The sequence below is a fragment of the Pyrgilauda ruficollis genome, unplaced genomic scaffold (genome assembly GCF_017590135.1).
Source record: "Pyrgilauda ruficollis isolate IOZ18807 unplaced genomic scaffold, ASM1759013v1 scaffold157, whole genome shotgun sequence".
Classification (NCBI taxonomy): domain Eukaryota; kingdom Metazoa; phylum Chordata; class Aves; order Passeriformes; family Passeridae; genus Pyrgilauda; species Pyrgilauda ruficollis.
The window spans coordinates 702959-772890 of record NW_024514432.1 but is presented as its reverse complement, the minus strand read 5'-3'; the positions used below and the strand labels follow the sequence as shown (position 1 = coordinate 772890).

At 50.2% G+C, this 69932-nt stretch overlaps 3 protein-coding genes across 4 annotated transcripts in view; 1 reads left to right on the top strand and 2 right to left on the bottom strand.

Moving 5' to 3' along the window:
* The window catches only part of LOC121350502 (tRNA N(3)-methylcytidine methyltransferase METTL2-like), a 13631-nt gene extending 5081 nt beyond the window's left edge, over positions 1-8550 (bottom strand). Inside the window, exons 1-5 of the mRNA XM_041461878.1 lie at positions 8404-8550; positions 6807-6898; positions 2702-3063; positions 748-797; positions 124-184 (exon numbers count right to left, since the gene is read on the bottom strand). Of these exons, the coding sequence (XP_041317812.1) occupies positions 124-184; positions 748-797; positions 2702-3063; positions 6807-6898; positions 8404-8492 (654 nt within the window). The 5' untranslated portion in view covers positions 8493-8550. The remainder of the gene's footprint in view (positions 1-123; positions 185-747; positions 798-2701; positions 3064-6806; positions 6899-8403) is intronic.
* A 4235-nt stretch (positions 8551-12785) lies between these two features.
* Positions 12786-36569, bottom strand: ITGB3 (integrin subunit beta 3). Of its 2 annotated transcripts, XM_041461883.1 has the most exons (15): positions 36372-36569; positions 31336-31421; positions 27024-27216; positions 24820-25072; positions 23948-24110; positions 22548-22709; positions 22300-22395; positions 22045-22134; positions 21524-21658; positions 20454-20883; positions 18058-18280; positions 17687-17787; positions 17446-17565; positions 16278-16444; positions 12786-15462 (listed from the first exon to the last, which is right to left on the bottom strand). In XM_041461883.1, the coding sequence occupies exons 1-15, from the start codon at positions 36427-36429 to the stop codon at positions 15394-15396; spliced, it is 2346 nt and encodes a 781-aa protein (XP_041317817.1). In that variant the 5' UTR covers positions 36430-36569; the 3' UTR covers positions 12786-15393. The 2 variants fall into 2 exon arrangements, with proteins under 2 accessions (XP_041317817.1, XP_041317816.1); XM_041461882.1 differs by lacking the exons at positions 12786-15462; positions 16278-16444 and adding an exon at positions 16467-16641 and having other exon boundaries at positions 36372-36562.
* Positions 36570-40166: 3597 nt separating this feature from the next.
* RPRML (reprimo like) lies at positions 40167-41745 on the top strand. The gene has a single exon (XM_041461890.1). The coding sequence runs from the start codon at positions 40617-40619 to the stop codon at positions 40950-40952; it is 336 nt and encodes a 111-aa protein (XP_041317824.1). The 5' UTR covers positions 40167-40616; the 3' UTR covers positions 40953-41745.
* The last annotated feature ends 28187 nt before the right edge of the window (positions 41746-69932 follow it).

Sequence of the window (69932 nt, the reverse complement as noted above, 5' to 3'; positions counted from 1 at the left end):
CTGGCTAAAACCAGAAAGCTGCCAGCACAGCCAGAGAGTCACTGGCAGTAGGTATAGATTTGTGTTAATGGGCAACTGGCCCCAGATACTTCCCACACTTTCATAAGTCACCACTGAGATTACCTGGACAAGATCCACAGCTGTTGTAGAAAAATCACAGCAATAAACGAACAGGCCTGGGTCACTGCAATAAATCAAAGAAACTCATAATTTATATTGAGGAATTTAGGAGTGTTTCAAATGCACAAATCCCAGAAATCCTGGGCTTTAGTTTTTGTGCAAAATCTGGTAGATTCCACTACTCCTTCATGCCCATTATTTTCATATGGAATTGACTGCTTCCTTTTTCTTTTGGATCTAAAACCAAGGGCTTCCAAGCTCAAAACACAATAACCTGAAGCTGCAGGTGGCAAAGGTACCATTTGCATTTGGCTTTTCTCTGAGATTGTCATGGAACATTTTTCCAATTGTTTTTCAGAGGCTGGTATATCATGAAGGTAAAAGCCTACTGAGAATTACTTCACAGAATCCCAGAATGGTTTGGGCAGGGACACCTTCCACTAGACCAAGGGGCACCAAGCCCTGTCCAACCTGGCCTTGGACACTTCTAGGAATGCAGCAGCCACAGCTTTTCTGGGCAACCCATGCCAGGGCCTGCCCACCCTCACAGGGAACAATTCCTTTCCAATATCCCATTTATCCCTGCCCTCTGGCAGTGGGAAGCTATTTCCTCTTGTCTCTACTTACTTGTTGGTTTGTAAAATTGGGAAGACTGTATTCCCAGCCCCACAGCCAACCTGCATGAACAGAGCAGATGTATACAGTGAAAATAATTCCTTCAGCATGTACATGCAGATAATTTTCAATCATCTCTCTACAGATATGTAACGAAGAGCTACGCATGAGTAAAGCTGAGAGTGGCAGTGACCATTCTCAAGTGTCCATGCAAGATCTGAGCGTGTTAAGGTCTGAGGAACAGGATTACATGCATGGAAAGCCACTAAGCAAGCTCTTGTCAAAATCTTAATAACAAGCTATACATTGTTACTCTTTTGAAAGCTGTTTTTGCTGGAATCCCAAGCATGACAACCAGTATGAATCACTGAAGCACTGGCAAAGGCCATGGATGAGTTACATTCACTTCCATAGAAAATCAGAGCAACAGAGAAGTTAAGTTTGCTTTACTCTAATCACTCCTTCTGCTTGTTCCCATTTGAAGAGATGATGGCTCACACAACTGGGTTTAGGGAATTTGCCTCTGAATGTTTAAATAATCAGTACAATTGAAATAGACTGAGCAGAAAACACCACAGAGGGTTTGCAGTGACAGATGTTAGTTAAAGTGCTCAGGTGAGATAGGAAACCCACGTTGAGAACACCGAAGTCTGAGAAAATCTTAAAAGTGTCAAATTCAAAAATCAGGACAGTTCATACTAACTCTCCCTGGAAAGGCAGGACTTTCAGATAATAGTAAGTATTAAACAAATCCAGTAATATCTACAGTGAACAACTAGAAGTGGCAGAGCAGAAGGTCACAACCAGCTGTCAGCAGTCCAATACTTATAACTGCCACAAACTTCTCTGGGACAAAGCCTGTATCAGTTTGGGATTCCCTGTTATCACAACGGCCCTAAGGAACAAACCCAAGACCATCTTTACATTCTTGGCTTCACTGCTCTGTTTCACACCTCCCAAGGCAAAGAGGAGTCAGCACAAACATGCAGAAGATAATGACAAGGTGTCCTAGGGTGACTATATGATGCTTGTATCCCTGTTTGTCAGTTCTGTTTATGCTGGATAGTAAGTTCTGCATCTTTAAGACTGGTTCCAAGAGCGAAGGGGGAGTGAAGAAGTGTGCAGCTTGTTTGCAGAAACTGTATTTGCTTCCCCCCACTCTGTATTCCTTCTCAAAGATTGTGCTGTCTGCAAGACAGACAGCGGGCAAGAACTCTGCTTTACTTTTAGTGATTAGCTAGCTGAGGTAGCAAGGTTCCCTGGACTGTGGTTTTTCTTTTCCTCAGAACTGATCCACCATGCTCCAGACTAAAACCCCAGAAGAACACCAGGAGCTCACACCTGGTGCCCACTGGGGCCTGGGACGCAGCACTCCAGCGCCGGAGGGACTGATAACAGCCTGAGTGAGCCAAGCTACACCCCACAACAGGGGCTTTCTGAAGTTGCCATCTCTTCAGAACAGCAAGAGGTTTTATGGTTTAATACTATTCATTTTTTATGCCTGTGAATCCTTTGCTTGTTAAATAAGCAGGTTTTTTCCACTTTTCTCCAAGGAAGTATTTTCCTGAACCAGATGGGGGAGGGACCACTTGAATCTGCTTTCTAGAAAGACCCCTTTGGAAGTTTCCTCTCAGATTTGCCCTGAACCAGGACACAAGGGAAAGCTTTATACAGAGCAGAAGTCAAAAGATGACTTTTAAATGCTTGTTTGAATATCTGATAGCAATAGTTTGGCTTTTAAACTTGTAAACTTCTTATGGTCCTTGTGCTCTGCTAATTCAGAGTCTGAACCAAGAGAATCCCAACAGATTTAGTTCAGCTCTAAACTACCCTCTGATTTTTGCATTTTACTGACTGAAGGCAATCATCCACTCCCTTGCTCGTTGGCAGCGACACACGTTTTTATGTCCCAGTCACACTGACACAAGGGAGGCTTTGATGTGTGACTTTGATTTACAGCTCTTACCTCTAATATACGGTAAGATGCAGCTGATCCTGGGTAACGCCCATCACACTGACTCAGCTCACTGTCTTTCTGTGCAGCCAGCTCCTCTGTGTGGCCTCCAGGTGGGCTTTTTATCAGGTTTAACTGACTCTCTGTCTTGGTTCCCAATGAGCAATGGCCATTTTCACAGCTTCCCAGCCCTTCATTTTTGGATTCTTCTGTGTCACTAAATCCATGCACAGAATCTCCATTTTGGCTTGAGTTCCTGTGAGGTGCCAGCTCAGGAAATTCAGTGAACAGCCAGTGCCTGTCCTTGAAGAAGCCATTTTCGTGGATTTTATAGAAGTCATCCCAGTATTTCTTAGCATTCACCTCATATTCCTCTGTGAACACAAGCAAAAACATCACCAGGCATCAAATCAGGGTTTATCAGTTCAGAGAGTGAGGGATCACTGCAGGTATCTATGCACCAACCTCCTGCAATAAGTGACATTATTGACTGAAAATCACCTTTATTTAAATTTGCAATCCCACACAAACACTCAGCCTATGCCCTTCACAGTCACTTTGTAGGACTTAAAAAGGGAAAAGAGAGAAGAGGAAGCTGCCTCCTGGTAGGATTTAAAGGAAGCTGGCAACAGAAAAAGTCTCTTTGAAGGAGACTGGATTAAAGAAATCCAGGTTTTACTTCCGTCTCTAACACTGATTTGTTCAGCTCACTGGAACAATTAATTTGGAGCCTGGTGACGTTAAGTGTAAAGCACAACTCCTAAGGAATTTTCTGAGAGCTGCCCAGAGCTGAAAGCTCCTGTCCAACACACTGCTCTTGTTTTCAGGTGGAGAAACTGAAAAATGAGTCAACTCTCCAGGCCTGGCAGGAAGCTCAGTCAGAATTTATGCAATCCTGCAGGTAACATGTTTCCCACATTTCGCTGGAGTCCAGTCCAGATAACTTTGCTTTCCATAGTTCTATGCGTGTCAGAGCATCACCCATTTATGAACTAAAACAAAAGAGGGGAATCAACAGTGACCACTGCATTAAAGTACCAGTGGGGAGCTAAGGTGGAGAGGCTAAAGATGAACAGAATTAATTTGAGCAGCAGCACTTTTACATCAAATGGTTCATTCCAGGAGCAAGAGAAGTATTACAGGGAGCTGGAATAGCTCTTACAAAACCATGATTGACTGAAATTTGAGTCACCTGCAAACTTATTTCTACACACTTCCACAGATTTCAGATCAAGTACAATCTGGGGAAACTATTTCTTCCAAGGGAAGCTACAAATCCAAGTGACTTTCTATGATTTCATCAATGTGATGAGTTCTCTGTGCTGGGAATTAACGCCTAATTATAGCATCCTGTGCTTGAAATCACCTACAGGCATTAACATCCATGGCCAGAAGTCCTACTTGCATGCCAATAACAACTAATTCCTCAACCGTCTTTGGATGGCAACAAGTGTATCACTGAATAAAAATGATTGGAGGGCATTATTAGCTGAACTGCTGTTTATTTATTAGTCTTCCTGAAGAACATAAAACTGTTTCAAAGTGAGGCGGTAAAATGAACGCAGAACACCTGAAAAATATTAGCTTCAGCCAAATATAGACAAAAATGGCTTTAACAAAGAAGCACTAATCAGTCATATGTCTATTTTTAGTAGGATCTATCCCTGCAGCACAAAGTGCTATATAAAAAAATAATCTCTTTACCTCAACTACAAAGATTTTCTCCTTTTAAGAAGCCTGGCTCTTAAACACCAAGGCGAAGGAAATTTAATGTCTAGTATTAGACACAAGCAGTAAATTTGTGCCATGATCTCACTGTAGGTCACAGTGAGCAGGGCCAGGTCAGCTCACTATTTGCATGGAAGAAGTCAATGACTGCTGATGCTGGAAGAAGCGCTATTGATCCAAATCCTTGCACACTCTATCCTGAACTTTCTCCCATGTACTAGCAAGAATATGCAAGGCTTCTGAGGCTGAAACGCTCTTTCACCTAACAAAAATACAGATCCTGATTCCTGCTCATCTCCAACAATCCCATGACAGCCTGACTGCTGTGGAATGCTTACTTGAGATACTGGGACAAAATTCCAGCCCAGCCATTTTGGATTGCACATATTTTTGTCACATTACACTCGTGAAGAAGACACTGTACTCTTCCTTTGTTACATTAGTGTGAAATTCTGTTGGATGCTATTGAAGAGCTGTCATACTCCAAACCACATGTGGGGAAGCTTTAGTTAAAGCTCATTTACCTTGGAGCCTGCTGTTTTCAAAGCCCTGAATAAGGGGTCAGTAACAATATAAATACAAAAAAATCAAGGACCAGCTGACAAAGATCATACAAGAAACAGATTTAAGCAAAAATATGACCATGTTAATTTTTCAGAAAGATTTCCTGCCAGCAAAGTTCACATCATATTTGTTTCAGGCCCTTTTTGGGGTATTAGCTCACAGTGCCATCGGTGTGCAAGCCAGATTCCTCCAGAGACTTTCTTGATAAGGAGTCCTGACTTCCTGCTCACCTTTGTAAGCACACCCCCAAAGACAAGACCATACTCACCCCTTCACTCTGCAAAAGAAGAGCAAACAAAAGTAACAGTTCAAAAAGACCAGAAGAGAATCAGGGACCTCCTGAATTGCAAGGGGGCTAATTATGGAGCCTGAAAAGGAAACCAAGAAACTTGGATTTCTTTCTCTTTCTTTTCTCAGACAGGAGACATCTTCCACATACCCACAGAGCTTCCCTCCTTCTTCAGAACAAATCCTGACATCCCCACGTAGTCCACAGAATAATACAGCCATAATGACCAATATTCTGCCTTTGTTCTTCTCCTTGGACATCCTGATTCTCAAACTACCAGACCCTTCAGGCATATTTGCCTGGGCTGCTTTCCCTACTTTCCAGCCATCCCATTGTCTCCACATGCTTCCCAGTGAATAGCAACCATCAACATTTGACTGGCCTCCATTGTTCAGTCTGGGAAATACATCATGGAGCTCTGACAAACGGCTCCAACAGCAAATTGCTCCACAATTTCCTAGTTGTATATAGGTTCTCAAAGCATGACAGACAGCACCCTTTAATGCTAACCAGATTTTAAAATGAGCTCAACACAATGGGCATCACAATGGAAAACTGCTGGATACCTCTAAGAGTCCAAGAAATTAGGAGGGTTACTCTTTGGTGTAATTAAATTTGCTATTGTGAACTGGAAGCTATATGGAAGTGTCTCAATAGTTCCAGTAGTGCTCAGCATCATCTTACGGGTGACACACTCGATTTAATTTGAACAAAAGGAGCAGATACACCCTAGAGCTCAGCAGGGTATAACAAGATCATCATCAGACAAGTTTCTTATCACACCAAAGAATCATTTCACCAACATTTGAGGGACTGGATGATCTCTACCAGGTGTGGAGAAAATGCATTATTAACCATCTCAGAATGGCTTCAGCCCTGACTTAACCAAAGACCGAGCACCTTGAGCATGATTCAGAGACAATTAAGCTCCGCATTTTGGATTGCTAAATATCCTTTAAACTATACAAAATAAAAACTTTGGAATCCCTTTGCTGTCTATCTGAGGATAAACAATCAAGATAAAATAATTTTTCTTTCTCTGATGAAATTGCTCTCATGTGGTTTGTTTACTTTGTAGAGACAGATATGGAAACTACTTTTATCAGACCCTTGAAAGAGAAAATCAGCTTGGATCAGGGCTTACTCCACAGCAAGTCAGCAAAAAGAGATTAACTACTAGCAGTTAAGCTTTAAAGAGCAAAAATAAGCAGAGGCAACAACTCTACACTCAAAGAGGTTTGTTGACAACGAACACTAACAAGTGTTTAACACAACATGACAGAGAAGCTCAACCCAATGTGACTCCTCCCAACCAGCAGGAGTCTCTAGTGAAGGTGGAAGAGTCACAGAGAGATAAATTAAGAACAGAAAGGTTCCTCCTCCTCAATTTCCCACTATCACACATGTGTTAAAGCCTTCTGAGTGACTGGGAGAGGGGGAAGGGAGGAAATGATGATGTTCTGATGTGGCTGTAGCCAGACTGTTCCATTCCTGACACAAAGCCAAGACTCGCATGAGGACACTCTCCAAAAGTACCTTGTTTATCTGGTGGCAACAGTTGTGAGCTGTTCTCTTGAACTTTACTCCTGGCATTGGCTTCCTGCTCTTCTGACCATTCCACATTATCCCTGTTGTGAAAAATAAGATGAGCTAGAGCTAAGCATGGAAGGAAAGAGAAAGGTCTGGAGAGCCCTCCAAATGGACAGGGGTGCAGATGTGATCCCCAATTCCAGCCCAGCACCAGCACAACAGCCTAGTAAGTATGTGCAGGTCCTAGTCCTGAAGGAACTCATGGAATTGCAAACAGAAGGGATCCTAAACCTGACCCATTTTGGATGCTCAGTTAAATTTAAAGGGAATAGATCCTTGCTAAAACCATGAGGGCACTCAGCACAAAACTACATCTTTCTCAAGTGAAAACATAAAAAGGCAGTTGGGTTATTTGGAAGGTAACTGTTAAATTAAATCAAAGTATGAGAAAATTAAGTGAAGTTTTAAAGCATTAAGAATTATTAATAACATCAATGCACATACACAGCTATGCAATCATTCAAGGGATTCACTTGACCTCTTTTCATTAAAACAAGTCAATGAAAAGCAGAATACAAGACCCAAGAAGCAGTTCTTGTCTCAAAAGGAATCAGTCTTCTGATTTTAACTTACAAAACAAAGGCTTAAATATTAAGTCCATGAAAAAAACAGATTACTAAGAATTTCAACAGGAAAACTAAATATATGCTTTTGTAACATACCTTTTGCATAGAACAGTCTCAGAAAGAATGACAGGCTAACACATATAAATGTTACTTAATTACAAATTAAACACACTCGATTCTTAACACGGTATAACAGCCAGAGACCAAAAGTGGATCTATTTACCCCAAAAATGCAAAAATACCCAGCAAATAAGAGAATTTGGATTTAACTGGCTTTTGGTTTAACTGGCTTAAAACAACTTCTGTATCTAAATAAAGAGCTCCTATTCCAAGCACACACTTGGCACCACCTTACTGGAGGAATGACAGGTTATGGGTTTCTGACAGCAGGCAATTTACATTTACTAACCACAGCAACAAAACAATTGCTACAACCACAGGAGCCCGAGGAATGCTACTGCTTCAGGAGAGGTTGAGAGTGGCTCAGAATTCCCTGTTGATCAGTCCTGAAGATTCAGAACCCTGGGGATCAATCCCAAAGGTTCAGGAGCCCCCAGATGATCAGTCCCCAAGGCTCAGAACCCCGCAGGGAGCAGTTCCAAGTGCTCAGGAACCTCGGGGACCAGCACCGACCACACAGGGCAGTGCCCTGCCCGGGGAAGCCGGTCCCCGCCCGGCCTGCACTCGCTGTCGCCAGCCCTACACCCACCGCTCCCTCGGCCTGAGGGTGTCTCTCGAGGCGCGCCCGGAGAAGAGGGAGGTCACCGCGGTAAGGGCTCTGTGAGAGCGAGTGGGCACGTTGGGACTGGCCCATTACACAGCGCTTGGCTACAGACACCGCAAATCGGAGAGCAGACGGCGAGCCCGCCCCGGCCACCCCCACCCCACCGCCGGGCGCGGGCCGGCACCACAGGGCAGCAGAACCCCGGGCGGCTCACGGGGATCTAGAGCGGGCAGCGGCGGCAGCCCTCACGCACCAGGCGTTGTGCTGGAAAAGCCGGGCGGGGTCGGTGAGGAGACGCCTCCCGAAAGGCCGCCGCTCCCCTGTCTCGCTGGGCGCCGCCATGACGGTCCGGCCAGCGCCGGAAGCGGAAGTAGCCCTGCGCGGTCCGACCCGAAGGAGGACTGCGGGCGGCGGTCACGTGCGAGGGGTGGTCAGATGAGCCGTTCCCGCCGGAAAATGTGGGGGAAGGGGCCCGAAAAGGGCTTTTGTGGAGTTTGTCTCGCATTTCAGGGAGTTCCGGAATGGGACAGGCTGGAAGGGACCACAGGGCTTCCTCTGGTCCAGCCCTCCTGCTCCAGTAGGGTCATTCCAGAGCACATGGTGCAGAGTCCCAGAATGGTTTGGGTGGGAAGGAACTGGGAGAGCGCCCAGTGCCACCCCTGCCATGGCAGGGACACCTTCCGCTAGCCTAGGTTGCTCCAAGTCCTGTCCAGCCTGCCCTTGGACACTGCCAGGGATCCAGGGGCAGCCACTGCCCACCCTGCCAGGGAACAATTCCTAATTCCCAATATCCCAGCTAACCCTGCTCTTTCAAATTGAACCCATTCTCCCCTGTCCTCTTACAACGAGGTGTAATGGGTTTAAATTCAAAGGATTTGAATGGATTGCCCAGGACTGCCTCCCGACAGTTCTCCAATGTCTCCAACAATGAAAGCTCCACACCTCTGGGCAATCTCTTCCAGTGCTTGGTCACTGCACAATGATGAAGTTCTTGTGCATGTTCAGGTGGAACTTCCTGGGCATCAGTTTGTGCCTGTAGCCTCTTGTCCTATTGCTCAGCACCTCTGAGCAGAGTCCAGCTCCATCTTCTCAGCACCCCTTTAGATATTTATTTATTTGGCCTTCTGGGAAGAGGGAGGGAAGATGAAGGAAGAAGGACAGAATTTGAGGAGGCCACCAGGATGATCAGAAGGATAGAACACCTCTTGTACAAGGAAAAACTAAGAAAGTTGGGATTGTTCAGCCTGGAGATGAGAAGCTCTAGGCTGACCTAACTGGCCCTTTCCATTACCTGAGGGAAGTCTCCAAAAAAGATGGAGAGAGACTTTTTTACAAGGGCCTAGAGTCACAGGACAAGGGGGAATGGCTTCACACTGACAGGGGGCAGGGTTAGATGGGATATTGTACGAAATTCTTCCCTGGGAGGGTGGGCAGGCCCTGGCACAGGGTGCCCAGAGCAGCTGTGGCTGCCCCTGGATCCCTGGTAGTGCCCAGGCCAGGCTGGATGGGGCTTGGAGCAGCCTGGTGTAGTGAAGGTGCCCCGTCCATGGCAGGGGTGGGACTGGATGGGCTTTAAAGTCCCTACAAACCACTCTGTGATTCTGTAATTTGGTTCATAGCATGCAAAGGGAGGCACAGGGTGACTTTCCAAATTTTGTGGGGCTTCTTTCTGCAACACTTGAGGGAGTCTCCATCCATCCATCCACACTGGCTGGTGCTGTCCCTGAACTCCTGCAGGTGACAACCAGAAGACAAAAGTGAGAGACATTGGCTTGTGAAACAGCCCAGCCCCACTCAGCACCAGCTGCTGCACCCAGGCTTTGGAGGGACCTGGTACCTGGGGAGTTTAAACTGCACAGGGGTGTGACATGCCCGTGGTGGCACTTCCAGCAGTGCCTTTGCAGAGCAGATGGCAGCCATGCAGATGCTTCTGGATGTGCAACCAAATATAAAGCTTTTCTGGAAATCTCCTCTTGGGGCCCCCGTGTTTTGTGTATGTTGTTATATAAGGCACAAATACCCCAGCAGGGAGGGGCACTTCCCTCTGTGTCCTACAGAGGCAACTCACCTGATAATCTGAAACAATTCTCCTGGTGTGGAGTTGCGAACTCCACCCATTTCCCAAGTACTTTGAGGTGGAGGATTCCTCTGCTTGTAGCTACCCAAGTAATTTTTCCTATAGGCTGAAGAGGAGGAGCGTGGTTAGAGCTGTGACTGAGCCTTGTCCTGCTTTCACAGAGCTCAAAGGGAGCAGAGATCCCAGCAGCCTTGAGAAGATCTGGACAAGTTATGCCATGGGGATCCATCCCTATTTGTCACACTGCTGGTTAGGTATCTGGCAGGGAGGACAATTCCCTGCAGTTTATCATTAGCCAGAAAAGTGAAGGTTGACTCTTTCTGTGTTCCATCTGGTAAAGGAAGAGCTTGGCCTCTGCTCTTGTAGCCAGGAACATCTGAAACAAACTGGAAAAAGGGAAAAAGTGAGAGTCTGGACTAAATCCAGGGGCGGAAATCCCCACCATAGCATGATGCTTCTGTGGCACCTGGAGGTACAAAAATAAAGTATTAGACCCTGCTGAGACAGGAGAGGATGATTTTACTGCTGGAGGAGCCGTCAGTCCCTCACCACCAGAGACTTGCTTCCATGTTTATCCCATGTGGGTGGGAACCACTGCAATATTTTAAGGGAACCAATTGCCTCATGTTAAAATCACATCCTTGTCATCTGACATGCACCAGCACAGGCATGCAGGAGGCTTTTAACTGATCTGTTGGTTTCCAAAGATTTCTAGGTTTCTTCCAAGGAAAAAGACTGTAAATACCTAGCCTTACCTTCCTCTGTCCTAAGGCTTCCAGCTTTCCTTGCTGGTCGGGTGAACCCTGCTGGCTGTGGAGCCCAGGATGGAGTTGGGGTGACACAAGGTGTCACCCTTGTGCCCTAGGTAAGTGCCCAGGCAATGTTTGAGTGGAACAGGGAGTGTTGCCAGCACTCCAGGGAGATTTCAGGCTTTGAGAGTGACAGCAAAAGGGCAGCTGGAGAGACTCCATCCACAGAATCCAGACTTGACACCATGGCTCTGTGGTCAAATGAGTCTCCTCTGTGACCAGGTCAAAGCCCAGATTATCCACAATGGTTGTGCTCTTTGTAACAAGAAAGTGTTGGAAAACTGCCCTGCCTGCTGGCAGTCAGCACAGAAAGACTTGCCAGAAAGAGGTTATTAATAATAATAATAGTGACTCCTTTGCCTTTCACCCACTCCTTCCATCTCAGGATCTGAAGAAATGTAGCCACAATAATGCAATGAAACTCCCTCCCTCCCAGCAGGGTTGGGTGCTGAGGCCAAGGAAGATTAAATTACCTTTCCATGGCCATTCATAACCTATCACTTCCTTCAATGCTCCACCAAGCATACAGACACAGCCCTTTCTCCTATGCCCCACTGAGGGATGGCATTGCTGAGACATACAGAGTTCACACTGTGCTTCTCTGCCATTTAATGCAAAGCAAAAATTCAGCCCAAGATGAAGGGGAGTGCAGAAGTAGAGAGAATTTAAGCTGTGTTGAGTGCATGTGTGTCCCACGCCAGAGTGACCCAAAAGAGAGTTGCAAAGATCCAGCAGCCTCCCTGTGTTTCTGTTGCTGGGTTGCTGAAGGAGAGGCCAGGTAGGAGCAGAGAGCAAGGAGGTGAACGCCAGTCCCCTTCTGTGGTGTGTCCTGGGCTTCCTGCAGCTCCTTGCTGGCTAAGGGGACAGCTGGAATCTACATTGTGGATGTCAACCCTGTCCCCAGAACTATGGGGGAAGGTGGAATTAGTCAGTGGGGAGCTATCATAGACTCATGGAGTGGTTGGGGGTTGGAAGGGATCTTAAGGACCATCTCATTCCACCCACTGCCATGGGCAGGGACATCTTCCACTCCACCAGGTTGCTCCAAGCCCTGCCCAACCTGGCCTTGAACCCTTCCAGGGATGGGACAGCCACAGCTGCTCTGGGTACCCTGTGCCAGGGCCTCCCCACCCTCACAAGGAGGAAGTTTTCCCCAATATCCCATCTAACCCTGCCCTCTGACAGTGGGAAACCATTCTCCCTTGTCCTGTGACTCTAGGCTCTTGTAAAAAAGTCTCTCTCCATCTTTCTGTCAGCTTCTTCAGGTACTGCAAGGCCACAATTAGGTCACCCCAGAGCTTCTCATCTCCAGGCTGAACAATCCCAATCCTCTCAGCAAATATGTTTGAGGAAGGGGAGCCCAAAATACAACAACCTAAATTATTCTGTGATTTTGTGCCAAGGAAAATGCAGCATTTTGGCTTTTTGTTTTTAATTCCAGCTCTTTCTTTTCTTCTCCAAATCTTAAGTTTTCTGCCTTGCAGATGCTCCAGATCCTGAACTATCCTGAAGTGCTGATGTACTCACCATCTACAGTCATGTCCTTCAGTACCTGCTGGAGACTGTTCTGGAAAATGGATTTCCATTGAGAGTGTTGGGACTTCAGCACTCCAACACTGACCTGCTTCCCTAGAATGAATGGGGAGATGTGTTTCATTTCAGAAAATTCCCTAGAAATGTAGAAAACCCCATTCTGGATTGTGAATAAGACAAAACACACCTTTTGTCATCTTTTGTCTGTATTGGAAGTGCTTTGCTTATTTTTGGGGTTTATTAGCAGAAAACAGTTTACAAAAGGAGTGATGGGGTCCAAGCAAAGAGCACTTCAGCGCTTCCAGGAATTAAAGAAGCAGTAAAAAGAATTCTGGCCTTAAGTGTTGCTGTCGGAGCTGTGTCAGTGGGATGGGTTTCAAGGTGTCCCCACTCCCTAGAAACCTCCGTGGGTCAAATGTTCCTGCCCAGTGTGGGAGACGATCACTCAGCAGCCCAGAAGGAGGAAGGCTTGGGCCGAACACGTACAGACACCACCATCTAGTGGTGCCGGGCTCCAACAGCCTCCATGCAGCCCGAATCGGCGCGTCCCGCAGGGTTGGACCTACTACTGCTCCCAAATGGCTTCTCCCAGGGAGCTGAGAGCAACCACAAAGTCCACGCCCTGCCCCAGGAGGGACCTCCGACTGCTCCTTCTCATCTACTCCGTCCGGCACAGCGACACTGCCTTGATTTTGGGGGGAAAAAGTCACTCCCGGCTCCCAACAGCTGCTCCTTGTGGTCATGGATCCTGCAAATAGCCATACCCCCTGGCATCAAGGGCAGTGAACTGGGATAAACTGGGGTCTTGCCTCATCCCACAGCTCCATGGGAAATGGAAGTCTCCTGCCTGAATAGCATATGTGGAATCATTGGGGATTCTCCAGTGGAAGCAGTCCCTGGAAGCCTGAGGGGAACTCATCCTGCTTCTTCATGTTGTAGCCAGGCTCTGCCTTTGCCTTTGCCTTTCCCTGAGCCAACCAGTAGACAAAATGCTCAGCCTGGGGCCAAACCAAGCTGGGCCTAACTCCACTCAAGCCCAGATTCCACTTGGGTGCTGGAATCACTCACTGAGCCCCTGCCTGGCACAGCCAGGGACACTGAACACTGCCCAAGGTGCCTGAATACAGTGTGGGTTGGGAGCACCTGGTAGCACGGGGCATGTGTGGGGTGTCAGAGACCCAAGCAAACAGGATGTTGCATGCTGGGGTTCACTCCACTTGCATGCGAGTGAGGTGCTGCCAGTACCATAGTCTGCTGTGGGCTTTGGCCCACCTTGTGACCCCCAAATTGTTATTGACCCTGAGGAGGGAACCAGTAACAGAACAGAGACCCCCATGGCGAGCCCACAGCCCAGTTTGCCCTGGTTGTGCCATCTGTTAACCCATCTCATCTCAAACCAGCTCCCCTAGTTGTGCTGGGCTGTCAGGGGCTGCCCTCAGGGTAGAAAGCTGGACACAGGCTGGGGACCACACTGATCGTAGTCTGAGTGGTGTTTGTTTTTTTTTTCCCCTGGTTCTTGTTTGTTTATTATTATTTTTATTTTTGTGATGTGAATCACTGGCACTCTAGTGCTGCCCATCCATCCCTGGCCCCCCTCCAGGGTTCAGCCCCAGATCCCACCCAGCACCAACTGCTGCCCCTGCTCCCACACTGCTGGGACAGGTCAGCCAGGGAACAGGGACACAGGGCCACCAGCTCAGCCAACACGCTGCTGGGGCCGTTGGGGCCAACCCCACGATGGGAGCAAGGTCACTGTTGCTTTTTGGGGCAATTGAGGAGAATTGAGCCATGTGCTCTGGCAGGGTAGGGACCAGGCAGCAGCACTGTTACAGCCCAGCACTGCCCCTGGGACAGCTCTTTGTTTTCCTCCACGGGTGACACACAACCCCAGGCAGCAGGACACAGCCTGACCCTTCCCTGCCTGCTCTTCTGGAACCCTTAGCCACACAGAAGTCCAGAGGTGGTGCAGTTTTACACAGTCCAAAAAACACAGTAAGGGGAGAGAGGTGGCCAGGCTCAAGGGATATCAGGTGTCATGACCTTCCTGAAGCAGCTGCTGGCACATCCATGTGCGCTGTGGCATGGGCACAGCGGAGGCAGACAGGAGGAGCTCAGCACCATCCCAGGGGCTGAGCCAGGCTGCAGCTGGTACCAGCACAGCTGATGCTACACGGAATTGGCAGGTGGTATAGACTGAATGCATTGGAGGGAGCGAGGGAGGGCACTGTTATGCGGGGTACAGCTTTTTAGCACCCTGGGTCACAGCAGCACCAGTGACATATGGCTGCAAGGAGAAAGGAGCTGCTGGGCTGCTTGAGCAGTGTCCTGAATCCCCAAAGCCAGCGATGGCTCCTGCTGCTGGCAGCTGCTCTGTCCCAAAGGAGAAGGTCCCAGTGCCCAGAGGGACCGAGGCCAGTGCAGAAGGGGACTCCAAGCAGGCAGAGCTTCACCAGCACACGCTGTGGAGGAGAACACAGCTCAGCATGTGGTTCAAGCAGCTGCTCCTGAAATGCCCATGGCCCGATGAGCACCAAAGAGTTCACAGACTGACAGAGATCATCCCATTTCTCTGTGTTCAGTGTTTGGGGGGGCCGGTGGCTTTGCGAGCGACCCGCTGAGGTAAGGACCGAGGTTGCCATGGAAAGCATGTCCCTGCAGTTACAGTGGGGTGACAGACAATAGGGCTTGGAGGCAGTCAGGGACTTGTTAAATCACATGCAGTCATTCACACAGGCAGACACAAACAAGCTCTTCTGTAAACTGGGTTCCAGGAGATCCCATGGATCATCAGCTGATCCCATGGCCAGTGCTGGATGTGGCATCCTTACATGTTCCCACGGTATGTAATGTTGGTGAAGGTAGATGTGGCCTCTTTATATAAAGGGTTATGGGTCTGGAGGAAGAAAGAAGATGAAAAAGAGCATCATCACTTTGTGCTTGGCATCAGCATTTGTTCTACTTAAAATCTGGGGTAACTGAGGCACTGTCTCAGCATGGAGTGGTGGATCCCTGTCTCCACCCAAGGCTTTGGATGAGCAGTTTAATGGCTCCCCATAACGTTTCATGGGGCAGAAGAGGGAAAATCTGCTGTGGAGGAAAGGAAAAGCAGCAGCAGCTCAGGAGGAGAGAGACCTCTTGAAAGAGCTTCCCATCCCATCCCATCCCATCCCATCCCATCCCATCCCATCCGATCCCATCCCATCCCACACCATCCCTTCACTTTGTGGGGGGTTAGGAGATGGAGGAGAGGTGAGGGACAGGTACCAGTCCTGTCCCAGCCCCCTCCCTTTTGCTCGGGGTTCCTCAGTGCTTTCCACATCCTGTGGCAGGAGGGACCTTCTGCCTCACTCATGGGATGGAAACACTGCTGCGAGCAGTAAGGGGGCCGTGCTGCTGACAAGTGCTTTGAATATGCTGGAGGGGGGAAAATAATCTAGGACATCTCCTATCACCTGTGCACAGCCCCTGGGACCACAGCAGGCTCAGGGAAGGGGTGCCCTGGGTGGCAGTGTCACCTTGAGTCCTGCATGGGACATTATCCCAGGCTTTAGAGAGGAATGGGACAAGCTGGCCCTTAAGGACCATAACATGGGACAACAGACAGCAGCTGGGCTCTCATGCCAGGAGCACTGGGATCTGGATCCCTCAAGGCAGAGGCTGTGGGGTTTTGGGGCTCCTGCCCAGCACACCCAATCCACTGGTCCTCACCGTGTCCCACTTGGCCCTGGCCTTCTCCTCCTCAAAATGGGCGAATTCACGGCGGTCGTGGATGGTGATGAGGAGCTTCCATATGAGCAGGGCAGCAAGGCCGATGAGCAGGATGGCACCTGTCACGGAGAGCAGGACCACCAGGACGTCTGGCCCCTTTGGACAGTCTGGAGCAGAGAGGAGGGCAGGGCTGGGGGGAGCTCAGCACTCCCAGGGCAACTTAAAGCAGCTCTGGGGCTACCTGGCCATGGGTACATGGAGCTCCTTTGGTCTCAGGAGGGCATCATCCTCCTCTGCCAGCAAGCAGAAGCCTCTACCCTGAGCACAGCAGGCTCTGTGAAGGAGGATCCCATCCATGGGGCACCTGTGCCAAAATACCTGAGCACCTGTCTGTAGGGTGGGAGTCTTCACCCAAGCCTAGAGCTAGATCAGGGGCCTCACAGGTCTCGCCCACAGTGGGGGATGACACTGGAGACCAAGTCCTTGTACTTGTGAAGTTTGCCCCAAACCAGCAGCCCACTGACACCCTGCCCCCGCCTCTGTCCGTGTGTCAACACTGAATTGGCAAATGGGGGCAGGGAGATCCAGTGTGAGCCTCCACAGCTCCTGCTCCCCCTGCACACTGCCCCGGGCCATGTGGCCACCCCAGCCTTTGCCCTGCCTCTCCTCTCCCATCTGGCTCTGGGGCTGGGAAGTGTGGGCTGTACGCTGCCCATGGCAGATAGCTGCAGTGAGAGCTGGTGGCTGCCTTCACCGCCCTGCTTCTGAAGGATCTGCAGCCACACAGCCCCAGGCTCAGCTGAGGTCAGTGGAGACCCCAGGGCTGCTGATGGGAGCCTCCTCTTATCTGCTTCCCAAGAAAAATCACCCCCACAAAGTCAAACACAGGATCAGGGCAGTGGGAAGGTTGAAACCCCGTCCTTGGCCTCAATGAAGGGATGAAATAACTTAGGAAATGTGATACCTGAGAGGCAGGAAATCATGGCCCGCTGGAACTGAGGAGGGGACAAAGAAGTTCTTTAATCCCTCTCAGCCCCCAGCCCTGGTGCCCCATGAGCCTGGCTGGAGTGGGAGGTACAAAGGGAACTCAACATCCCTCTGTTCTGCACAGAAACCCAGCACAGTACATTCTGCAGCCCCTAGCCTAAGCATGGCAGCTGGGTCTTACCAGGCTCCTCGATGACATAGAGGATGGACTTGCCACTGGAGTCCTCGTAGTACTGGAACCTCATCACACAGTCATTCTCATCCTTATAGGTGCAGTTCACAGCATCCTTGCCCCTGTCACCTGCCAGAGGGAGAGGCTCAGAGTCCCCATGCTGAGGGGTGCACACATAGAGGGAAATCATGTGGCATACACAGCCCCTTGGATTTCCACGTATTAGGACAGGGATTGGGTCTCCTCTTACTCAGTTCCTGCACCGTCTCAATCTCGTCACGGCACATGCGGCTGCAGGACTGCTGCTCCACTAGCTTTCCCCGCTCAAACTTCTTGCACTCCACACAATCCCTGTGGAAGAGGAGGGAAGTACCATGAGCTTTTCCATGCTCTCCTCTGGGAACTGTCACACCTTTCAGTTTCAGGCTGTGAAAATCACAGCAGTTCCAGCCCTACCGGGCTGCAGATTGTGAGAGCTCCTGCCACCAGTGCTGCCAGCTCCATGATGGGATATGACCCTTCTCAGCTCTCTGCCAGCTCCCCAGTGGAATATGACCTATCCCAGCTCTCTGCCAGCCCACAATGTGGTATGACCTGTCCCAGCCCTCTGCTCTTTCTCACTTTTTGATGGTGCAGGCATCCGGGCAGGTGGGGCACTTCTCGCAGGTGTCGCCGTAGGAGCCGGGCTGGGTGCACTCGCAGCGGCCACACACGCAGGAGCCATGGCCGCTGCACACCAGCCCGTTGCTGGACATGCAGGTGTCCGTGCGCGTGGTGCAGTTGCAGTAGTCTCCTGTCCAGTCTGAGTTGCACAGACAGTCCCCACAGCTGCACTGCCCATGGCCTGGGGACAACCAAAAGGCATCAGAACTCTAAGTGTGTCCACAGAGGCAGTTCCCCATATGGATGCCTATGACCCAGAGTGGCAGCTCATCTTCTGTGGGCACTGCAAGGCAGACTGGCCACCTAGGACAACTCCTTTGCACTGTCCTTGGGGTGGGACACAGAGAAGCTCACACCAAACCCAGACCTTCACCATGTCCCCAACACTCCTCTTATCCCACCCAAGCAAGAACAAACTCCCACATTTCAGGCTGAGCTGCCTCAGCTCCAGCAGCAGCAACTGGAGATGCTCCATCAGATCTGTCTCTGAGCAAGTCGAGTTTTTTCTGTGGCTTTGAATTTCAGATTGAGTCAGGACATCTGGTCAAAGCCCCCAAGTCTGACTCCTTTCTCAGGCCTGGACCAGACAGGGAAAGCTGACTGCTGGGAAAAGGCCAATACACGCTCACTGAGACTGGTTTACTCAGACAGACAGATAGTCATGCTCCAATCCTGCCAAACCCTGGAGCTATTTGGATTGTGGTTTATTTCAGCTCAAAGAGGAGACACGGCAAGTGGTGGAAACACTGTGGAGCTGCAGGCGCTGACCTGTCCTAAGCCCTGAGCACAGCGGGAGGGACAGGTTGGGAATGCTGCTCCCGGCAGGGGATCGGCTGGGCACCCTCCCGGCCATGCCCTTGGAGGCACTGGCATGTGAAATAAATGTATAACCCCATTAATGAGGAACTAGGGCTGAGTCACAGGAAAATAGTGCCACGCTGGGTGACAAGGCATGGAAACAGACGGGTAGGCTGGGGAGAAGTGGCTCAACAGGGTCAGAGAGTTCAGGTTAATTAACAGCTCACCCTGGCCAGGGGCAGCTCTTCATCATTGCCCCTCACCCATCCTGGGGACCTGCAGCCCTTGTTCAAACAGGAACAGGCTCCTTGAGGACACTGACTACTCAGGGTGGGGGAAACCCAGTGTTTCCACCTCCCTTATCAGCAGGCTGTTAAGATAAAGGATCAATCTGAGCAGCACAGAGGCAGTGTGAGCCATGAAGTTGTCCTGAGGGGTAGGTGGGATCTCAAAAACTCAATATGGGGACATCAGGGAGCAAGAATCGAGTGTCATCTAGCCCCAGGTTTCATCTCATCCAGGCCAGGCTCCAGCAGAGTGGAATCAACTTTGGCCACTGATGTTTTCCTGGGGATTTTTGGGATTTCAGTGGGGAATTGGTGTCTTTTTCTGACACTCTGTTAGCAGCCACCTATCCTGGGCTTACAGAGGGAGGCTGGGGTTAGGAATGGGAGTGGCTACCTCTCTCCCATTCCCCCCTTAAATCAGTTTTGGGGTACTCTGCTCCTGGAGAGGATGTGCCACAGTTTCATACCTCATTCCTATGCACTGTCACCTCTCTCACATCCCTTAAATATATGAGATGGGTAGAGCACTGCAATTCACTCAGACCTTCAGTGTTTACTGGAGATGTGGGTGGAAGGAACCTTAAATGAAGGTTCCTGGTGGGAAAGAGGCCCTGGCATATCAGGACATTTGGAACTGATGTTGGGATGGGGTTTCTGCGGGAGGGCTTCTTCCCTGGGAGGAGAACCAGAGAACCCAAGGAGCTGGTCCTTTCTTTCCAGTACTGAGAGCAGCTTGGCTGGAGAGGGTGAGTCTGGGAGCATGTGGCAGAGATTAATATTCAGGAGGGGAGATGCTGTAAGGCCAGCAAGGAGGGAGGATTTACTTCCCCAACACTTTTACCAATAGGAAGTCTTCCAGAACTGGGTGGAGGATAAAACCCACCTCTCCCCACCCTTCCCCCTCCACCCTAGAGTTTCCTTCTTCAGAACAGTACTTCTAATGTGTTTGAGCTGTATGATTCACGCAAGGTCCTTGCCCTGTACACCCCAGAGCTGCTTTGCTTGGTCCCCACCAGCCCCACCAGGCCTCCTTTTTAACCTTCTAGCCCATCCCCAGTCCCAGGTCTCAGGCACAGGAGGTGATATCAGTGGCCAAAAAGGTAGTAATTCCTCTTGCATCACTTCAGACCAGGTAGATTCATGGCTGAACAAGTCAGAGTTGGGGACAACTCACAGGACAAGCCCCAAAATGACTGGTGTCTCCCTTGCCCAGGATCTCAGGCAGCCTAAACAGCCCCAAGCTGCCTCACTGCCAAGCCCAGCACTCACCCGAGCACATCTGGCCCTTGAAGCGAACACAGGAGAAGTCGTCGCACTCGCAGTACTTGCCCGTCACCTTCCCAAAGTCGCTGCTGTGGCACACACACTGCCCGCAGAGGCACTCGCCACGCTGGCTGCACAGGGGCTGGCCTGGCCGAGGGCTGCAGTTGTCCTGCTGTGAGGGGTTATACTCCTCCTCTGAGCACTCGCAGTGTGAGCCCAGGCGCCCGGGATTGCAGCGGCACACGCCGCACTCCAGAGTGCCATTGCCATGGCTGCAGGACGGGCTGTTGGTCTCGGCGTGGCTCTCACAGGAGCACTCGCAGTCGAAGTTCACCACCACCGTCAGGCTGTCCTTGAAGCCCACAGGTTTGATGGTGAAGGATTTCTGCTGCTCCTGGGGGCAGCCCCGTACTTTGGCCTCGATACTGAAGCTCACCTGGAGGGCAAAGGTGTGTGTCTGGATGTCAGTACCTGCTCCAGTCCATGCCCCAGCTTAAGGAGCTCAGAAATGGGAGCCACCAGGTCCCTTTGGGCTCATCAAAGCTTATCAAAGCTGTCCCAGCACAATGTGGGCTAGATAATGTGCTTGCCACAGTAACCAGGAAAATTTTAGGTTTGATATTAGGAAAAATTTCTTCACTGAGAGGTTTGTCAGGCTCTGGCACCGGCTGCCCAGGGAAGAAGTAGAATCACTGTCCCTGGAAGTGTTCAAAAAACCTGTAAATATGGTGATTAGGGACATGGTTTAGTGGTGGACCTGTCAGAGATCAGTTAGTTGGACTTGATGGTCTTAGAGGGCTTTTCCAACCCAAATGATTCCAGGTTCCCGTGCCCTGTGGGCAGCAGCCCAGGCTCAGCTAGAGACATCAGAGTTTGCATCCAGCAGATTAAAAAAAGCATACTCCTCCTTGCACCCACCCTGCTGGACCTCTCTCTCTCTAGTGCTGAGATTCCAGGGTCTGTGTCACCTGGGAGGTTGTGGGACAAGCAGATGGTGCTGGTGCAGAGCAACAGATGACCTGGCAGTGCTGCTACGTAGAGGGGAGAAAAGCCAAGCCCATGAGTGGGATCCTCACCGTGTCCCCGATCTTGAGCCCCATGCAAGACTTGAGTCCAGGGATGACCTCATCGTTGAGGCAGGTGGCATTGAAGGTCAGGGACAGCTCTTCAGGGAGGTCACGCACCTCCAGCTCCACTTTGGAGCGGATTTTCTAGGGAAGGAGAGAGGGGTGATGAAGACACAGCACAGGCTGGGCAGGGCGTAGCCCTGGTGGGGTACTCCCCTGCCCCCAGCACCACAGTGATGCTCTCATGCACATGGGAAAGGAGCCAAGTGCCCCAAATCTTTCTCAAGCCTCAGCTGTGTCATTCTCTATGGGGAAAAGTTTTCAAGACTGGAAAGGACAGGTGGTGAATACAGTGATCTCCCACCCTCAGGGTGTCTGCACACATGGGTGGAGGCAGATGCTCACAGCTGTTCCAAGGAGGATGCTTGGGACTGGGGCAGCTGACAAATCTGTGGGTTGTTGGCAGTGGGAAGCGGTGGCTGTTTTGTTATGGAGAGTGCTGTTGTGGGGCCATCACACTGCACACTCACCCCATAGGAGTCCACTATGAGCTGCAGGACGTTGCTGGAGTCTCTGGACAAGGTGCCCACAGTTGTGCCTGGGATCAGCTCGCTGTAGTTCTGTAGGAATATCATAAACAAGGTCTGTTTGTGATGGGTAAATGTGCCATGGCTGGGCGAAACCCAGTCCTGGAACATGAGAGCTTTGATAGGACAGACCACCAAGCCATGTCCAGCCACCCATGGCCCATCAGCCACCCAGGAGGGTGGCTTTGCAGCTGGTACCTGGTAGAGGCCAACAACCGTATCTGTCACAGCAAAGATCAAATTGATGTTCTTCTGTGAGAGTTTCTCAGTCATCAGGCCCAGAGAGGGATAGTCCTGGGGAAGAGTAGAGCTATAGCCTAGGAGCATGTACACCCCCCACCTTGGTCCCCATCGTGCTCTCCAACCATGGTGAAACACCTTTCCCATCCCATGGGACCCAGCAGGTGCTCTGGGCTCCAAAACCCCATGCCTAGGTCAGGCTTTACCAGTGTGGTGGTGGCAGAGTAGAAATTATCCTTGTCGATGTGGCACTGGGCATCATTGGGCTGCACGATGCCAGCCAGCCGCCCGTCCAGTGCGATGTGGGTCTTCGCGTCCGTGGTGAAGACGAGCAGATGGGAAGCATCATTCCTCCAGCCAATTTTTTCCTGCAGCGAAAGGCAGCTCCCAGTCATGTGTCAGCACATGCTGAGGGCAGTCCCATGTGCCAGCACCCCACTGCTGCCTTTGTGCAAGGGGTCACGGCTTGGCTGTAGAGACCAACCTCTGCACAGGGAACCAAGGCAATTGCTCTTGCAGGGAAGTGCTGTGGGAGTGGGGGGTCTGTAAGGGGGCCATGGGCTGCTTGTAGGTGAAAGATGAGTTTTAATTGGTTAGAGTGTTAATCAACGTGGCTAATGACTCAGGGACACAAGATCTCCAGCAAAACCAAGGTGAAGGCACAGGAGGTGCTGTCCCTTCTGGACTGGTCACTGCAGGGCTCACATGGGATTGTTCCCAAGCACCTGCTCCGCTCCTCTCCCCTACCATGATCCCATGAGAGTCCTGCTCTTCCCTTGACTATTGGGCTGGAAATGTCTCACTTGAATGTTGACCCTCTCCAGAAATCAGTCATACAACAACTCAACAAGGCTTACGATCATGTCCGGTGTTGGGAAGCATGAAAGTCTGACAAGAAAGTCTCACAGATATGTATGCTTGGCAGAAAGATTTTTGAATGTAGAATCTGAAGAAGGAATAGAGATGGAAGCAAGTTTTGATATAGAAGAAAAGAATTGCTGAGCCAGTCTCACTGGATAACCACGGAGAAAAAGGATATGTTAGTTAGAAAGGGGTTTTTATGACTTAGAGCAAAGGATAAACCCACCTCAAACAAGAAGATGCTTTTACCAAGCAGAAAAATAGCACAAGCAAACAAGTCAGCTGATGTTGCAAGTAGAAAAAAGGTCTCAGAATTTTCCACTGCAAGAAAACTGAAAAACAACTTCTAGCTTAAACTGTAATGTACTAACTGTTAGTGACTGGAGAATAGTGAGATGAATATGGTAATTACAGTAATTATGATAGGCTGTAGTTGAGGTGTAGATTGGTTCTACTGTATTAAGATGCTCAGCAAAGTATATAATGCATTTGTAACCTAAGCTAAGGGTCTCCAGGCCTGCCTGCAGCTGCAGCTGACAGCTGTAGGCCCAGGCTCTGTCACCCACAACCCTGGACTGCTGTAAGGTCTTGGATACAATAAACTGCATTTGGAAGAGCTGCCTGGAGTCCCGCATCCCTCATTATGGCTCTTACAGTCTGGGAGGGATTGATTGGTCCCTGCCAGCCCGCCTGGCCCAGCCTGGTGACCCTGTGCTGATCCCAGCCAGGCCTTCCTGCCCCTTACATCACACACGGTGGCCTGAATGATGGCATCGAAGCCGCCCTCAGGTGCATCGCGGTTCCGGGAGACGCTCTGCTTCCGCACCTCCTCGTTGAAGCGAGTCACCTCATCCGTGAGTGACAGGACGTGTTTGTACCCAAACATGGGCAGGCAGGTTTCCCCGATCCTGTGGGAAGAGAGCACTCAGGGCACAAGGATCATCAGGCTCTTCCAACTCCCATCCCTGCCCTGCAGCCATCCCACATTCCATGGTCCTGCCCAGGATATGCTGGAGGGACCCAACGCCCCCCCCCAAGAGCCTGAGGCTGGTGAAGGATCTTTTAAATAAAATTAATGTTGTAGAGATGGGCTGTAATGCTGGGCTCAGGTCAGCTCCCAGCTTCAATCCTGCTGGGATTTTTAGGAGTAATTTTCTTCCAGCCTCAACATTTCTTTTGAAAACATGATGCAATTTTTTTCCCTCAAGAGCTTTCCCGTGATAATGGTATTTCTAATTTAGACCTGCTCCTCCTCCCTGTGCCAGCAGAACACAGACTGCACCAAGGTTTAAACCCTGTCCAGAATTAGGCACCCACTTTCTCCACTCCCCTCTTTTCCTCCCAGGCTCAACTTCACCCCCACTCCTAGTAGCACAGAGGAACAGGGAATGGGGGATGAATTCAGTTCCTAACACTCTGCCATTCCTTCCTCCTCACACTTTTTCTCTATCCCAGCCAGTTGTCCTTCCCTTGGGAGACAACCTTTCAAGAACCTCTCAAACACAGGTCCTTTCTATGGGCTGCAATTCTTCACCAACTGATGTGGTTTTCCAGCCACATTGCAGTGGTGTCCCATCAACTTCTGGCCCTTACAGGACTCCCTCAACCTGGACTTACTCATAGCAAGGGTTCTTGATGGCTTCTGGAGGAGATATGTACATGTAGGGGGAAATGGGTTTGTCCACAAAGGCCCCGAAGCCGATGCGTAGGTTGCTGGTGAGCTTACGCATCTCACTGGCCAGTTTTGTGCCCAGGTTCTGGATGTTCCTCAGATCATCCTTCATTGAGTTAGACAGGTCCATGAGGTAGTAGATGTCCACAGGGTAATCTTCCACTTGACGCACTTGGACATGAAAGACCTGGGAGTCATCTGCAAAGTGACAGGGCAGTAGAGTGAGATCTCGTCCCCTGGAAAGAGGAGGGGGGCTTACCACAGGATTAGCGAGGAGAGGTCAGCAGGAACCCAAGGGGATGGTTAAAGCTTCTAGCAGGAGAACATTATCCTTAGACAGAGGGGAAAAGCTCTTAGTCAGGTGCTTGCACAGGAGATGTGCTGTGCACCCCTTGGAAGTGTCCAAGGCCAGGTTGGATTGAACTTGGAGCAACCTGGGATAGTGGAAATTGTCCCTGCCCGTGGCAAGGAGTGGAACAGCATGGTCTTCAAGGTCCCTTCCAACCCCAAAACCATTCTGGAATTCTATGGCAGATGGGGGTTATGTCTCCTGCTCTCCTAAACTCTCAGTGCTGGGACATGAGCAGATCTTCCTGTCCAGGGTTGACCTTTCAAGATATCCTACAGGAACAGCTGGATGGAGTGAGGGAAACCCCCAGTGTGTGGGCAGCAGGTCTTAAGGGGATCACAAGGCAGGGTGCAAGGCTTCTTCAGAGTTCTCAGCTTCCAAGGACTCTGATCATTTTCTGCACTCTCCTCAAACCCTGTTCTTTCCTCTTCTCTTGGCTCTCCCAGCCCGTTCTGAGAAAATTTTGGTGAAACATTTCCCACTGAAACAAAAACCTCCAAAAACCTTCTGGGAAATATCCCAGTTTTGATGACTTTTGCAAAAAAAAAAAAAAAAAAAAAAAAAAAAAAAAAAAAAAAACCCCAAAAAAAAAACCAAACCAAAAACTGAAAACACTTAGGGTTGACCTTTTCTTTCTGCCTTTTTAAGAGACACAGGTCCTTTCTTCTGATCTTTGAAATGGTTTCTTTGAAACATAACCCAGGGCACAGCTGCAGCCTTGTTGGAACACCTCATATGTTGAGAAAAAAGGCCTTAACTGAGCTTAAATTATTATTGTTTTCACATTTCTGTCTAAATCTGCACACCATGTTCTTTCAGGATGGAGAAAGTTTCAACATTTATGACAGCCCAAAAAGCTTCATTCCCTCTCCAGCTGTGCTGAGAACTCACCATGGAGCCAGGGGTCCCATTTTTGTGCTTAGAGAGCAGCTGTTTGTTCTCATTGAGCTGAAACCATGAGGATTCTGAGCTTGTGGAACATCAGCTGTGACCTGTCCTGCTTTTATCCTTTGTGATTTGGTCTTGGTTCATGAGTCAAGGCAGATGACTTATGCCAAACCTTCTTGGTTTGGCAGAGATGGTATCAAGCTGGGGGTCTCTCCTCTTTATTCCAAGGAACAGGGATTTACAGCATTCAGAGCAGCATACTCACCTTCCTCCTGACAACAACCTTCAGAGCTAAAGAGAACAAGGGCCACTTAAAAGCTCCATGTCCTGACTGTGTGGGGATTCCTCTGGCTGCTGTCCTTCCAATGGGGCAGGACTCCTCCTGCCCATGCCCAGGGATGTGCACAGAGGCCATGTGCACTATAGTTTTGCCTCCTGACTGGCATCCTTGAAACTCCTGGATGCTGGCAAAGGACCAGAGCAGTTAATTGGCTCCAGCCTGCCTGGCTGAGCAGAGCCTGGGATATTACAGGGATCTGGTGGCAGTCCAACCCTGGTAGCTGCTCTGTGGCTTGTTAGATATGAGCTGACTTCCACCCAGGCATTCTGAGCACAGCAGCAGTGCCTCAGAACGGCTTTATAGAATACCCCATGTGTTGTTGAAGTCGCATCCTCTCCTACCCCTCACACACCTCAGGACTGAGGCAAGAGAACGAACACAGCGATCAGAGAGCTCAGCTGCCCACCAGAGATATTCTGGAGGATTCTGTGCTGCCATCAGACTGGCCTTGTCCCCAAAGGACATGAGACCACCTCGGCCAGTGAGGCAGAGTGATGGCTCAATCAGTGCCTAAGCCCTTTGGGTTATTCCCACTGCATCTCCCCTTCCTACAGCAGTCTGGGGGCTCTTACCTGGCCGCAGGTTCAGCTGTATTCTCTGGGGGCTCATCTGGGTGGTGGTGGACCCCCCTGAGCCCTTGTTGCTGAGGGGCCGGTCCTCCAGGACGGTGACGCTGCTGCTGGGGGACTCGATGTGGTCCTGCCTGCAGCCATTGTGCAGGAGGTTGGCACGCAGGTCACAGCGAGGGGTTGACTGCGCCCAGACCTGCGGGAGAGGGACACAGCCAGGAGCCTCCCAGGACTATGCTGGGAGAAGGAGAAAGGCCCCCACCTTTTCCCTGGAGAGCCCCTGCTTTATCACACCAAACTCCAGAACAGGATCAAAGGCTTCTTGGAGCACATGGTCTCTTGCCTGAGGAAGGCAGCAGACAGACGGAATTTGGGATCAGCAACTCCTGCTGGAGCAACTCCTGCAGGAGCCCATCAGCCCTTGCCAAGGAACGATGGATAACAGATCCCTGCCAACCTCCTCCTGACTCCTGGCAGCTGGAGCCTTAAGTTTGGGTTTTGGCAGAGCTAAAAGGAAATCCCTTCTCTCTGGGATGGCTAGAGGAGGGTGAGGCAGGATGTGAACATGGCAAGCTGAATAGAGGCAGTGTGGGACTTTTAAAATTATTTACTACTTTGACAAAAGACAAATCACCTTTTCCCCCATTTTTTCCAACATGGGCCCTTAGAAATCCTGTCATGAACAAGGAGAGTGTCCGCTGTGGGTGAGCTCATTGCACAGAGCAGTGCTCAGTTCCTGTCTGGAAGTGGATCAGACTTATCTCCAGCTCTCCAGCTTCCTAATGGATGGAGCTGACTGGGGAAAGGAGAACCAAAAAAGGAGTGAAAGACTGCAAAGGCACTGGGGCTGCGGGAAAAGCCTTGAAGAGCCTGTCAGGGGTAGGAAGCACAAAGTGTGGAGTCATGGTGAGCTCCAGCCTTGTCCCTCCTTTCCTAGAAAGCTTCTGCGTTATCACAGAACATTCAGGAGGGTTCCTATTCCTTTGGTTGCTTATGAAGACAAATATGGGAAGAATTTCTCTCCCAGCCCAACACTGCTGTGATCTGCTGCCTCATGTTCCTGCTGAGGGAGCACCTGCCCTCCCCTCCAAAGAGATTCTTTACCTCCCTCCCTCAGCCCAAATATTTCTATATTAGAGTCCTCCAGCAGAGGACCACCACAGCCTCTTCCTGCAGCAAAGGGAAGTGGCACAAGTCCTGGTGGGGCTGGTTCAGTGCCCTCCCTGCTCCTGGGATGCTGGAATCCACTGCTGAGCCTTCCAGCGCCAGAGAGGTTCCCATGCAGGGTATCAAATGCCCTGAACTGGGTTCAGGCTGGTTGAACCCAGGGATGAATTTGTATGTTTTATGCAAACGAGTAGAAAAACACAAATGTTGTCAGGAGGCCCTGGCTGGCCCACAGCCCTCTGGAAACTGTGGCCAAGCGAAAGCCAAAAAATACATCAGCAGGCGTGTTCCTACCCTGCCCCCGCCTGGGCAGTGTGCTGACAGAGAGGAGGACGAGTCATCCCTCCAAATTAGCTCCCTCACACCCACCCACCCATGAGCTTACTCCACAGAGCTCCCTACTGTGGGACGGGGTGGCTGGTTCACTCCAGATCGATCAATCATCACGTACATTCCTGTCCCAGTCACGGAAATCACTGAAAAAATATGTGGGTGAAAAGCATGCTGGGCAGGTGGGTTTTAACCATGGTGCTCAGTGATACCTGGAGATCCTAGGGAGCTCCCAGGAGCTCAGAGGCCTCATGGGATTTACAGCATCATTCCTGCTGTGAGATTTCCATGGAGAAACTGTTTAACCCCAGGGCTGCATCCTTCCCCTTTCTTTGGAGTCCTAAATATAGTGACTGACTCAAGACTTACAGGAGCCTTCCCAACAACAAAAAACTACCACAAAAGTGGGACATTTGGCTACAAGGCCCTGGCAGCCCCCAGTTTTTGACCCCAGGCTCTGCCACTTTACTGATGCAACACCTGGGGCACAGCCCTAGTTAGGAGTGACCAGGAGGCAGCCCAAGCTTGCTGGTGACAAACTCACAGTACAGGGATTTCATCCATGAGAAACCCATTCCCTGTCAGCACAGCCCTGATGGCACCCTGCAGGGAGCTGTGGGGACACGTGTGCACCCTCTCTATCCCAGCAATCCCACAGCCCTTCCCAGAGATGCTCGCCAGCTCTCCCTGCCCTCTGCCCCACTGCAGAGCAAACATCTGCACACACTCCCTTCAGAATGGCAAACCTGATTATTTTATCCCAATCACTGCCTCCAGAGCTGATTAGTGAGGGCAGGGTCAGGCAGAGCTCTGGCAGAGCCAGTTCCATCCCTGAGCTCCCAGGGTGGCAGCCTGTGGGAACTTGTGTATTCCCCAGGGCATCTCTGTTTTCATCTCAGACACAACCACATGCAGCATCAGCTTCTCTGCAGGACAGCTCTTGGGAGTGCTCAGAGCACAGATACCTCCACAAATTAAGCTAAAACCTTCCAGCAGCTTCTCTGAAATCCAAATCTGGTCCAGTCTAGCCTCCAAGAGACCCAGAGTGGGTGACATTTTGGGTGGTGAAACCCTGAAGGAAATCAGGAGGCTGGAGGAAATCCTGCAGATCCTGATAGGCTGGTCACATAATCTCCAAAGGGGTTTTAGAGATATGTCTCAGTGTTACAGCTTGGCTGGCTTTTTCCAGAAAAGCAGATGAGAACATCTATTTGCTGGTAAGAGTAGTCAAGGTTTCTGAAAAATAAATAAAACTCAACTCTGCTCTGCATCAATGTAGGGGTGGTTGTGATCACAAGAAACCACAATGAAATCCTTCTCCAATTCAAACCCAGAATGGAGCAGGAGTAAATCATCACCCCAGGCTCCTTGGGAAGGCAGTGTGAGTGGAAAAGGGCTGTAGTGGGAGCAGAAGGAGCACAAATATGGGCACTGTCCCTTTAAAAATCGGGGGGGTGCAGTATCAGAACCCTCCCCCACCCTAGGGAAATTAAACAAACCCACAGAAAAAACCCTCATTTGCTAAATTAAGACAACGTGGTCCAGATGTTGGAGGCAGAGTTGCTGAGCAGAGCACACAGCGCAGCTCTCGGGGGCTGGCTCTCGCAGCAGGACGGCTCCCTCACTCCTGCCGAGTCTGCCGGGAGCGCAGCTCCGAGCAGCACTGGAAATATTTCCTTTTTTGGAAGCCTTTGCTGTTCTGGAGGAAAAAAACCCATCACGGCTCCCTGTGCACCGTCAGGCCACCAGTGCAGCCCAGGATCAGCGGCTGGGAAGGAAGAGCCCACGGAGGGGGGAATGGAGAGGGAAGCCAGGCCCCTTATCAAGCTGCATGTTTTAGCCACTCCTTGCGGGAGATAAGATGGGCACAAACATCTTTATTCACACCACATGCCAAGCGTCAGATCTGATGGGCAGCAAGCCAGAGGCCTCCCCTCTGGATATGCATTGACCCCAAAGCATTAGACAATTGCTGGCATGATCGAGCAGCGTTTCCCAGCTTGGATCACTTTTCCCAGATCTTTTCCAAGTCCCAGTGGGCATTAGGGGCACAGTTGCAGCTGATAGAAGTGGGTCTTCAAGGATAGAGAAGAAGAAAGCAAGGAAAGCCTTGAAAGTTTCATCACTTCTCCCCATCCCCATCACCTCCCTTGGCTCTGCCCTGGGGCTCCTCTCCCATCCCCTTGGGAAACTCCCTCCTCTTACCCAATGGATTAACCCCCAGGGCAGCATTTTTGGAGGGTAACGTGGCAGATCTGCTTGGCTCTCACCTACCCAAATATGATTCGAGAGCACTCACATCCACTTTAGCTTAGTACACCAACACCAGGCACCTTGTCTTCTCCCCTTATTTCTAATGAAAAAGGCTTTAAAACCCAGCCTTTAATTTCTGATGAGTATTTTTGATTCCTCCTTGCAGACCTTCCAGGCCCCCTTCCCTTTTCAGCCCTTCCAGGAATTAGGCTTCTTCAGCCAGCGCTTTACAACAGGTTTCCAAGAAGCAAACCAAAAGTAAACCAACTTTTAAAATGTACATTATTTGAAAGATAAAGTGAATTCCTAGTGGAAACACCACAATTTCCCAGCCAGCTCAATGTAGCTCCCACCAACACACCCAGATAAGGGGCATATTTTTGGAGCAGGGCAGAAGCAGTGCCCACTGACCAAGTGCCTTGAGCTGAGGTTCTGAGCCAGGTGCCACTAAAGAATCTGTTTACAGTGGGAACAGATGGAGACTAAGCTTGTGGCTGTAAACCAGACTTATCCCAAAGGTTCTTCCCCTGCCCTTCTCAGGGCCCTTCTCAGCCTCAGCTCTTACCTCAGCAGAGCACCAGGCGCAGAGGGGACTGACAGCCAGGCACTGCTTGCAGGAGTTCACCCCACGGGTGGTGCAGATGTTGCCCCCTGAAACAGCAAAACAGAGCAATTACAGCCCACAGAACCCAAACTCACATGTGTGCTCAGCCACCAGCTTCTGAGCAGCCAGGGCTCCACCAGGGCCCTTCTCTATCCCTTTTCCCATCTCAAACCCTGGATGTTGCCTCCTTGCTGTCTCCAACCTGGTATGAGCTGGGCTTCATCTTGCCCAAGGCTGAGCATCATTCCCTACCTGCGACCTCCTCAAAGGGTCCTCTCACCCCTGCAGCATCACATGGGTGTTGGAGTGAAGCCCCCTGGCAGGGGGTTCATGTATCCTTGCAGACACTCCTGCAGACACTTTGGGGCAGCAGGAGTGGAAAGGGTGAATTCCCAAGGGTGCAGGGTGGTACCCACAGCCCTGCCAGGGATTGTCTGCCTCTTCCTATCACCTTGACCCAGGGTGGTTGTTGACACCTTGAGCAGACACTAAACTCAGTGGCTGGTCTTGGCTAGGCTTCAAATCCAGGGAAAGGAGGGGAGTGAAAGGGCACAAGTCCAGAAATGTGCTGGTGGTGGCTGGCACCAATGTCCCAGGAAAGCTTGGGCTCTGTCAGAGGCTGTGGGGACTCTGGGAGATACCTGCTGCTACCAGTCCTGAAGGTCAGAGGCCAGTGAGCCTGTGGGGGAGAATTAAAGGGCCACAAAATACCTGTGGAGCCCAGGGGCAGGAGGAGCTCCTCTGACACAGACCAGAGTGGGTGGCCCTGCGGTTCCTGCTGCCAACGGCCGATGTGACAAGTGGCTGGGACATCGCTGCCGTGGCGTCACCCTTGGCTCTTCCTCCCTCCCGGGCACAAGCATCTTAGCAGTTTTAGGATTCCCCAGGCAGAGAAAACTGCAGCCAAGTATCCACTTGGCTGGGACACACAGCAGCGTGGGGAGCCTGGGGGGATGCTGGCGGGGAGCAGTGGGCACTAGGGCCTTCCCCTCTGCCCTGTGTGCCCCCATGGTTGCCCAGGGCTGTCCCAGCGGTGTCCCACAACCACAGGAAAGGGAACACAGAGCAGAAAGAGGAAATGGTGAAACAACATCATCAGATCCTTGAGCAGAACCACAACTACAGCACCGTGCACTCCTGCTTGCTGGCACGTAGCCAGGGAGTGTACACACATGTTCACACCTGTGTGTGTCTATTGGAGGGTGGTGTCACAGGCTGTGGCTGTCCCAGGGGCCAGCAGCTGCTTGGGGATGTGCCCCAGAGTGTCCCCATCACACATATGACACCTGCAGTTCCCACTTGTCCCAGATTGAACTAAAGGCTGAGCCCAAGTGCCTTGCTTAGCACCAGTTTTGGGGCAGGACCCATGCCCAGAGCTCTCATCATACCCTGAAATACCTGGCTCCGTGTGAGGATGGGACAGATTTTAAACGTAACATTGCCCAGAAGAGTGACAGGTTGGTCTGCAGTACTTCCTGCACCTCAGCCATGTGCCAGCAGCAACACTGATCCTTGGGTGGACAGGGCTAGGAAGAGGGAAGGCAAAGGGCTCTCTGAAAATAGCAATGACAGCACCATCTCCCACGACTCTCACTGGCTCCTGTTGTGTCCATGTGAAATCCCTCCTGCCCTGCCAAGTGCCGCTGGCTGCAGCCAGAGCACGTGCCGTGGATTTGTGCTGTGCCGTGCAGCTGGGAGCCAGCTCAGCTTGGGCAGCAGGGAGGCACTGCCCAGACAGCCTCAGGGACAGAACAGCCCTGGCAGCTCCAGGTGCTCTGGACTAAATGCTCAGAGCTGCCAACCCCGGGGCCACTTGCCTGAGCACTGAAACAGCTTCCAAATCTGCAGGTCCCTGGGGAGCCCTGGCTCTTTGATACTGGACCAGGATGACAGCTGATGGGGAGAGGTGCCAAGTACCCGCCTGCCACAAGCCAGGAGTATCCCTGCTTTCCACTCTCACATCCCTCATGTGGTGCTAGCTGCTGGCTTATAACCGTGGTTGCTCAGCTCTGCTCAGGCAGTTACAGCACAGAGTGCCACCAGCAACACTGCTGGTCCAGGCTCCTGTTTAATGCCAGTGTGGGTTTTGTCCCCTCCTGGGGGGTTTTATCTGGTTTAGTCACCTAGCTCTGCCCCAGCACCCACCTTGCTGGGCAAGGGCAGAGCTGCCAAGGGCTCCATGAGGGCTCTGGAACATGAGACTCACCAGTCCAAATCCTGCCTCAAACAGGTTTTCCCTGTGACTTGACCCAGTCCCTCAGCCACTCCCTGCCTCAGTTTCCCCTGTGCAGTGGTAAGCCCGGTCTCAATGAGACCAGGTTCCACTAAAACTCCATGTGGAGGATTCCAGGGTCATGTCTGCTGGCAGAGCCCCAGGGTGCCTCCTCATGCCATGAAATCTGATCTTGAGGCTAAGGAGGCCCAGGACCCTCTGAGCTCATCTGTTCCTCACCACTTGGTACAAATTACCTCCTGCTTGTGTGCAGCCCCTGGACCCTGGTGGTTTCCTTTCCTCTCCTTCTGATGCCACCCCAAAACCCAGGGGTTCTTTATCTGTTGTCCCCTCTCTTTGCTGGGGATGTAAATCCAGTCTTCTGTAAATCTGGTGGATTTTGGAATGAGGGCCATAGACTTAGGCAGAGCACTGTCATGGCTAGGGAGCCGCACATGGGCTCAGGTGGGGCTGCAGCTGGGAAGTTCCTGTGGGAGGGATGCTGCCATTCCCAAGGCTGCCCTGGGGTCTGATGTCACATCATGCCACCGTGCCATTGCTGGTGGCTTTGCCTGGGGCTCCCTGGAGGTCTGTATCTGCTCCCAGACTCACACAGCCCTGTGGTCCCTATGGTGTCCATCACTCCATGACCAAGACACTTTCCTGGGGATGGAGGATCCTTCCCTTCCTTGGAACCAATCTCCAGCACTGTACAGGGCCATTCTTGGTTGCATTTCCATGGGGCTGGATGGAGCAGGACCTGGGCAGTTATGACCATCCAAACATGAGGCTGGTCCTGCTGTGAGCAGGCAACTGCACACCCCCACCACAGGGAAATGTTCCTTTTTTGGCATTCCCAGTACTGGTTGCATGGCTGGATGCAGGGATGCAGTGTTGGGAGAGTTTTGTGGGAGCAGGGATCCTGTGAGGATGTGGGAACAAAAGCACAGATGGGCAGAAGTGGAGGATGTGGAGGAGGTGGAGGATGTGAAAGATGGGGAGGATGTGCAGCTGGAGTTCTCTCAGGTTTTGGCCCTGTGAATGCCTGGCAGTCCTTCCCAGACTCGGACACTACCTGGCTGTGAGCAGGTCAACACCATCCCAGTACAGCCTATACTAACAAATTCTGTATTTTTAGTGACTTTTTTTTCCCCCCATATTTGGAGCTTTTTTCCTTGCCATAAAAACTAATAAACCCAAGTACAAAACCTGCATTTTTTAACTATGATAGCAGCTGCTTTCACACAATGAGCTGATCCTAAAGACTCCAGTTTTTTTTAAAAAAAGCAATCCTGAAATACAAGGAAATGAGAGATAAACTGCACATAATGATGGGAACCACCCAGGTGGGGCTGGGCAGAGCTGTGGTCCTGAGGGAGGTGAAAGCAGGGAATCCCAGACTAGTCTGGATTGGAAGTGACCTTAAAACCCATCCAGTTCCACCCCTTGCCATGAGCAGAAACACCTTCCACTAGACCAGGCTGCTCCAAGCCCTATCCAGCCTGGGATTGAACTTAGGGAAGTGATGGACTTGAGAGACCCCAGACGTCTGTGGCTCAGCATCACCCTGTCCTGACTGGAGAAAATTACTCAGTCCCAGTCTGCACTCAGAGTACCCTCCGAGTGGTGCAGGAGCAGCCACACTTTGTTTTCCCCCTCTGCCAAATTGAGCAAGAATGAGCACAGAGAAAACCTGATAAAGACATTTGAGGAAACTTGATAAAGGTACAAACCACATCCTCTCCAGCCTTTCCGTTTGACTAAGTGATAAGGATCTGGGCTTTCTGGCAGATCCCCACCCTACCATTCTGGGGGTGTTTCTTGTCTCAAGCCTCTCCCTTCCTGCCAGCATCTTCCTGGAAATGGGATGCCCCAAACTGAGCACAGGCACCAGAGATAGGTGCACAGCCCCAAATTGCAGCTCTGTGAGCTCAAACTCCTGCAGGGGTTATCCCATGTCTTGTACTGATGACAGCTCCATCCGGCAGCAGATCAGAGCCTCAGGCTGTTCCTGGGAATTCACTAAAGTCTGGAATTCTTTCCACAGAACAATGTTGCCCCAAACTCCAAGTCTGGCCATGAAAACAATGTGACCGATTTATAAATCACCATATTGCAGTTTCTAGATTCCCTTTGAGGCTGAGTGACTAGGAACACACCTGGGGAGGAGATAATGCTCTTCCAGGCTTTTCTGTACTTCTGACATTGGAAAACTATTTAAAAACACAAATTACATTTATCCTGAGATCATATGATGCCAGAAATCAGATTTCTTAAAGAAAAGCATTAAAAAACCCATGAGAAAAATAACACAGGACAGCAATGCTGACACAAATGCCCCCTCCCCCCCGCCCTTAAAATGTACTGGCACAGGGAGGAATTACCTGACGTGATTTCTCCCGGTGAATTTTCTGTTTATAAAGGATGAAGCCCAAGTCACACCCCAGTCATTGCATTACAAACCAGTAACCAGAGCCAAACACAGAGTAGGTAGATCCACTAAGATCTACCACATCCAATAAGAATAACCCACCAAAATATGTCTTGACTCTATAACATCCTTGAGAAGTTCCTGGCCCCGACCCAGACGAAGCCCGACCGGCGTGAGCAGCGCTTCCTATGTGGGAACGCGCTGCAGCTCAGGCTGCCAGCTCCCCCTCCGAGTGATTTTCCCATGAAATCACAGACCCTGGGAAGGCAGAAAGTCCTGGGATTTGTAGAAGTAACAGGCTACAGTTTCACTAAATGGCTATAAGCAGTGACACAAGCGACAGAGCGAACCTACCCCAGCTGCCAGTAGCGCAGAGCAGGAGGATCCCGAGCGGCACGGAGAGCTGACCCATCTTCTCTGAGCCCCGGGTGGGGGCACTGCGTGGACCAGCCCCCCAGGAGCGATGGGCAGCGGCTCTGGAGTAGCTGGAGGCTTTTAGCGGCTGAGAAGATGAATCATAGGGCTGGGTGAATGACACACATGGCGAGTGGGGCGGCCGGAGGAAACTGCTGCCTCGTCACTTCGGAGTCCGGAGTGTCCCCGCCCGGTCTGCCGGCAGCTCCTTATGAGGTTTTCACTCTCTAGGCTTAAACAAGGACCTAATAAACCCTGGCAGCGAGTCCTTCCTCGGCATTGGTGACCTGCAGCCCCGGGGCTCGTAACAGGCTCTTTCCCATAGGCTCTTCCGCCTGGCTTTAATTCCTTACAAAACCTTGCTCACTCCTTCCTTTTATTAACTCTTGAAAGGCAGCTGGTTTTAAAACCCGTCTGAGCTGCTGGAGTTCAAGGATTTAAGGAGAAATAGAGCAAATGCACACTAATACGAAAGTGTGGGTTCTCAGCTCCCCCACCAGAGAGGGAATATCCCTGCTAAAGCAGAGCTGGGAGCAGAGGGAGACCCAGCCAGGAAGCACACCTGATGGAACCAGCAGTTTGGATATAAGCCTGGACATCTCAAATGGAGGAAAGCTCAGCTTGGGGTCACATAATTTGGACCTGATTTTCTTCTCGCTTGTATTGTTTTTTCCTCTCTGTGTCCTTAGGAATCGATCCTGTGCTGAACAAATCCAGGGATTGGGATCTGCACAGGGACTGTGCCCACTGAAGCATCAGAACTGCCTGTGGGTGTCTCTCAAAGGTGTTTTATAAACCTCTCGTTCTCCTGAAATACCAGGGTTGTAGTCAGAGCTGAGGAAACTGAGGCACTTGGAATACACGTTGGGAACAAAAGGGAGAGAAAGGCTGGAGTAATTTCCCTGGGATACCCTTTCCCACTGGGTGACAGGGTTAGGGACAATAATGACACAGCCCTGGGTCAAGACAACCCAGCACACAGAAATACCAAGCTGTGGAATACAAGTTTTTGTGGGTGCCAAGGGCTGCAGCCACATCCTGAGGTGCTGGAGGCTGCAGATGTGCAGAGCTGTACAAGAGCCACAGCCTCATGCTGGGAGATGGGGATAACAGCACTTGTCCCAGACCAGGCAGCTGTCCACAAGAGGTAACAGTTTTTGTGAAAATGAGGTAGAGATACAGACTCTTCCTCAGGATCTGGGGACTTTCCTTGGCTTTAAAAGAAGTTTTGGCGCCTCTTTGCTTCTCCACACTGCCCCATCAACCTCGAGGATCCAGCTGTCCTCCTCAGTGGGGATCACTGTCCAGCTGGGATCCAACTCCCTTCCTAGGGCTTGTTATTGAAGATTTGACAAAGCCCATCAACCCTCATGCAGTATCAAATAGTGCTGTACCTTGCCTGAGACAACAATACAAACCCCAAACCTGTTTTTGGGCATCTCCAGTCTTGCCCTGTTTCAGATCCTGGAGCCATATCTGCAGACCCCATCAGCCAGTGTTAGGGCACCCAAATTCCTTATTCTCCTGCCTGGACATGCTGCCTATGTGGCCTTTCCCATCACGTGGGGCTTTCTGCCCACACGGTTGCCTGTCCCCCTGTGCTGCGCTGTGTCATCCTGTGACTGTGTCTGAGTGTTTCATGGAAAGGAAGATTAGTCTTACTGTCTAGAGAGGACTATGGCATCCTGTTTGGCTCTGCACACCCCCAGACCCACCCTGCCATCCATCTCCCAGGCCCTCTTCACCAGAGACTCATCCTGCCCAGCTCCTGGCTACCCAAACTGGCAAGTGCTGCTGCTCCCAAAGGACATGTTGCTCTGTGTGTCCTGGAATGCCCTGCCCCGTGTGGGCTGTGATACTTTCAGCATGGTGCAAAAACGCTAAAGAAAAACGAAAAACTCACAAAATGAAGTATTTGACCTGCCTTCACCTTCCTGGGCTGGTCCTGTCTGACGACAAGGATGGAATGAACTCAATCCAAGATGTTTGGATGGAATTTCCCTGCAAGATGCAAGAAGGTGCTCCTCGTCCTAAAATCATTGCTGGGATGTGAATGTCCCATCCCTGGAAGTGTTCAAGGATAGTTTGGACAGGTCTAGCAGAAGATATCTTTGCCTGTGACAGGGTGTTAGAATGACTTAAGGTTCTTTGCAACCAAAACCATTCCAAGATTCCACAATGTTACCTCCAGGCACTGCATAATAGGCAGTGGGATGCTCCACATTTTGGGGTCCCTGATGGGATGAAGGCAGAAGCCAGCAGGGGAGTGTTTGGGAGCCCTGGCTGAGCCATCACCACAGGCTGTGACCCAGGAGCAATGGGTGCAGCCCAAATCCATGCTGGGGTGTGCTGGGAGAAGAGATACTGGAGCTGGAGCCACCAGAGGGAGCAGAAACTCCTTCAGTCTGAGATCATGCAGGGAGAGGATCCCCAGTGCCAGGCTGGGGCACTGGGGATGCTCTGATTTCCTGTGGGATTGTCCCAGATTAAACACAAGCAGATGCTCCTTGGATCAGGGTTTTCCCCTCCTTCCTGCATAACTTCTGCTGCAACTGCCCTAGCAGAGTGGGGAGCAACCCGGAGAGAAATGCTAAATCCAGAACAAGGAGGAAAGTGCAACAAGTAAACCCTGAGCTGAACATGTCTGAGCCCCTAAAGTCACAGCAGCAGACCAGGGGATCCCAGCTGCCCAAAAGGAAGATCACTTGACACTGTCCCTGCCAAGCTGCCTGCCACCCTCAGCCAGCCACACGTTCCTGACTTGAGCTACAACTCATTTTTGTTTGATTAAAATCCCCTCAAAGGCTGGGCAAAGGAAACAAGCTAGTATATACATGGATAAACCAGGGCAAAGTCCTCACACCATACTTTGGGGGTGATTTGCTACTCTGGGCCATCCAGACAGATTTCCAGGCAAATGCCAATGGGCAAAGCCAGGAAGCTTGGACATGGCAGTCCTGTGAGCACAGACCTGGGATGAGCAGGAGTAGGAATGAGCCTGACAAGCTGGACACCCTGACTCGTGGTGTCAGTTTGGAAGCTTATGAGACACAGAGAGGGGAGTGATGGTGAAACTTCCCCTGGAATTGCTATGGTGGGGCTAAGGGGCCTGTGATGCTCTGGCCCTGGATGCTGCAGTGGGACCCAAAGCTGGGGACAGAGCAGAGATCAGGGTGGAGTGCCTCCCTTTGGAGGAGCTAAGTGAGAAGGGGAGGAGAGGGAGACCATGTGCCCAGAGGAAGAAGCCCCCAGCCAGAGGAAACGATGCAGAGAGGGTCTGTATCCAGCTCTTCTCCGGAGGCACAGGACAGGCATCATCAAGCAGAGCTGGGGGTGGACTGGCTAGATAGGGCCATGCTGATCAGAGAAGGAGTGGGTGGCACAGAGCAGCAAGAGGAGATCGGTGACAGCAGTGCTGACCTGAGGCTTACAGGAGCCTTTGGGGGAACAGGGACCTGCCAGCAGTCCAGGATGAACACTCACCATGCAGGATGCTTTTGGGAGCAGGTGGGAGGGCTGGAGGGAGGGATGAGCTAGGTACCACTCTGCAGGGCTTTAGGGGTCAGCCCCCAGCTGGGGGTGGCATAGGGGCGGGTGTGGGCACCCGTGGCAGGGCAGAGATGGGGTGTGCAGCATGGGGAAGGGGTGGGCAGCAGGGCGAACATGGAGGGGGAGGAAGGCGGGCCTGGGGGAGGCTGGAAGGGGGTGGAGTTGCTGTTTTTTCTTTGAGCACGGTGAAGACTTTAGCTTGTAACTTGCATTTGTGGAGCTCCCAGCCGGCAGACACCAGCTCTCCTTCCAGCAGGAGAAACCCCGGGATCTGGCAGCACCGCTTCGCTGTTTTGGGGGCAGGTTGTGAGGGCAGGGGGCATGGGGTGGACCCCGGCTGCCATCCTCTCCCCCAAATCCCTTTTTCCTTTTCTCTTTCTCTCCTTTTGCTTGTCTGGGGGCTCGTGCTAACGCTCTGCCAGGAGAGATCTGGGATCCAGACGTCTGTCGGCTGCATGGACTGGCTTCCCACCTGCTCACAGCCTTGAGGAAGTTCCCTCCTCATCCCGGGCACTGAGAGAGGAAAGGCAGGAGGTTGCTTGGAGCTGCCGAGCTCTGGCCTGTGAAGGGTGGACAGGGGAACAACAACAAGCTTCCCTTTTACCTTTCCTGAAGATTTGGGGTAACGCATAGACCATGAATGGATCCTTTTTCAACCAGACTCTCCTGGAGCAGGCAGCTGACCCCAACAGGACTCAGGGCTTGGGGATGCTCATGGCCTGCTGCAATGGGACCAGCACAGTGCTCGCGACTGATGGCGGCTCCTTGGTCCTGGCACCTGATGAGAGGAGCCTTTTCATCACAAGGGTGGTGCAGATTGCTGTCCTCTGCGTCCTCTCCTTGACTGTGATGTTTGGCATCTTCTTTTTGGGCTGCAACCTGCTCATCAAGTCGGAGAGCATGATTAACTTTCTGGTGAAAGACCGAAGACCTTCCAAGGACGTGGGTGCTGCAATCATGGGACTGTACTGAAGCCACCGGGTTCTTGTAGGCAAGTGAACTGTATGGACCTGGTGTTGAGATGCACATTCCCATGTGTTTGGGGCAACTGGGGGGAGTGAGAAGGGGAGGAGGGGCCTTTTCATCTGTCTGTGTCCATGGGAAAGCAAACCTGTTCTTCCCAGTCAACAAAATGTGGTGGCGAACGGGGAAACCACCCCAGAGCTGTGTGAAGCACAATAAATGACCAGCATTGTGTTGCACACAGAAATGGCTTAAGTTTTGCATGAAACTTGCAGAAACAGTGATAGTGTGGAGATCTGGACTCCTTACTGCTGTTACCTTGGATACCGCTACCTGGGATTCAGGGCTAAAAAAAAAGGCAAATAAGTCGTTACAAAAAGAAAACAAAAGAACAAACTAATGGGAGAGCAAAATACAGGGCACAGACCTCATCTTTGAGAGGGGCAGGGGAAGGGAAATGCTGTGTGGGTCATAAAACAAAGTCTGCATGCTAAAAAATGTCAGTCTGTTGTGTTTTGGACCTCGAGCATGCATCTTCTGGTAGTTTTGTAACAGGGAAAGCATGTTGTTCCTTATTTTCATGACCTATCCTGTTAAATAAACTGGCACTTTCTTCTTTTATGCTCTGGTGGAGGAAGAAAAGAACACGGATAAATATAAACCCCTTTCCACCCTTAAAACAAAAGCATGCTTGTTTTTGTACACACCAGCCTCTTTTTCCAAGTGCTACATTGTTACAGTCTTTGAGGTTTTGTAATTTTTGAAAACTGGTGAACATTCAGGAAAAAAAAACAACCTGTTTCAAAAGAATTTTGTGCTGTCTTTATTATTTCTGTGTGTGTGTGTAGTTCAGGAATTTCAGTCCTAGTTCCAGGTATAATCATCTCACCTTGAAGTGAAGTGTAATTAGAGGTATTTCTTTAAAGCAGAAACCACTATCATTTTTTGTAGGCAAGTATCACTTTCCACTAGCAAATGAATTAATCAGGAACTGTGTATTCCAGGCTCGTGTTGAATACCTGCACAGTGCTGAAAGAGAGACTTATAAAAATGCTCTGAGTGCCTCTTGCAAAGCAAGATTTCAGCTTTTCAATTAAAACCTCTAGCTGATGACCTGTCAGAGTTGAATTGTGTGAGAGGAGAAAGACTCCTGACCTTTGTTTTGTGATGGAATTACAGCTCTGGCTGTGGGTGTGAGGTAGAAATAATTTGTGTTTTGTTGCACCAACAATATTCCTGCTGGGTTCACTTCTGTAGTGGGAAAGCAATCCTGGATACTGGAGGAGCTGATGAGCTGAGCCACTTGGATGTAAATCTAGAGGAACAGATCTCTGCCTTTCCCAGAGGTAAAAGCATGGTTAGAGAATGTTTTGTAATTAATCATAATTTGCTGAGTACCTTCTCAAGGTCCCCACAGAGCAGGACCAGTGTAGTGCTGACTCTGATTGCTCCCACTGACCTGTTGCATGTATCAGCCTTAGGAGCACAGTGGCAACGTGGCAGCAGGGGCAGAATTTGCGATTCAAAACTCTTAAATGTCCTGTTGGTGCCAGTGCAACAGCTGAATAGGCAGCTCTGGTTTTTATGAGAAGTTGCAGGTCTGCAGACCTGAGCCACCTTCTCAGTGCAGAGGGTCTGCTGCCCTGCTTCCACATGTAAAGTGGCCTCACAGCCTGGAAGGGGATTTTGGTCCGTGCTGCTGCAGGGGCTGTTGTGGCCATTGATCTCCTGGACCAGACTGCTCGGAGTGATGCCTTGGATGCAAACTGGAACAGGTTGCCCAGAAAAGCTGTGGCTGCCCCATCCCTGGCAGCGTTGAAGGCCAGGTTGGATGGGGCTTGGAGCAACCTGGGATGGTGGAAGGTGTCCCTGCCCACAGCAGGGGTTGGAACTGGATGAGCTTTAAAATCCCTCCCAACCCAAACCATTCTGGGATTCCATGTTTCCATGGTCTCTTTCCTAGAGTGCAGACCACTCCCATTGCGGGAGCACAGCCTGGTCAGACATGAGGGTAAGACATGGAAAACCCCAAAGTATGCAATGACCCAGCTCTGCAAATACTTGGGCTGTACTTGTGTTTGTAACCCAAAGGTCTATCTGCATCTCCAGGCCACTGTGCCGTCACAGGATAACCCAGATGCACTCACCAAACTCCCATCCCATCCTGCTTTCAGCTGGAATTTTGGTCCCTCTTGCCAGTCCATCCACCACCTGGGGGTCCTCAGAGGAAGCAGCTGGTGGCACCATCCACCTTTGCCATATTACAGCATGTGTCCTCGTACGCGTCTGCCTTCCTTGTGCAGGGTTAAGACACTTAAAACACTTGCACATGTCCTTATCCAATTAGATTCCCGATAAAAATCTGATTACCCCACTGAGGAGGAATTATTTGTGGAAAAGAAGGCTGGCATCATGAAGGAACCCCTTGGATGAGAGGTTATGGGTCTAAAGACCATCTTGAGGTGAAGTCATGGTTGCATAAGGGAAGGTACTGAGGGTACCACAATGCTCCCCAGATATCAGGGGAAGAACTGTGATCTCAGATTCTGAAAACCCAGCTATCCTGCCCCAGAGAATGAGTTCTGCAGCTGGAGGATGAAGGGCTGAAGGGCTCTTTCTGCTGCCTCTCCCCATAAGCTGTAGTTTTTCATCTAACACCTACTCATTTAGCGTAAGCTCACAAGTGCCTACCAGCTCCCAAGAAAATTCAAACAGTTTTTTTGTAACTGTTATTTATATTTTAAATTTTTTTTTCGTAATTGTTACTTGTAGCACAGTAACTTCCAGGGTGCCACTGGGGTGCCAGGAGCTGTTCAAGCATGACTGAGAGACGCTGCTGGAGGGACAGGGAGGAAAGGGATGTGCTTAGATGGATCATCACATCAGTGACAGACTGAGGACCAGCCATCAAGTCTCATCTAAGATCTCCTCCTGGAAGTGGAACACAAGCCCATGGGACTGGTTACACTGGTCTGAGTCACTGGTCCATCTAATCTGCATCCCTTCTCTGAAAACATCCATGACTTCAGGCAGTACATGGTCTCAGAGGTCCTTCCCAACCTTAATGATTCTTTGACTCTGTGACTCTGTGGTCAGTCAAGTTGTTCTTCCCACCAAGAGCAACCTGCCCTGGATCTTCACCATTCTCCTCCAGGCACAGCTGCCTGTCTCTGGGCTGGTCCCCACTTGCTGTGATTCTGTTCCAGCTGAAATTTCTTCTTTCTAGGCAGGCAGCAGGGAGACAGCAGAGAAATACAAGTGATAGCATTTTCCCCTGCTGAACTGCCAGCAAATGGAAATCCTCTGCTTATGGAATCACTGGCTGTACAGTTGCAGAAACAGAGGTGGCTTGACTCACCTGGAAGACTCTGGTCATACAGATGTCCCTGTGATGGGGAAAACACCAAAGTCCCAGATGACACCCACCTCCTTCCCCTGCCTTGGCAGCCTGGACTGAGGGAATGGAAGAGTTAATGATGAGACAGACAGACAGATTGTGGTGGGAAGAAGGATCCCAACCTGAGCTTGGCATCAGATGCACCAGAGCACCTGCACCAAGCATACACAGTATTTAATAATTCCTGAGAATCGCCATGGTAATAAAGCACAGAGTCAGGTTGTTATGGTAACAGTTTGGGTGGTTTTTAGGCAGGGAGGCATTACTCAGGTTGTAACCTCAATCCAGACTGAGCACATTTCTGAGAGCCCAGAAAATAAAAAAGAAGTAAAATGAAATCAAATTAGATAAGTAACAGTTTCCTGTCTCTTTTCTGGCAGTGCTGGGTTTGTTCTGTATATAGGTGGAGGGAACCAGGTTGTTCCAGACACGTTGCCCTGCAAAGCCTGAGGAATAGCTGGAGTGGATCTCTGCAGGTTTAAACTGGGTGCTAGAGGGGGTGAGGGGCTGAACCCTTCCCGTGGTCTGGGATGATGGCCTGCCACCACCTTGGCTCCTTGCCACACCTCCGGCCTAGGTCCAGGTGTGTCCCCAGCTGGCTAAAGGGAAGGACTCTCTTGTCTTTGCAGGTGTGCACACAGGGAGCAGTGATGGACAATCCCTGATCCTAGCTGGGCCCACAGCAGGGTGCTGTTGTCCCAGGTAACAGCCTGCCCACGTCCCAGGTGATAGATATCCCAAAGCTGGTCTCCAAGACAAGACAGGCATTTGGAGGCTGGAAAGGGGTAACAGAGCACTCTTCTAAATCCCCATGACAGACCTAAGAAGAGAACACGTTTCCTGGGCTCTGGCAAGGTCTCCAGACTGCTGTGCTCCCCAAAGGGGCATCTATCAAGCAGGATGGAAATTTCCTGTGTCTCCCTCCTGCCCTTCCAGCCATGGGCAAAAAGGCACTCCCACCTTCCCTCCCAAGCCAACAAGTGGCTCCAGCCACCAGCAAATGTATGAGGTCTGTCCAGCTGGTGCTCGTATGGAGTTTTAATTCAGTCCTGGTTAATGCAGCAGCTTTGTGACCCTGTTTTCTCTGGAGGAAGCTGAGGAAGTGCATGTTGAGCTCACTTACAGCAGAGACATGGCTTGAAATCTGCAGTGCCTTTACTCAGGAACATCGCTCCATAAATCCACTACCCTCAGCATGGGTCTCTTGTATCGACTGTGCAAGAGCCATTAGCCTCCAGATAAAGCCTCTGTAGTCCATTAGCTCTGCCAGAGAGGGACAAGTTGATGCCATCAAAGTCAGAGACTGAAGGGAGACCGAGGCCAAACAATGACAGAGTTCAGAGCCAGCTTTGCCTTGTTGGAGACTTTGCCTGCCAGTTTCTCTGTTTGAAAGGGAAATGTTTCCCTCTTTCTGTGTCTTCCACCTGCTTTGCTGCTGAGGCTGCTGAAGGCATTTTGGCGTGGAATTCCTCAGACTCCCTGCCCCACCCTGGCCCCATCCTTGAGCCTGACTGGAGCTGCCAGCCTGACACTGGGCTTGCTCTCTACTCAGGTTTGCAGAGCACCTGGTACCCACCAAAAACCTGGGGCAAAGAAAGCTGCTTACTTCCAAATAAATGTGATTTTGCCAAACCAGAGAGAAGTTTTGGGATTGTGTGAGCATTTAAAGCCATCTTTGGAATAAAATGGATCTTACAACTCCATCTGTGCCAGAGAGATGGAGAACACCAGGAACATTTCTGGGCATGGGAACTTGACTGATGATACTGTTAATGTGTGAGAATGGTTCTGCTGGGGTTCAGACCTGTGCCAACAACCCGACCTGAACAGTCCCTGGCCAGTGGCAAAATGACAGAAGTAAAAGACCACAGAGGACTCAGGGACATTGCTCTGGGCTTTGCACAGGGAGTGTCTCATTAGATTTTGCAAGTATAGATGCCTTTAAAGCAGTTATTTGGCTTCCTGAATCCAACTTAGTGTTCTTAAGTATGAACAAGGGACTGGAAACCTAATTTAATTTTAGTCCAGAGAATATGTCTTTGTAAAACAGTGAACACAGGGAAGAACTAAACCTCAACAGCCTTGAAAACTGTTTTCTGTTGGAAACACCTTTGGCTTCACACTAGTTCTGCCATTAAGACAACTTAGCCAAGCATTTCCCCATCAATCTGGCAAAATTTGTGCTTCTCTGATTTTAGAGACAGACAATTTCTTGGACTTATTTGTTCCATGAGCACAGGGTTATGGAAACTTCAGTTAAGAGAAAATCAGAACATTGCCAGCAAAGAGTATGGTTTGGCACATCCCTGAAACTGTCACTGTCAATGTGCTGGGAAGTGGTGGAGGCACTGGCAACACTCAGAGACATAAACATGTATCTAAAGTGACTGTCTCTGATCTGAAAGATGCTGCTCATCTACGTGTATTTCAGGTTGTACGTGAAACACAAGTCTTGCTTCAGAGAGGCCTTTGCAGCTCTCTTCCCTGCCAGAAGCTCATCGGTGGGGATAACATTTTCACAGCAATAACTTAAGGCAGGTTAATCAACAACAAAGCAAAAATGTCTTTCTGAGAGATGGGTCTGCATGGCAATCTTGGCTGTAGGTCACAGGTGCCTTCAAGGTGAAGGCAGCAGTTTTGTCACTCTTTGTCAGCCCATGGCATTAAGCTGGGAATGAGCACAGTAAAGTGTCCTCTGCTGGGATGCAGTCATGGATCAGCTTTTAAATCAAATTGATACCCTTTTTTTGAATTAAAAAACCTGCCTGAACATGTCATCTCAGAGGAATGGGGCTCTCCTGCCCCACTGACAGCCTTTGAAGACAGCACCTCTGCAGCTGAATTTACTCTCCTAGCAGGGAGCTGTGAGACCAGTGGACTCAGAATCCACAGCTGGATCTGCTTTTTCCTTCCATGTGGGCTCAATGGCTGTTTATGAATTTCAGCATCACCAGCTGTGCCAGCTGACATGTGCTTTCAGAGAACACCACTACTTCTGGTTTTTGGAGTGACTCTAGAGGGAAAGGAGACGAGACCAGCCTTCCTGTGATGCTCCACTTCTTCTGAAAAGATCAATACTGTGAGGACAGGAGTTACCACTTCCATCTAACTGCATGTGGGACCCTGGAAATGATGGGCAAGACAATAAGCAAGAAAAGGAGAAGAAAAATAAACAAGGAGAAACATCTGCCCCTGTGGCATCAGGCAACTGGAGTGGCCTTTCTGGAAAAGGGGCTGGAATTGCAGAGTCAGACAACTCTGGTTCTCCATGAAAGAGCAACGGTTTTGTTGCCTTAGTGTGTGTTGATTTTGGAAGCTAGTACACATGCATGTGAGGGTGGACTCAGGTGTTTGTGCATCTTCCAGGAAAACAAGGTGTGCATGAAGTAAGCCCAGGGCACTGTTCCTTTCCAGTGGCAGCTGCCTGACTGGTGCTGGATGCTGACTCTCTGCTCTGGCATGGCTCAAGCTGTCACACATGCAGAGTTAAATCCAGAGTCATCCTTTTTGGCAAGCCCCACAAGTATTCCCATCTTACAGGTTTCCAGGCAGCTGTGAGTGCTCCCCTCCTGCTTGCATCCCCAAATGCAGGTTTAATAGGACAAGACAGATGAAGAACCAGTCAAAATGTAATTAGACTTTAATAAGCTAAGTTCTTTCTCTCAGATAATTGAAAATCAGACTAATTGGTTGCAATGAATTCCCAGAGCAGCCATTCATGCGGCTTGGTGTGTGCTCTGCCAGCTGCTACGAGGACCAGCCTGGAAGCAGAGTGCTGCTCCCCACTGCTCTGCCATGCTCTGCAGGGCCCAGCTCCTCAGCTCCAGAGAGATGTTAAAGGCCTCAAACCCCTCAGGCTGAAGCCAGGGAGGTTATTGACTCATGGCCACAGCAAGGCTCATCCTGCCTCATCCTGCATTTCACAAACCAGGGAGCACACGGGCCACTGAATCTCACAGCCCCGGCAGGACATGCTAACACTCCCGTGTGACAGACATACCTGTGGACACCTGCAGCAAGCCAGAGGGTCACAGCTGGAAAGGACAAGGGATTTAATTTCCACTTGCCGCAATCATGACCACAGTGTGCAGGCAGCTGACTGATCTCAAAGTCTGGCTGTGAGCAGTCAGAGCTGAACCAGCTGCTCCTCTCTACTCCTTCCTGTGCTGCTCCCTCTGCTCAGCTGGGGGGTCTTCCAGAAGCTCTGGGTTCAAGGTCAGAGCTGCCCTGGACTGATGGAAACCACTAGGCTGCAAGTTGGAGGTGGCAGTGACACTTCTAGCTCAGCCTTGGCAATGATTTCTGGTAGCAACCCACAGATTTAGTACAGAATCACAGAATTGTTCAGGCTGGAGAGAGCTCCAAGATCACCAAGTCCAACCATCTACCAGCACCACCATTATGTTCATCAATAAACCATGTCCTCAAGTACCTCATCCACATGTTTTCTGGACACCTTCAGACAGAGTGACTCCACCACTGCCTTGGGTAACCTGTTCCAGTGCTTGGCAACTGTTTCCATGGAGAAATTTTCCCTAGTCTCCAATATTTTCCCTAATTTTCGTTGATCTCCCTGCCATAACCTGAGCCTTCTGGCTCTGCTGGAGCTCCCTTTCACATGAATGAAACTGAACATCTCCACCACAAATGTTGATTAGACAAAGGGAAGCACTTTCTGGCTGAGGAGCTTCAGGAAATAGGTTGCTTTGCCCAGGTGCACACAATTTTTCTAGCCAGTCCCTTTGAGACTCCACATCAGTTTCATGGAGCACAGCCTTGGTCTCTGGTACAGATGGCAATTCCCAGTGGCCAGGAATGGCTCAGGGAGGCTACAAAGGTAGGAAAAACATCATGATGTTCTTTTCATTGCAGCGCTTGCAAGATCATGCCTAGAAAAATGCTGGACTTGCTCTGCATCCTTGGCTCAAGTTTCCCTTCTCCCTTCTCTCTTGGCAGAGTGCTGTGTGCCAGGTGGCTGCATTTCATTACTTAGTTTATAAAGTTCCTGGGGAAACAAGGAACGAGGAGATGAAAAATCTGTACAGAAATGTGATGATCCCTGGGCTGGGCAAAGGTGCAGAAGGGGAACACTGATTACATTTACATTCCTGTAGGTCATGGCTTTTTTTCCACACCTCCTTCTGCCTGGGCTGCATCACTAGGGATATTTCTTTTGATTTGGGGTTAAAACAGTTTCTAGTTTTATGTGCTTCCCACATGACTGGGAAGGAAAAAGAAAGAAGGCAGCTCTGCCATGGCAGGGAGCCCTACATAATTCTATTTTCAAGTCAAGAACTGACATCTGATTTTTCCTTTGGGTTGCAAAGCAATTTCAAAGCACTCCCCTCCACTGACCACAATTCACAGAGGTAGAGGTGGCTCTGCCCACTCATCCTCATGTGTTTGAGGTGCTGATTTCAGAGCACTTTGCTCTGGAGCTGAATTCTCCAGCATGGCTGGATGACCCACAACAAAATTGTTTGTATCAAAAATAGTGTGGCAGCAGGACCAGGGTCCTGCTGAGTGTTCCCCTGTGCCGGGCACTGCTGAGGTCACACCTCAAGTTCTGTGTTCAGTTCTGGGCCCCTCATGGTGAGAGAGACATTGAGGGGCTGGAAGGGAACAGACCTTGGAAGGGGCTGGAGCCCCAGGAGCAGCTGAGGGAGCTGGGGGGAGGGTGGGGAGGGGGCTAGGGAGTGGGGCTCAGCCTGGAGAAAAGGAGGCTCAGAGGGAACCCCCCAGAAATTTGTCTAATCAACAATTCCATGATAGGAGGGTACTACCAGGTGGGGGTCAGGCTCTGCTCCCAGGGAGCAACAGAACACGAGGAAGTGGCCTCCAAGGGAGGTTTAAGTAGGACATTAGGAAGAATTCCTTCATGGAAAAGGTGGTCAGGCCTTGGAAGGGGCTGTCCAGGGAGGTGGTAGAGTTCCCATCCCTGGAGGTGTCCCAGGAAGGCCTGGACGTGACACTCAGGGCTCTGGTCTGGGTAACAAGGTGGGGATTGGTTACAGGTTGGACTCAGTGACTTTAGAGGTCTCTTCCAACCTGGATGATTCTTTGATTTCTGGAACCCAGGCTCCTTCTCCTTGGCTCAGCAAAGGCTGATGGGATGGAGAAGTTAGTAAGAATCTCATGTGCATAGGAATTTCCACAGGTACAGTGACTGTAAAAGGCTCAGGCTCTGCCTGCAGGTGCCTTATTTCAGGGTTTTGGGGTGACTAATGGCTCCAGTTATTTTCTGCCAGGTATTTACTGGGTTACCCTTTAACAGACAGAAGGCGAAAAACACTTGGCACCAAGACACAAAGAAACTCAGCTGCCCACTGGATGCAGTGGGCCAAAGGCCCTTTTTATAGCTCCCTCCTCATGTGAAGGCCTTGTGAGATGAAAGAATAGAAGAGCAGTGCTGCCAAAGCTCAGCATCAGCACTGCCCTCCACACTGTGAGGGAAATGCCCAGCTGAACCCCACAGTTATGGACATTTCTGGAGGAGGGGATGGTTTAGACTGGGCTTTTATCTGCTAAAGCTCATGGCAAGAACAGCTTAGAGCATCCCCAGCTTCCTGCATCCTTGCTGCCAACCTGGCAATCCCACACAAAGGGGAGCAATGCTGTGACCCAGATTAGGGAACCTGAAAAAAACCCAACATAGTAAACTAATACTAAACATGATTTCCACGTTGCTCAGGTTATTCCCTGGTTCACCAAGCAGCCCCCAGGCATCACTTCTGGCACAAGAAACAGGAACCTCTGGCTGCTTAGGAATTTGCCATGTGCACAGTTAATTTAAATGTCTCAGGCTTCCTGCCTGCTGTAGGGAAGAGGAGGGAAAGGCTATAACTTGGTAAAAGCTATTCCTCAAGCTCCCCAAGAAATAGCTTTAGAAGAGTTCTCCTTGAGATTGGATCCACTAAAACCCCAGGACCATTCCTGTGCCTGGCTTGCTGTTCTTCACCCACAATTCATGGAACTGATAACAATGGCAGGTTTGCAGAGCTCTGCCTTTGCTCCTAGTGAACCCCATTCCAGGGCTAATTCAGGCACATTTCTGGGCTATTTCTCTGTTTTTCTGGGCTTATTTCAAACTCTCATCCTGTCTCTCATCTTGTCTTGCATTTCTCACACCTCTCCTCCCAGTGTAGGGGTGTGCAAACATATTACACATCCTGGAGCAGATGAACCCCCTGTGGTCCCTTCCAACCTTGCACAGTCTGTGATTTTGTGATTTTGTAATTCTGGTCTCCTTTGCCCAAACCATCAAACAGTCCTTGTGCAGAAGCCCTTTGAATTCTGGCAGCTTCTCCCTCACTCTTCTTTTCTGGGTGCGATGAGGTACTTTTGGGAAGCACAGGCGGCATGGCACAAATCAAGTCAAAAATGCCTTGCCCAAAGCACCTTCCATGAGACCTGTTGCTTCCTTACTCAAAGCTGTCTTCAGTGTAGCTCAGCTCACTGCTGAGATCACTGGATCTGGGAAATCTCACTCCCACTTTGAATTTGGATGACAATGCAGAGATGGTGGGAGGATGTGGCATTGGTTTCCTGCTGATGGATTATTTTAGAGCTTGGGAAATAAACAGAAAGAGACAAAACATTAAATTCTCGTGATAAAACTTGGCTTGCTTTGCCATAGTTCAGCTGCCTCATGGTGTTGCCATTTCTCAGGCTTTCTCTCCCTTCTTTTAGTCCCCATTCATTGCACTGTGACAAGGAAATAACTTCTATTACAGAATTGGCCCTTGTCACTTTGTTTATGTCAAAATGCTCTTCTTCCCCCAACCTCATGGGTTTTTTTTCCCCATTTTCCTTCAAATTTGCTCCCTTTGTCCCTGGGACAGTCTTCCTGTGAATCCAGACAACTTCAAGGAGATGATTCCACTTAAAAATATCCCAGAGGAACTAATTCTAAGCCTTTTTTGTCACAGATTGTTTTGTGTGGGTCTCCTGCAAGTTTTTCCAAACTCAACAGAAAAAAATTACCTGTCTCATTCCCTGAGGAATAATTTCAGCCGTGTAATGAATTGCCTGGGAAATGACTATGGAAGGTGCCAAAGGCCTCCAACAGAACAGCCTCCAGTTCTGTACTATTAATGCTCCTCCTGAAATGTGTCAAAACTCTGCCAGCCCTTGCTGTGTCTGCTCCAGGGATGCTGCCTTGTGACCAGGAAAATGTGAAGGCGGTGTGGAAAGAGTGCCCAGAGCAGGGCTGGAGGGAAACATCTCCCAAAGGCCAGGGAGCTCTGGCAGAGGTGCAGGGCTCACACAGGGAGCTCTTTGTGCTGTGCTGGGGTGAAAGTGGCTCTCAGCACCTCAAGCTGTGTCTGCAGAACCTGCCAGGCTCTGAGTGTGCCACAGTCCCCGGGGCAAAGACCCACTCAGCTGCATCATTGCCTGCACTGACTGTGGGCTCAGCCAGCTGGAATCCCAGTGATCCCCTGGAGTGATCCTTCTGAACTGGGCATTGCTGAGGCAACCTGAATGCTGCAGTCAGTTCTGGGCACCTTGTGACAATACAGATATTGAGGGGCTGGAGTGTGTCTGGGGAAGGGAACTGAGCTGGGGAAGGGTCTGGAGCCACAGGAGTGGCTGAGGGAGCTGGGGGGCTCAGCCTGGAGAAAAGGAGGCTCAGAGGGTCCTTCTGGCTCTGCACAACTCCACGACAAGAGGGTGCAGCCATGTGGGGATCAGGCTGTGCTCCCAGGGAACAAAGAACAAGACAAGTAGAAACAACTTCAAGTGGTGCCAGGGACTTTTAGGTTGGATATTAGGGAAAATTTCTTCACCAAAAGGGTTGTCTAGCCCTGGCACAGGCTGCCCAGGGCAGTGGTAGAATCCCTGTCCTTGAAGCATTCACAAAATATGTGGATGTGGCACTTGGGAATACAGTTTAGGGGTGGATCTGGCAGTGCTGGGTTAATGGTGGGACTCACTGGTTTTAGAGGATCTTTCCAACCTGAATGATTCTGTGAAGCATGATCCCACACTGGTGCAGAGAGTGGGTAGTGGGTTTCCTTCTCCCATCCCCTCTCCTGTGTCCATCAGTGAGGCAGATCAGGGAGCTGATCTGGCTGGATAGTGAGGGGGTTTTTGTCCCCAGCTGTCTGGATCTGCTCCCTGCCCTGACTCACAGAGAGCATCCACTTGTTGCCAGTTCCATCACAGGGGAGATAAGTGAGAACAAGGGATCCTTCTCTGGCAGCGCCCAGTATGTCCCTGCCCACAGCACCCAGACCATGGTCAAACCTTCAAACAAACCAACTATCCACCACAATGGTCGGTGAGGCAGAGGAGGAGCCCTGCAGCTGCAGGTGCTGGACATAGAACAGTAAAGATCTCAGAATCACAAAATTAGCTGAGTTGGAAGAGACCCCCAAAGATCATGGAGTCAAACTCCTGCTGGTGGCTACTGCAGCAGTGACTGAACCCCTGGGTGGCTTGGGCTGCATGGGGCACCTGCATCCTGTGTCCCATTGATGAAGCCAGTGATCCCAGTGCAACACTGAACAGCCCTGTGCTCTGTGGGATCTGCTCCTGCTGGATGCTGCTGAACCAAAATAACTCCGTGTTTTTCCCAGCTGGTGCTGAGCTGGGATGCATTTGGGAAGGCGGCTGCAACACTGTGACAGATGGCCAAGAAAGCAAATGCTGTTTTTTATGTCACCTCCATGTTTCCTCCTCTGCTGTCTCCTGCACTGGAGGCGGTGTTTGGAGATGGGTTGTGCTGCCAGCACACGCCAGAGCTGAGGAGACAGCAGAAGGTGGAGCAAGGTGTTGGCCACCGCACACACATTTCTCCTCCAGCTTTCTGATACTTTTTGACCTTCATCAAAGCCTTCTCCTACAGAAATTTATGCCAAAGGGAGCTCAGAAGTGGGCAGCTGCTTGAGTGGAATGTTTGCTCTTGCAGAGCTCTCTGATTGTGAGCCCTGTTCCAAACCTCCTGCAGTGGTGCTGGCCCACGCTGGGCTTTTTGCCCCAAAGAGCCAGATAAGCCAGGAAAGCTTGGTCTGGGGATTCTTCTGTCAGCTGGTGACCAGTCCTGGCTCTTCTTCTGTGGGCTCAATGCCAGCTGCATGTAGAGAGGACCCTGAGCAAGTCAGAGTTTTGATAAAAGTCTTTCTGAAACAAGGCTGGGTTGGACAGGGCCTAAAGCAACCTGGTCTAGTGGAAGGTGACCCTTCCCATGGCAGGGGCTGGAACTGGATGGTTTTTCAGGTCCTTTCCTATGCAAACCATCCCATGATTCCATGAAACTCCTTGATGTGCTGCAGCCTCTCCTCCCCCTTTGCACTCAGGATCTTTGGGCAAGAGACCTCTCTCCTCCCCTCCTGGGGCACAAACATCATGGCAGTGTTATGGAGGGCTGGACTAGTGAGTGATGGAGCCCTGGATCCCTGACATGCAGTGAAAATTCAGCAGGAAGAGCACACTCAGCAAGATAAGGGAGCACAGGGAAGCTGGGCGCTGTGAACTGCTGTCCCTTGGGCTGTACCTTGGAGGAAGCGGAAATAGCCTGCACAGGGACACAGACAGGAACCCACCAGCCCATGTGGGTTGCTGCTGCCCCATGCTTGAGCTCTGTTCCCTGGCAGGAGGAGACACTTCTGCCACCATCTCAGCTGCCAGGATCCAGTTCCTTTCTTAGCCTGCCTGGTGCAGAAGGAGTGATGGACATTGCTGTTGGCACAGCCTCTATCAGCCTCCTGTTCTGCCATGTTGCACTTGGCAATTCTCCCCCTTCTCCCTCTGTTTTTCCAGTAGGAGAGCTCACAGTCCTCTGCCTTAGCAGCAGGTAGACAGACAGGAAGGGCTGAACAGATACATGGTCTTGGAGGCTCTCCTGTCTATCCCTGCCTGTGATGAATGGAGCCTCCCTGAGTTCAAGGATCCTTGAATTCAGATCCCTGAATTCAAGGACATGGCATTGAGCAGCAGGGATCACTGGGTCACTGGAGGCACTTTTCCTAAGTGTCTTGATTTGAAAAGCCAGGTGTCTGCTAAGGAAGGCAGGAGCCTCCTTTGAAATGGAAAATGTAAACCCCCCTCTCTCCGAATAATTATAATTTTGAAATTAAAAGGCTCTCAGGCAAAGATATGGGAGTAGGAATAACAGTTCTTTATTAGGAAAAAAAAAAATAAAATAACAAATAAATAAAAATCCACTAGTACAAAACAACCCTGCTGTGCTACTTAAACTTTTATGACCTGTAATTCTTCATACAAAGTTGGTAATTTGCTCCATGGGTTGAGATCAAATTTCCAGGTGTCTTTGGCTTCCTATCAGGGTCTCTGACCCCCTGCCAGAGCTTTGGGCCATCCAGGGCATCCAGAGAGATGTCCTGGGTTCCAACAGAAGACAACTGCCCCACTTCTAACAGATGGTAATGGAATACACACCCCCAGCCACATCTTGCATTTCTAACCTAAGACACTAAGATAAGAGAAACTGAATTCTGAGAGGTTGGTGAAAAATCAGTGTCACACGAGGTGACAGAGTTATGAACTGGTCTCATTTCCATTGTGAGCTGGGAGCCCCCGTGGGCTTGGGGAGCCCCAAAGGGCTCAGCACAGCAGCTGTCCGGTTCCCAGCCCTGAGGAGCAGGACACCACAAGCGAAGGGTGAGAAGCTCTGCTTTGGACTGGTGTGCTGGGCTCTGCTTGCTGCCTCCTTAAAATCCTGCAGGAACAACTCAAGCCCCATTTAGAGATAGTTCAGGAGAATAAAGCAATAGAGACAGTGGTGGGCAGATAGGGAGGTGACACAGGACAGATGTAATGACAGGAAAATTCTGTGGAGAAGTAGCATAAAGTATGGAGAGGCAGAGAGGGGCTGGTCTGCACCCACACACCCAGGCCCAGCCTGAAGCAGGAGCATTGAGATGGAAATTACTTTCTATTTACAGTTCCAACATTCTCCCTGTTCCCCCCAGGAGCCAGACTGGGACCTTCCCTGCCTGTCTTGGGTGACTCTGTGGAGGGAGCAGAAGGATACTTGCACTCTGTGTCACAGAGTGGTGTGTGGGGGGAATAGGGATGCTCTGAGGCTTTGGGAAGCAGGCTCAGCTCTCTCATCCCCTCTGGACAGCAGAGACCTGTAGCTCATGCTCATGGTTAACACACTCTGCCCTCACCACCTCCCTGGGTCACTCCACAGTCATGCAGGGGCTCAGGAACAAGGCAAGGTGGGACACACAGGGGCTGGGCAGACACACAGCTTCCTCCACGTGGCAGAAGAGCCCAGGAGGCATTTCAGACCTCCGTAGAAGAGCCTGATCATTATTCTGCAGCATTATTCTGCTGTGCAGGAAGACATATGTGGGAGTGCATAAAAGCAATGCCAGCCCACGTCCATGCTTCTTTTACCCACAGAGCCAGCACTGGCAGCAGAAAAGAAACTTGTTCCTGTGCTGTACCCACCTGGCCCCAGGGGAATGACTCCGTGCTGTAAGAGCCAGGCATCTGCAAGAGATGCCAGGGAGCAGGAGCTGAAGCTGAGCTGTGCCTGGAGCCAAAGCCCTCTCTTGAGCTGTTCAGTGGCTGTGGAGGCCTCCCAGCCTTCAGTGGGCCCTGGAGCTCAGCCTCTGGACACAGAGCATGGAGCAGTATCAGGGATCACTGGGATGTGCCCCCAGGTGATGGGTCCTTTGAGAGCAGGGATGAGACGTCACAGAGCCTGGGGACAGCACCCAGATCTTCGTCTTTCTCCACACTGCCACACATAAAGGGCCCCGGCCTAGAAGAGGTAAATACCACTTGTGCTTCACTCTTGAAGAACTAGAAAGATGGAACTGAAAAGAGATGATGAATTAGCAGGTGTGACAGGGATATATGTCAGTATTTTTGCACCCTTCAGTACCCTTGTTTGTTTGTGGAACCCAAGCCATGTGGGGTGAGAGGCCCTCACTAAGATCTCCTCACCAGCACTTTTCAGCTGTAAAACAATCCCTGATCTTCTTTTCCTGCTGAAGGAACTTGTACAAGCAGAGCTGGGCCATCCATCTCTGCCCTGTTACTCATGTGCTTCAGTGAGCAGCAGTGCCACAGGCAGTGCTGAGCCCCAAACCCCTGAGCTGGACCCTGTCTGCCCGTTCTTATCTCTATGTGCTGCTCAGCCCTGCCATGGGGAAGAAGAGGCAATTTCCACACCTGTCTGCTCACCTTGGTTGGCGAAGGGCAGGCATTGACAAGATTTCCTTGAATAACTCTTCTCATCTGCCAAGCTCAAATTAAAATTTGCTGCCAACAGTCATGAGCCCTCTCCCTCTCCTTCCTTCCTCTCCTCTGTTTTTTTGATAATTTTCTTTATTAAGATAAATGAGTGATAATATCATGTTGTGCATTAAACACTGGTCCTTGCAGTCTGTGAAGCAAAGAGCACGACGGAACTCTCAGATTCCAGCTGTTGCTAGTTCATTTGGGCAAGTCAGCTTTTAAAGAAATTTCTCAGAGCAATTATTTCAGATTTCCAAAGGAGCCTGTAACATGAAATTTTGTGAGAAAACACTATCATAGAATGGTTTGGGTTGGAAGGGATCTTATAGATCATCCCATTTCACCTCCAGCCATGGTCAGAGACACCTTCCACTATCCCAATTTTCTCCAAGCCCCATCCAACCCGGCCTTGGACATTTCCAGGGATTCAGGGGCAGCCACAGCTTCTTTGGGCAATCTGTGCCAGGGCCTCAGCTCTCTTATAGTAAAGAATTGCTTCCAAATAGCCAATCTAAACCTACCCTCCTTCAGCTTAAGGCCATTTTCCTTTGTTCTGTAGCTCCAGACCCTTGTCCAAAGTCCCTCTCCAGCACTCCTGGAGCCCCTCTGGGTACTGGAAGGGGCTCTAAGGCCTCTCCAGAGCAGCCTGAATTACCCCAACTCTCTCAGCCTGCAAGCTGTGAGCCCCAGACCCAGAGAAATCCTGGAGGGCCTGCTGTTGATGATTTTTTTTGTACAGGGAAGCAGGCTGGTTCTGGACTGGAAAAAGCTATGTGGATGAGAGACCCCCAGCTCTGCATGATGCTGTTAGGTTCCTGCAGTGAGATCATAAATTTTTTTACCATATTTAAGATGATTCCAGTCTGCTTTCTAGAGTAAAAGGTCCTACTTTTCTGTACCCATACCTGGCACTTCCTTCAGTGTGCTGGGTTTCCCAGGAAGAAAATTCCTGCAAAAAAAGGTCTGGTCATTTATCTAACAGATTTTCCTGTTGCTTGGAAATCTGTAGGAGTCCTGGGTGCAGTGACACAAACCTACTTCTTCTGCAACAAAGGTGTTCTACAGTCTTGGAAAAGTGAAAGGAATGGCTCAATGGGTGGCTTCCACTGGGGAGTTAGTGTGGGCTTTCATCCAGCAGCCATATGTTCACAAAGCCAACAGTTCCCTTTTTCCCTCATGAAAGCAGCCACAGAGCAGATCAGCAGAGTGTGAAACTTCCCAGCAGCTGGTTTGCTGAAGCTCAGACAACCCTTTGGCTCCCAGAGGGTCTGGGAGTAGCTGTGTGTGGATGAGTGTCTGCAGGGCACAGGAGTGATGGAAGGGCCCCACTGAGGCACCAAGCAGGAGAGGAGACCCTGCTAAATGGCCCAGCCCCACCACTCGTGTGCATCATGCACACCCAGCCCTGGCAGCCCTGCTGGGAGTGTTGGGCAGACCCATATCCATGGTTTTAATTTCCCATCACCTCCAATTGGTCTATTCTAAGAAAGTCTGCCTAGGATTCATCCACCCAAAGCATCACACTTCACAGCTTCCTTCCCACACAGAGCTTGGTTCCTTGCTCTGAATAAACATCACTTCTCTGCCTGCATCCCCACAGCCAGGCTGCTGCCTGCCTCCCCCTGTCCCCTAGGGAGGTGTGGCATGTCTAATCCATACCTTGGGAACTGTGTCCTGCTTCCCACCACGTGCAGGGAAAAAGAATAGGGATAAAAACTACACCAGCCTCCTTGGTTTCAAATTCCAGTCAGGGCAGGCAGAGGCAGGTACTCCTGGTACTCCCACATGGCAACACCAAAAGGTTCAGTGCTCAGGGATCTGATCCCAGGCAGGTGCCAATCCACTTCCCAGTGAGCAAATGCCAGTTTTAAGGACAGCAGATGGTTTGTGGTTCCTGAAGAGTTCCCTTCCTTGACCAGAAAGGGCTGGCACTGCTCAAAAGCTCCTGAGTGATGTCCAGAGGATGGTTCCAGACTCTTTTTGGTGGTGCCCAGCACCAGGAAAAGGAGCAATGGCCATAAACTAAAACACAAGTTCCACCTCAACATGAGGAAGAACTTCTTTCCATGGTGGCTGGCAGAGCCCTGGAACAGCTGCCTAGGGAGGGTGTGGAGTCTCCCTCTCTGGAGACATTCTGAACCCCCCTGGACAAGTTCCTGTGTCACCTGCTCCAGATGACCCTGCCTGGGCAAGAGGTTGGTGTGGAAGGTCCCTTTCAGCCCTAATGATTCTGTGATTCTGTGACGTGGGTTTTGTCACAGTTGATGTGCATTTTGTCCCAGTCCTTCCTACAACAGAAGCAACTAATTTGTGTGAAAGCTCCCTGTCAGCTCCATCACAGCACTAGTGTAAGAGACTCAGAGAACCTCTTGAGGCATCTTAGATGTTACCACAGCCAGAACCTAAAGGCAGGTTCAGAAGACTGCTTTTAGGACTCAGGGTAATGCTCAGTAATGAAGAAACTGTACTGACCCTGAACACAGAATACCATCCCACTCTGGAAAGCCACTCGAGTAAGCAAAGACTTTGTGACAGTGGTTCATCGGTGGCATATGCAGAACAAGTTTTTCAGGGAAGAGATCAAGAACTGTTTCTGTGAGGACTGATGGGATGTGAAAATCCAGGGAAAAACAAAGAGAGATTTGGCCACGTGGGGAATGTATTTGTGGAGAGTCCAGCAAGCCCAGATACAGGAGATGACAGACTGAGATGGATGAAAGGACTTAGTCTTAAGCTGTGCCAGGGAAAGTTCAGGTTGGACACCAGGAGGGATTTCTTCATGGAAAGGGTGGTCAGGCTTCGCAGGGGCTGCCCAGGGAGGTAGTGAAGTCTCCATCCCCAGAGGTGTTCAAGGAAGGACTGGACATGTCCTTCAGTGCTCTGGTCTGGGTGCCAAGGTGGGGATTGGGTACAGGTTGGACTCAATGATCTTGGACGTCTTTTCCAACCTGGATGATTCTGTGATATCACCACAACCATTAAATAGTGAAACTGAATATTTCTATCCTGTTCTCACAGGGAGAGTTGGCAATACATGAAAGCTCCAACAAGCCCCAATGTTGCAGCCTTACAAACATAATCATCCAACCCATTGTATTCTTCCAGGGCTTCAGTTATGAAAAATTCAGAGAGAACTAAATTCACCATTTTACCACTTGCAGCTATCAGCTCAATGTCAGGCCAACACAGGGGAGGCAGTGGCTCATATCTTTATAAATCTGCTATTTTTATGCCATTTAAGCCCTGAAATTTTAACCCACTTTGACCTGAGCAGACTTCAGTGTCCCCAGGCTGATACCTGAATAACTAATGACAACTCTTTCCTCCTCCTGCCCCTCAGCTTTGGCTCCAAAGGACACTGCCACTGCTGCATTAAAAAAACCCCAAAACCCAAAAAATAACCACCATAGTCTGGTAAATGGTCTGACCCAAAGCTTTTAGCAGGTGTTCCTTGAGGCAGCTGTAATCACTCATTTAAATCTCATTTATTTTTATTTTAGAGGGCTTCCTAACAACACAAAAGATTTCTTTCCTGCATCTCATTGGAATTGTGTGCACATTGCCATGGCAACACATGCCCGAGATTTTTGTGGTCCAGGACCCATCTTATTGGTTATTAAATATCTGTGCAATAAAAAAAAATAAATATATATAGCTTTGTTCTCCCATCTGTCTGTTCCATCTGTTTATTTCCCAGTGAAATACAACCATTTGGCTCAGCCACAGCTTTCTCCCTTTCCTCATGGGACTGGCTGAAGGAAACAGAGATGCATCTACTGGTGGTCATGGAAGTGGTGGGGGGGAGGAAGAGGAATGGAAGACATTGATGTGGACACCAGCCTGACCATCACACACATAGAAAAGCCTTTAACTGATGACAACACCTTGTAGTCTGAATTGCTGCCCTTTCAGCAGCAATTATATCTCAGGTTATCTCAGTTATATCTCAGGTGGGAAGGGGAAGAGAAGCTCAAGAGGACTCTGGCCAACATATTCCCCATCTGCTGCTGGTGCAGCAGCAGTGTCCTGGCTGCAGCTCAACCACAACAGGTTTGTTTCCTGCCACAGGGTCACTGGGGAAGTGGAGTCAAACTTGTGTCACTGGTCGGCAATAGGAAACATTACAACTCAGCTGCTTCCACTGAGAGTCCTTCTTACCTTCCCGAAAGATAGGGACAAAAGTGTCACTCCATCCCAGTACACACTGTTCTGTGGAATGGAAAAACACAAGTAAAAAGATCTCTGTGCTGAACTGATTGTGCTCCCAATAGACCTTCTGTGCCACACTGACTGTGTTCCTCCTGACAGTCTCCTCCATGCTGAACTGACCGTGTTCCTACAGCAGCCCCATGTGCCAAAGTGACTGTTGCTCCCGACAGTTCCCTGCCTGGATCAGAACCCGTGCTGACAGCTGTTTGACATCCCCCCTCCCAGGCAGTAATTCCTCCCGGCAGTGTTTGCCTTGCCTGCCCACCCCCACAGCTCTGTTGGGAGAGAGGATGTGTTCCCAGCCTCCCAGCTCCCTCTCATTATTTAAGCTGTCAGTTGTTAATTATAGTGCTGCATTTCAACTTGATACTTCCCAGGGGGCCAAACCATGCCAAAAGACCAAAATCGCTTCCCAGTGGAATATTTTTGGAGACTCTGCTAGATGTGAGCCTGTGACTGTGTCAACCAGGGTGAGACACTGCTGACTGCTCTCAGGAGACTGGAACTGCACTTGCTGCTCTAAGACCCACACTTGCACTTGTTACCCTTCAGAGCCAACATTCCCATTCCCTAGACAGGAGTCATGGATATGAATATAAGGATATTTTGCATTTAATGATATAAAGCTATTAAAAATTGTCCAGAGGAGGACTGTGAAGATGGGGAAGGGTCTGGAGGGGCCACACAAGGAGCAGCTGAAGTAATTTGACTTATTCAGCTGTGGAAGAGGAGACTGAGGGGAGACTCACTGGGGTCTGCAGCTCCTCCCCAAGGGCAGCTCTGATCTCTGCTCTGGGACAGGTACAGGACACAGGGAACAGCTGGAGCTGGGCCAGGGTAATTGGGATGGATCTCAAAAGTTCTTCCCCCAGAGGTGCTGGCACTGCCCAGGCTCCCCAGGGAATGGTCTTGACCCTGAGGCTGCCAGAGCTCCAGGAGGGTTTGGACAGCACTGCCAGGGATGCCCAGGGTGGGATTGTTGGGGGGTCTGGGCAGGGCCAGGAGTTGGACCCAATGATCCTGTGTGTTGCTTCCAGCTCAGGATATTCTGGGATTCTCTGAATCACACAACCATGACCACCAGGCCTGTGGGACCCACACATTCCTCTCAGTGAGGAAGGTAATCCCATGAAGCTGCCAATCGAATGATCAAGTGATTGCAAACACCCAGGTGAGAGCAAACACCAAGAAACAGATGTGATGCTGATATTCTCTAGCTTGTAGCAACATTACCCAGCCAAGTTGTCCCTTTGCCTTGTGTGACCACAGAAACCTCTGCTTCAAATGCAGAAACAAGCAAACAAGTGCAGTGATCAAACCATCAGCCTGCCCAGGGCAAGAGCATGGTGGGGAAAAAGGAGTAGACTGTATTACTGGGAAAGGCTTGAGGATCTTGACAGAAGAGCACCCATCTCCCTTGACTGTGTTAAATGAGACATTGCTTTGTGGGAATTCTTTTCCAGGAGAATCAGATGTGATGGGTCAGATGTGCCAGAGGAAACTGATGGGCTGGATGAAGAGTGCTGCAGAAGGTACCTGCTGCTGGCACCACCTACCCATTGTGGTCACTCAAGGCCTGCTGAGCACCACAAAACACAGCCCAGCTCAGGGACAACAGCCAGGAGAGTCCAGCTGCGTCTCTGCCTCTCTCATCTGGCCAAAAGCATTTTACTCAACATTTAGAGAGAAATCACTGTAAGAGAGTTCACAGCATGCCTAACAGGATGCAACTCATCCTAAAAACAACAAAAAGCAGAAAAGAGGCATTAAATGAAAAGAACTAAAATAGAAACATGAAAATTGTATTGCATTGAGCCGTAACTATAGTTGAGAACAGCCTTTGCACCAGGAGATTCAGGGTGGTTGCTCAGCTCCTCAGTGTTTGCCAAATATACATAAAAACACCTCAGTAATTATAATTTCATCTTGAATAGGTATTGTTTTAATTGTGACTGCTTTGCCTGCTCTGCACTAACTACAGGAATCACAAAAGTGCAGCAGGAGGGCTGTGGGTGACTTTGGCTTCTTCCTCCAGCCACCTCAGTGACCCATCAAGATCCTTGCTCTGACTCCCCCAAAGTCTGTGCAATGCAAAACAAACCCCACAGTGCTGAAATAATCACAGCCCCTAATTACAGCCCCAGAGGGACTGTGCAAAGAAACCCAGTACCTTCCTACCCAGGACAATGAAGTCCAGCAAAGCTGCCTCAGAACATGATGCCAAGCACAGAACCACTGTGGCACTTCATGGTGAGGTCAGCAACTTGAGCTCCGGGTGGTTTCACTTAAAAACCATCTAGTTCCAACCTCCTGCATGGGCAAGGACACCTTCCAGTAGACCAGGCTGTTCCAAGGTTTTGGCTGGATATTAGATTATCATGCAATGAGAATTAAATTATTGAACTCAGATGACAGTGGGTGTAGATACCTTAAAGGGGTTTCTCCGAGGGTTTGCTGAGGGCTTAAGCTCTCTGAGAACCAGTAGCTTGTCAGAGGAGTTGACTTTAAGTCCCAATCTAACCCATCAATCTATGATTCTATAAATTATGCTGATATACTCACTTGTCTTTCAGTGTATGTGAACAGTCATTTATAAAACACCATTTCTGGGACTGATAACCCCTGCCCCTTTAACCTTTTCTGACCTGACCTGAACACACTTGACCCCACAGTTCTGTGGAGGGAGTGGTTCAGGCAGGAACCTCTCTAATTTGTCATCTTTTAAGGCACGATACAAAAAACCCCACAGTGTCCAGCTGAGAACTCCTCAGCAGTGAGCAAAATGCATTAATTATCTCCTTCATTTTGCATATGACAGTAAGTGCTGTATCCTTGGAGGAGGAAGAGCAGACTAAGTCGTTCATGGTCCTTTTGAGCTTGAAAGAAAAGATATGCAAAATTACCCAGGAACACTTTTAATTAATTACTGCCTACTGACAGTGCTGGCAAAGAAGCCCTTTGCCCATCAGCCTTCAATTAGCTCTGTCCACTTGGGATGGTGGAGCAGCTCTGTATTCATATTTTGGATGAGTTCAAAGTGAATCGCTTCTGTGATTTATTGTCTGCACAAGAATTTCTACATCTCATTTCTTCAAAGATTGCTGTCTCCAGCTCAGGGATGAAAGCACTGCCAAGGAGACATTCTCCTCTGGGGAGGGTCAGGAATGAGTTTTCCACTTTGCTGGTACCTTTTGGCAGGAGCTGTCTGTGACAGAGAACCTGTCCTTAGAATCATAAAATGGTTTGGGCTGGAAAGGGCCTTGAAGATCATCTCATTTCACCCCCTGCCACCTTCTACTGGACCAAATTGGTTCAATGCCTCACCCTCTGGAACGTCTGTCCATCACCACTGATACCAGAATGCTGAAGACACTCTGTAGATTTTCCTCTGGAGCATCTCACCTGTGTGCCACCCCTGGCTCATCCCATGTGTCTTCAGGACATGCACTACAGCCCTTTGGCCCCCTCAGACTCCCAGCAAGGGGGGCAGTCCCAGCAAGGGGGGGGCTATGGTGCAGGAGGATAGTTTGAGCAGTTCTTGAGAGCACAGAAAGGAGCAGTTGCCATGGAAACCAACATGCAATGGGAGGGTCCAATTCAGCTCTGCTCTGCCAGTCCTCCCTTGGCCTGTCATGTGAATCTGTGGAGTACCCATTCCACAGCATGGAGGCAAAAAAAATTGAAAATTAAAATCTGCATGGAAGCAAAACTGCAGTATTTAAGGACAGAGTCCCTCCACCTTTCCAACCAGGACAGCAATTCCCACATACACAAAGCCAGGACATACTTTGGGGTATACAGTTGCTGATGGTGGAAAGGAGAATGAGGGAAGGGGTACATGAAAGGAAAGGTGTTTGGCATCTTGGGGAGAACATCTAAATCCTGAACTTACTGAGGAGTAAGTTCAGTAATTTACTCAGCTGGATTCAGGCCTCTGCAGAACACTAGGCATCAGCTGTACTTGGCACTTTCCCCCTGGCTGTGTAAGACTGACTCTGTGACCTCCAGAAATTTGAGAAATTTCACAATGTTTTCATTTTCAGAGAAAAACCTCTCCCCAGCTATATAGCTGACAGGTCTGATTACTTTGTGCTGAAATGTTTTGTGTTTCCCATTTGAAATTAGTATTTCTATTTATCCCATACATTTTGTTTGTCTTTCGTTCTGGCCAGTCAAATTTTCTCATTGCCTTTTCCCAACTCAGTTCATCACAGTGCTCTGGTTGGATTTTAGGCATAAAATAAATTCTGGGCCAAACTACTTTTTGTTGTTGTTGTTTGTTTGTTTGTTTTAAATGACATTTGTTGTGGGACACAGGAAAGATGAAACTTTCGCTCCTGAATTACTTCTGGAAAGGTTCTATTACATGCACACACATGCACAGAATTGCTCTAACAGAAGACATTTTTGGATCCAGCAGGACTGAATCTAACATAAATTAGAATATTTTCAAGATGATTGCTTGCAAACATAAGCATCAATTAGTTATCTCAGTCTGGTTAAGCAGCAGCGTGGGCAGATGATTGCAAGTAGTTGTGTTGCTGCCACTTACTGCCTTATCACCCCACACCAAAAATCCCTTTGGTTTTCCTAATGATCTTGGTCTTTTTCTTAGATTCCAGTCCAGGGATTTAAACCTATGTTGACACAAACAACCCCAGACGCTGAAAGTAACGTGGGTGCTTAACAGGCTTTTGAATTAAACCCAAACAGGAGCAGCCTTTGTTTATCACATTCATTGGGAACGGCAGCCCCAGGAAGGCAGGGGGGTTTAAACTATCACATGGTTTAGGGAAGCACCAGAAACACACAAAACCTGATGAACCAAAAGAGGTTTTTCATGAATCCTAGACAGGAATTCTAGGACATTCACAGACCAGTGTGCCAGACCTGGGCTTGTTTCAGCCATGCTGGACATTTGCCCATTTCCAGGCCACCAGTCCTGCTTGGCTCAAACCTCTTCCATGGCCCGGTTCTTTGAACCCTCCAGGAGGAGACTGACTTGGGTATTGGGAATTTCACTGCCAGGCTTTTGCTCATCCCTGGATTGTACGGGTGAACCAGCTTGTATTGAGAACCACCCACTCCTTCCCTATCAGCTTGGACTCAATGATCCTTATGGATCCCTTCCAACCCAGAATATTGTGTGATCTGTGAACTCCAAGTCCAGCCCACCCAGCTGGGGACAGGCGAGAGCCACAGCCCCTGCCCCAGCCCCCAGCCCCTGCCACAGACCTGCTAATTACACTTGTCTCAGGATTAGTCAGAAGAAATCTGTTCCCTGTAAGCTGAGCTGAGTTTGGGAGCAGCTGCCACTGCCTCCTCATGCCACGCAGTGCCAAGCTGGCCTCGTGACACTCTGCTGGGTCCCTGGCACAGGCTCAGCCTCCTCAAGGCAGCAGAGGGGCATTAGCTCTGCCTCATTAGCATGGTGGTGGTTTGGGCTGCAGCTCTGCAGGGTCATTCCAAAGGGGTTTCATAGAATACCAGAATACCCTGAGTATGAAGGGACCCACAGGATCATCAAGTGCAACTCCTTGCCCTGCACAGACCCCCCAACAATCCCACCCTGGGCATCCCTGGCAGTGCTGTTCAAACATTCCTGGAGCTCTGGCAGCCTCAGGGCTGTGCCCATTCCCTGGGGAGCCTGGGCAGTGCCAGCACCCTCTATATATGCAGCCCTCTTCAGGATTTTGCAGAGGGGAGAAGCTAGGAGTGAGTGAGGAGGTTGAGCACATCCAGACTGCACAGCAGAGAGGGAGCCCCAGTGCTTCTCTGTCCCGGTGTCTCAGGAAATGCACGTATTTATTCTGGGGGCTTCACCTCCAGCCCAGCAAAGAAATTTAGAGGACAGAGCCAGAACTGACTCACCTTTTCCCCAATCTCCTTTCTTCAAGGTCTCCACTGTCCCTGATTCAGAGATCCTGGAAGCTGGCACTCCCTTTTTCCACACCTTCAGCCTACTGATGCCAAAGTTATGCTTAAACCCCTTCTGCAGCCGCACAGACTGAAGAGCTGTGAGGAGCAGCAGAACTGTGGAGCTTTATAGGGGACCACAGGCCCTCCTGTAAACCCCTTCCTTGCACCTCCCACCTGAAGGCTCACAGTCCTGCCTTCACACAACCACACACTCATCCCCTACTCCACCTCCACTGCACAGAATTGTTCAGGTTGCAACAGCCCTCCAAGATCAAGTCCACCGTTCCCCCAGCACTGCCAAGCCCACCAAAACCCATGTCCACTAGTGCCACACCTGCAGGTTTTTTGAATGGTTCCAGGGATGTTGATTCTACCACTTCTCTGGGCAGCCTGTGACGTGCCTGACCACCTTGGCAGTGAAGGAAGGCTGGTCAAGACTTACACTCAGCTCCTCTCCCTCCTCTCAGCTCCAGGCAGCTCCTAGCATTCCTGCCCAGGATGCTGTGGATGAACTGCACTGGTTTCTTGGTTGAACCTCAGTAAACAGTTGCTATCCCAGAAGTGAAATTTCTTGGGACGGCTTCATGCCCTGAAACTACTGAGCACAAGCCTGGAGCTAGGCCAATGCTGCTGCTCTGAGTTTCACTCTATGCTAAAAAGCATAACAAACCCCTCCTTCTGCTGCATTTTAGATCCAGAATCTCTGTCCTCTAAAAGGACCCAATTTCTGTTAAAAGTGCCAGCTTCCTGCACGGTATTGCTGCCCTCTTCTGGGCTCTCTGGCAGCCACTGGGCTCCACAAAATTCCAGCTATATACACCAGTCCTGGAGGTCAAGAAGGTGGGAATCCTTTCCAAAGCCCTGTGTCCCCACATGACAAGAGCTGTCTCTGAAAATGAAGATATTTGAGGTTGTGCTTGCTCTTGCCCTGTCCTATGAACATTGACCCTAGTAAATGCTCTGGCTTTAGCTCTTCCCTGGGGCTGCTTTTTCAGTGGTACGTAAAAAGTGGTATGGGAGGGAAACTGAGTGCAAGACTGACTGGGAATGTTGCTTTCTCTCACCTCATTTAACCTATATGGGTCTCCCACTAACTCCCAAATCCCACTGTGTCTGGAGCAGCCAGTGCTGCAGAGATCAATTAGAAGCCAATCTTTATTAGCAAAAAAGTGGTTGTAGTCAGAGCTATTTGGGACAAATAATTTAGAGAGAAGGGTGTTCCTCTTCTCCCTTGCTGGATATTTCAGCTATTGTGAAGTGGCTGGGGGGACAAACAAAATGTACAGTGGTGGCTGAAGGGATGGGTCTCATGAGAGTCTTTATGTGACCCTTACCTGCTCCACAGACCTGCTCCTTCCTTGGGGGCTGTTTCCCCTCCTGCCCCTCTCTTTTCTCATGGGAACAGAGCCCATCACAGCTGAGAGGAGCCAGGACCCCCCTGCCTTGCCTTTCCCTTTGTTCTGTTCCCGGGTCACATCTCACAGTAACCATTTTGGGGAATACACCTCTCATGGGGGCACTGGCACTGTGCCAGTGTCAATCCATGACACCCAGCCAGCAGCAGGTGGGATCAGCCACCTCCAGCCCAACAGGATTTTGGCAGTGAGTCCAGGCTGCTTTCCTTGTGGATGAAAGCATGGCCCAGGACAGAGAGAGAGAGACAAATGCTGGGGACACATCTGAGGAATTTCAAGGCATTGCAGAGAGCAGGCCTGGAGCCAAGGGGAGAGGAGGGTTGGGAATTCACTGGGGCAAGCTGGGAACCTGTGTGGCATGCGGATGGATGCAGACCCACATGGGACCATCCTACAGGCAGACTTGAGGTTGTTTATGTGCTTAGAGGAGAGAAAATGTTGAAATAAGTGTCAGGAAGTGAGTCTGTGTTAAGCAGAGCTGTGGAGACCAGTCAGACTGGGACATCTCTGCTCATGTTGGCTGTGACTGGGAAGCCACATCCTCTGCCCAGGTCATTGGCAGAGTGGGCAGAGAGGGGAGGGTCCTGTCACCAGCACCTGGACACAGGCTGGATGTAGAGAGCTCCAGGAGAGAGGAGCTGTGGGTAAGGGGAGTCCAGCAGGAGAGCTCTGCGGGTCTCACCTCTTGGTGTCCCCAGCTGGAGATGGGAAGGTGCTGGCAGGCAGGCACAGTGGCTGGGAGGTCCCCAGGCAAGAACAGTGGATCCCCACGTGGGAAAGCAGAGGGCCAGTGCTCAGGCCCAGCTCACAGAGTGCTCACCTCACTCTAGTTCC

What these genes read in the sequence shown, in the direction of transcription:
- RPRML (XM_041461890.1), top strand. Translation starts at nt 40,617, where the DNA reads ATGAATGGATCCTTTTTCAACCAGACTCTCCTGGAGCAGGCAGCTGAC.
- ITGB3 (XM_041461883.1), bottom strand. Translation starts at nt 36,429, where the DNA reads ATGGGTCAGCTCTCCGTGCCGCTCGGGATCCTCCTGCTCTGCGCTACT. An exon ending in CTGCGCTACTGGCAGCTGGG is followed by an intron (nt 31,422 to 36,371) that starts GTAGGTTCGCTC and finishes TTGCTGTTTCAG; the next exon opens with GGGGCAACATCTGCACCACC. An exon ending in ATCAAGAACCCTTGCTATGA is followed by an intron (nt 24,111 to 24,819) that starts GTAAGTCCAGGT and finishes CTCTTCCCACAG; the next exon opens with GATCGGGGAAACCTGCCTGC.